This window comes from Coffea arabica, chromosome 1e (assembly GCF_036785885.1).
Source record: "Coffea arabica cultivar ET-39 chromosome 1e, Coffea Arabica ET-39 HiFi, whole genome shotgun sequence".
NCBI classification, from domain to species: Eukaryota; Viridiplantae; Streptophyta; class Magnoliopsida; order Gentianales; family Rubiaceae; genus Coffea; species Coffea arabica.
In genome coordinates, this window is record NC_092311.1 from 27,506,661 (window position 1) to 27,578,749 (window position 72,089).

A 72,089-nucleotide genomic window follows, 5' to 3' on the forward strand; every position below is an offset into this window, starting at 1 on the left:
CCCTAATTTGCATCTGTGCTTCTTTATGTGATGTGTATATATGAATTATTTTGGTGTTGAATCCCTTGAGCTTGTAGTTCAGGGTGACTTTTGTGGGGCCCGATCTCAAGACCTAGACGGACTATTTGAGCTGGCCGGGGCTTGGTCGAAACCAGTCCAACCTAGTTTTAAGGTCACCAAGTTTTGTGGTTTTGTGAACCAAATTTGTGAACCGAGTTTGTGAATCAAGTTCAATTTCGTTTCGTTTGCTCGAGCCATTTCGTGAGGTGACTGGCCAGTGAGGGTGATAAGGTGTTAGGTAGGAGTATAAGTGGAGTTCTACGGACCCTTATCGATGGTCGACGGAGTGTCGACAGGAGGTCACATATGGCACATGATGTGGCTTTGAAGCTAACCTGTACCCTTAACTTGTGTTGTTGCTTTTATATTTTTGATTTGACAACTTTGTGACGTAATCGTTCGTCTTAATATGAAATTTATATTTTTACCCTTGTTTACTTACTAAGCATATAGCTTACCCCTTTCTCTTTGTTTTCCTTAACAGGGGCTGACGCGGGAAACTTTTGGCACTATCACTAATATAGTTAGACAAGGTTTGTAATAGCCAGACAACTAAGATGTTTCTTCTTGTTTTAGTGACCTGTATAAGGACCCCTCTTTGGGTCTACTTTATATTTTTGGTTATTAGCATAGGATAATGTAGTATTTTGGATAACTCCTTTTGAGGATGTAAATAGAACTCTTTCGGGGTTGTATATATTGTGAATGATACTCTTTTGGTTTATCTAGTTTTTATTGTTTTGTATTTTCGAGTCCTAGCACGAGCTAGGCAGGCGTCCCGCCGATACCCTAGGGTTCGCCCTTGGGAGAAGTGGGGGCATCACACAAAATCTCTCAAATAGATCAAGCTTATCATGTAATTCTCATGGCTCACCAAGGTTCCCGACCAAGCCCATGCCGGCTCGAGGCCCAAGGTCGGCCTATGAGTTTGGGCGTCCCCCATGTATCATGTAAGTGTCGAGGAGATTCACTCCAATGACGTATGCAGCCATAGCATACCATGTCATGTATTCAAGCATTTGACAGGTTTAAGCATGTATTTCAGGTCATGTAAACTAGGCAAACCATGTTGAGCATGAGTCATTTGTTTCAAATGAGAACGAGTGCGATAAAGTACACACTCGACTCCATTTTTCAAAACCAAGTAGGCTAAGCATGTAATCAGGTAAGCCAAGCATGAATCAAGTCCATAGAGTTCAAGTAGCCATATACTTGACACTCACCAAGTAACAAGAGTAAGTAGATTCAATTGAAATTCAAGCGTCCACCGTGGGATCCTCTTGAAGGTTCTCGTGTGCGCCTGAGCAAATAATAATAGACTATCATTCGCAAACCCCTACTATTAAAGAAGATCGTACCATAGTATAATCTTAGAAAGTCTCGTGAAACGAGTCTTAATTATCCTAAATCGAGGCTCTCAAGTGGGGTTTCAAAGTATAAGAGAAATTGAGTTTTCATCTTGGAAATCAAGTATAAAACGTTCAAGAAATATCGAAGGAATAAGGAGTACTTGAAAAACTCCATTTCCTTGGAATTCGAAAAATTTCAGTTTTGATACGATACATTAGAAAAATCGTATCTCACGCTTTACAAGACGAAAATTGGAAAACTTGGTACCGTTGGAAACCTCTTCCAAAGTACTAAAAGTTCATAGAATACACTTTTCCATGATTCCAGAAGGAAAGTATTCAAAAATAGGCTCAAAGTTGCTGTTTTGAACATGAAGACAGCTTTCGGGGTTGGTTTTTGGCCAACTTTGGAAATTCGGCAAAATTCACCCATTGCGAACCAGCCTTTGAAATTTGGAAATAAATTAGATTTACAAACAAGGTTTAAAAAAAAGCAAGCAGAATGAGAATTGGAGTTTTGAGCACTGAGATACGGTAGCTCAAAGTTGCTGAAATTTGGAACCTGTTTACCATTTTCCAGATTTAAATCACTGTTTTTGGGAAACCGGTTGAACATCGAAACGAACTTGAAATGGCACCAAATTTGGTAGGTTTATCCTACCATATAAGGGCTATTCTTCTACCAAATTTCACAGGAAAATTCATTCGGGAAGTTGGTTAATGAAATCACGAAAACTCCAAGAACTTCAAGGCAAATCTGCCTTGTATGTTCCGTTTTCCGTTTTCAAAACGTTTGGCCAACAAAGTACCTCAAGCATGGTCCATGTGCATAGAAAATATTAAGAGGTATCCAATACACATTTTGTAGGTGATTAATCACCAAAATTTCGGATAACAAGTCCCAAGTCATTGTTAGTTTCAAATCTGTCCAAAACACTGTTTTCGTTCACAAAGTCAGTTTTGAATTTCGATCATAAATCGCTAAATTGAACTCAGAATTGAGCGTGGTTAGTGGCTTTAGAAAATAGACTCATAAGGCTATACTTTCTCAGAAGAAATAATTTCCAAAATCTGTCCATAACCAGCTCATTCGTGACCATCAAGGAAGCAACGAAATAGGACAGTGGATTTCAAACGAATGGTTTGGCTTGCTCAAGTGGAAACAGGACATGCATTTTATACCAATAGAAATCTGGGAATGTCTAGTTTCCAATGCCACAAACAGTACTCAATTTCGACATCGGAGCAACAAGTTATGGCCGAAACAAGAAGACTGCCTGGGCAATCCGGGAACGAAATTCCAGTTTTCTAACCTTTCGAAATTTCAACATTTGAACGAACAAATCAAGTTATTTTTCAATGAAACATTTTACACAACCAATATAACATGTAAACAACATAAACAAGCCATTAGAACCTCAAAATTTTGCACAAAAGTGGTCGGACAAGGCAGGGGTAAAACGGTCACTTTTGCTCCAAGCACCTCTTATGATTCTCTACCAATAATACAACATTAATCCACTAATTTAAGCACTAAACCACCATTAATTTCATCATCAATAATCAAATCAGTCCTTCCATCAAAAGTGGGAGTTCATAGAGCCCACACAACAAAAATCCACCATAAACAAGACTACCCACATGCATACAAGAATTTATACGTGAAATTCTACTTCCATAAACCAGGATTTGAAGGTTGGATCATCACCTACTTGTGTGATGAACAAAGGCAGAATTTCGGCTCCCTCCTTGTCCAAGAAAACCATGGATTGCAGCTCTCCTTTGTAGCTTAATGTGATCTCCAAGGATTAAGCTAAGTGTGTGTGAAATTTGGAAGGAATTGGATGAAGATTGATGAAGATTTTGTGAAGGAAAATTTTGAAGAACTTGAGTTGTTTTTACACAAGGATGGCCGGCTACTTTGTGAGGAGGAGAGAGAGTGTTTTGGTCTAAATTTGGCTTCCTAAGGAAGCTTCATTTTTGTGGCTAGAATTGGTGCAAAAGTCTACTCTCTCTCGCGCGCGCGTTTCGTGCTCAATTCCTCTTGCATTTGTTTCACTAGTGCACTAAACCTCTCATGCACTTGTATTCATATTAATATTATTCACTCTTGATTGTCCCAAAATAAGGGTCTAAAGTCCCTCAATTAAATCGCACGTGTAAAAACGCGTATCTCCAAATTGAGCGCGATAAAGCGAAACCTCCAAGAATTTCTTATAACGATAGTACTAATAACTATCACTTGAGTACTTAAACATAAAATTACCTATTGTAGGACCATTATACAAGTCTCCAATTTTCCAAACTTATAGTACCCTCAATCGGTTAAAATTTCCAAACACGTTTTCACTATTTTCGTTAAACGAGCTTCCAAAAATTAATTTTTGAAACAAGTCACTTTAAAAATATAATGAAGCTATAATTCCATGATTTAGGTCTAATGAGGATAGAAAATAATATTCGGGGCAATTATCCAAATAAATAATTAAATGAGCCAAAAATAGGTTTTTTTTTTAAATAAGAATTTTACGAGTCCTAACGTCCTCTCCTCCTTAAGAAAATTTCGTCCTCGAAATTTACCTTGATTTGTGAACAGGTCTAGATACCTTTATCAAATTGCTTCTTCGATTTCCCATGTGGCTTCTTCTATTCCATGATTCCTCCAAAGCGCTTTTACCAACGGTATCCGTTTATTTCTCAATTCTTTCACCTTCCTATCCAGAAGTTTCACCGGTTTCTCCTCATAGGTTAAGGCCTCATCAATCTCAATACTCTCCAGTTGTAATATGTGAGAAGGGTCTGGATGATACTTCTTAAGCATGGACACGTGGAACACATTATGAATTCGAGATAAACTCGGCGGCAATTCCAACTTATATGCTACATTTCCCACGCGTTGGTTAACCTTGTAAGGTCCTACAAACCTCGGTTGTAACTTCTTTCCCTTCCCAGAAATTAAACTCGCTTTCAGTGGTGTGATCTTGAGGAACACTAGATCTCCAACCGCAAATTCTAAGTCCTTCCTCCGATTATCTGCATAGCTCTTTTGACGACTTTGTGTGGTTTGAATTCTCTAGCGTACCAACTTTACCTTCTCCCTAGCTTCTTCAATCCAAGACACTATGGTCGGGTCTAAGATCTTCCGTTCTCCTACTTCATCCCAACAAATCGGAGACCTACATTTTCGACCATAAAGTGCTTCATACGGGGCCATTTGAATAGAAGAGTGGAAGCTATTATTATAAGCAAATTCCGCCAGAATTAAAAACCTACTCCAACTCTCCCCAAAATCCAGAACACAAGTCCTTAACATGCCCTCAAGAGTTTGAATTGTCCTTTCAGATTGTCCATCAGTCTGGGGATGATAAGTGGTACTAAAGCTTAATTTAGTCCTTAACATTTCTTGCATCTTTTGCCAAAATCTCCAAAAAATCTTGGATCTCTATCCGACACAATACTCACGGGTATACCATGTAGTCTGATAATCTCATCCAAATTTAACTGAGTCAACTTCTCCAATGGGTACTTCATGTTAATCGGCAGAAAATGAGTCGATTAGGTAAGTCTATCCACTATCACCCAAATAGCATCATGGCCTCTTTGTGTCCTTGGTAAACCTGATACAAAATCCATGGTAATATTTTTCCATTTCCACTCAGGTATTTCTAGAGGTTGCAAAAGTCCCGATGGTTTCTGATGCTCGGCTTTGACCTGTTGACAAACCAAGCATGTCTGGACAAATTGGGAAATTTCCTTCTTCATATTCTCCCACCAATAAAGACTCTTCAAGTCCCGGTGCATTTTGTTTCCTCCAGGGTGTACCGTAAACTTCGATCGGTGTGCCTCTTCTAAGATTTCCTTCTTAAGCCCTTCATCCTTTGGCACAACTATCCGATTCCGAAATCTCAATACACCATTTGGTTCCAAGTTAAAATCTAACTCATCTCCCTTTTTAACCTTTGCCAACTACTTATGTACTTCAGTGTCCTTTTCTTGGGATTCCTTGATACAGTCTGTAGACACCAAATTTTTGGTTTTAAACTTTGTTTATTTAATTAATTTAATTTTAGATTTATTTGTTTCAATTTTAGGTTTTTATTTTTATTTTTATTTTATATTATTCGTGTTTCGTGTCTCTTATTTTAATTGTTTTAAGAGCATTAAAAAAAAATGGTGAAGCATTCGGATAGTACAGAAAAAATTTGCAGCCGGCCATTTCTTTCCATTTTTTTACTCATTTCTGTTGCATTTTTTCCTTTTTCCTCCAAGTACTCTCGGTACAAGTCTAGCTCATCACTCAAAGATCTCGTTCATAAAATCTAAGGGCTCCAAAATTTTGGTAAAAACCCAACTATCATCCTAGCCTTAGGTGTGAGGGTTTGGGGGTTTAGCTTCCCATATAAAAGGGATAAGAGGAGGCGGATGAAAGAGGGGAGCTGACGGCTAGGGTATTAGGAGAGAGCTTGAGAAGGTTTTGGGAACAGTGGCTGAAGAGGAGAAAATCGAAAGCGGGAAAAAGGAAAAAGAGTTACGGGCAAGGTGGAGGGCATGACGGCTGTGAGAAAAGGCTAGGTTTTTTAGAGTGGGGGGCTGAAGACATAACCGAGAGAGCTCTAGATAAGAGGCGGCGGAGTTTGATAGAGAGGAGGGCTGAGAAGCTGGAAAACAATGGAGGGAGAAAGGGGGAGAGAAAAAGGGTGACGACAGGAGAAGAAAAAGGAGAACTAGAGAGAGCTGGGGGGTAGCGGCTGAAAGGTAAACGAAAGGAAACCAGGAAGGGGTCTAATGGCGGCTGGAGAGATGCAACCGAGAGAGCTAAGAAGAGAGGGAGTTGTGGACAGCTAAGTTTTGAGAAAGAGAGCAACGGGAAAGAACCAAGAAAATCAGGAGGAAACTGAGAAAAGAAATTACAGGGAAAAGCGAGGAAAAACAAGGGAAGAGAAAGTCACGGTCAGAGGGAGGAACCGAGGGATCCGAGGTAGAACAAAGGAAAGAGGAGATCCAAGGCTGAAAACCTAGTTTCAGGTCTCTTCATCAGAGTCCGCAGTTGATCTCTTCATCGAACCCAGGCTGAAGTTTCAAGTCCAAAGGCGGTAAACAGGTAGTCTTCAGCCTTTTTTCTTGTCTATTTCCATTTCGTATGGAATTTGGTCTGCGTAACCAGAGATTCTGGGCTTTTACTCACGCTTGGATGTTGAATTACTAGAGTAAAGTTTGATGCTTGGATGAATTTGAGAGACAGTATGCTGTTTTCTTGCGTTCCCTTCCATTATACAGGCCAAAGTAGTTTCTTTCTTCGCTGCTCTTTTTGTGTTTGAGTATAGCCAGGTTTGATGGCTCTTGTTTTTCTTACCATTTTTGTTTCTAAAATCTAGAGCCAAATCTGTCTGTTTTCTTTTGCATTTCATCCGACACACTGGTTTCGTGTCTGGGTTTTATTATTCGAAGAGGGTTAAGTTTTACTTCTGTTTGGGCTGAGAAATCCGTAGGTTTGGTCTGGTTTTGCGGACGGAAGTTTGGGGTCTTTTCTATAGGTTTTAGCTGATGGGCTTGTATGAGTTCACGGCTGCTTCTTTGGTTGTCTTTGTGCGCAATCTGGGTTGGAGAATTCTTGGGAATGCACAAAATGAGGTTGGGTTTTGATGATATGATCCATAAAATGTTGCTTCGGTTTGAAAAGTTTTGTTGTTTGTTCGGATTTTGTTAGCCGCGTATGTACTGAATGTCATTAGTTGCAGAAAATTGCAGCAAGAAATCTGATCTTATGGCCACTCTCTGCCTTGTTTCCTTTCGTTTTGCATGATTAGTTTTTTGTGCGTGATAAATGTTGAGTTTGAAGCCTTGTTTAAGATGTTTGGGTGACTAGTAAGAAGCATTTGCAGAAACCCAGCAACCAGAAATGAAGAAAGCTTCATTCGATGCATGCATGAACATGTTACTAAAATGGCATGAACATATGTTTCTGCTAAGTTTCTTTGCTGCATTTTTGTTATTCTTGTTTTTGGGCCTGGATCATCTCGTTTGGGATAGTTAGGGGTAGGCATCCATGTTTAAGCTATGTTAGGATTTATGTTTACAGATGTGTGTGAGTTTGATTGATGAATGATGAAGTTTTGCACAATGTTCTCGGCATTTCATCCATGCTAGTATGAAGCTGCAAAATTTGCAGCAGAGCAAAGGCTGCTGCATCTGTTTTGCTGTTTTCTTCTCCGTGACCACTCACCAAGCTTTGGCCATCCTAATTTGATAGTTAATTTGGTGTGGAAAGGGGCAGTGATTGATTGGTGTTGAGTTTGCATGTTTGAGTCTTTAAAACACTTGAATCATGATTCGATGCTTGCTGGAAAATGAATATCAGCTTGCTGCAAGTCTTATCTGGGTGTATGTTGTAGTCATTTTTCTTTCTTTTGGCTCCAAGATCTAGTATTTTCTGTTTAGTTAACAAATCAATCAGTTTTTTTCGTTATTTGGTTTGATTGCATGAATGCATCTAAGTTGGAGAAAGAAATCACATGAGAATAGTCGTGGAAGGAAACAAACCTTATGAAGTTGCGAAACTGTTATTGCAGAAGCTTTCTTCATACTAGTTTTGCATGGCATTTGCATGAAAACGATTTTAATGATTGCATTCCAACCTCACATGTTCCTCCTCATGTTACAAAGGCCCAATTATATTCTAATTTCTTGCAATTAGGTCCTAGAGTAATTGCAATTTGAACCATTACTTGACCCCTTCTTTGCTCTTGGACCCGTGAATTTCCCAAAATGTGTTAATTGGGCTTGAGTGATTGGTTAATATTTGCAATTGGGTCCTTGGTAGTTTTTCTATTTTAGAAATTTGATCAATAATTTACTTTTCTTGGAAATTATGCATTACTTGATTTCATTTAAGTTGCAATTGGGAGGGATTTGGGGATTTTGTTTACACTTTACTATTTAATTGGTGCCTTGACCCTTTTATTTTTTTGAAACTATTTTTCCTTCATTTGATTACCATTGCAAGGGAGGTACACTCTATCCCTTATTTTCACTTTATTTGACCCTATGTGTCTATGTGATTTATGTGCTTAATTGCATGCCTTTTGAATGTTTTCATTTTATTTATTTATTTATTTATCCACTTTATTTGTTTTAGTTTTGTATAGTTATTTTCAATTTCGATCATTTGAAAGGCACTTGAATGCCAAAGTTGTAATAGCTAGGTTATTATTTTATTTATTTTATTCCGTTTCCCCTCTTAGATTGTAGTAGGCTTCCCCCGAATGTAATAGTTAGGGCTTTATTTGCTTTATTTGCCTTATGTGTGTTTTGCATGTTTATGTGCTATTTGTTACCGCTTTCTTAGGATCTTGCATCTAGATATCATGCTTATGTGTTATGTGCTATATGTGATTTATGTGTTTACATGCTTTTATTAGGTCTTACAAGATTTATTTGATTGTAACCGATGTGTGACGTCACCACACTAGTACAATGCTAGTTGTGGTCAATTTCTCGAATCCACACTAGTCCAACGCTAGTTGTGGCGCTCTTGTTAGACGTCTCTTCAATTCCTGGAAACTCTCTTCACACTTAGGACTCCAAATAAACTTTTCACTTTTCTTGGTTAACTCAGTCATGGGTTCAACAATTTTAGAAAAATCCTGGATAAATCTCGGGTAATACCCTGCTAGTCCTATAAAACTTCGAATTTCAGTAGAGTTTTTCGGTCGTTTCCATTTCGAAACAGCTTCAACTTTAGCTGGGTCCACTTTAATTCCATCCTTAGAAATTATGTGTCCCAAGAAAGTCACTTCTTTTATCCAAAACTCACACTTGCTGAACTTAGCATATAATTGGTGTTCCCTCAAAGTTTGCAAAACAATTCTCAGGTGTCTCTCATGATCCTTCACATTCCTAGAGTATACCAAAATGTCATCAATAAAGACCACCACAAATTGATCCAAGTAAGGCTTAAAAATCCTATGCATCAAGTCCATAAAAGCTGCAGGTACATTGGTCAACTCAAATGGTATCACGGCAAATTCAAAGTGCCCATATCTCGAGTTAAAAGCAGTCTTGGGTATGTCTTTCTCCAAAATCCTTAATTGATAGTAACCCTGTCTCAAGTCCAACTTCGAAAATATTACCACCCCTTGCAATCAGTCAAACAACTCATCAATGTGGGGCAGTGGGTACTTATTCTTAATTGTAACATCATTTAAGCCTCGGTAATCTATACATAGCCTCAAACTCCCATCCTTCTTTTTAACAAACAAAACCGGGGCTCCCTACGGTGAATCACTTTCCCTTATAAAACCCCGTTCCAACAAATCCTGTAGTTGTAATTTTAATTCTTTCAATTCGGCTGGAGCCATTCGATATGGCGTTTTAGAGATAGGTGCTACTCCCGGGGTCACATCAATCTTAAAAGCTATATCTCGTTCCGGGGATAAAGACTCTAACTCTTCAGGAAAAAATCTGGAAAGTCCTTCACTACAGGCATGTCCTCCAATTTCACCTTATCACTAGGGGTGTTGATAAGAATGACCAAATATCCTTGAGCTCCTTTACTTAACATTTTCCTAACCCGAATTCTTGAAATAAGTGCAGACGAAGCCAATTTACCCCTCACATCCAGTTTCAGGGTTGCCTCCCCTGGAATACACAATTCTACAATCTTTGTCCTACAATTCAACTGGGCATTATAACGGGCTAGCCAATCCATCCCTAAAATCACATCATACCCCTTAATCGCTAAACCTATTAAATCGGCCAACAATTTTCGTTCCCCAACACAGACTTCACAATCCCTATACACCAGGTTAGCAATTAAACTTTTGTCCCCAGTAGGTGTTTTAACCTCCAAATCATATGGTAACTTAATTGGCTTCAAGTCTATCCCACTCATAAAGTTAGGGTTTACAAAAGAATGTGTTGCACCCGGATCAATTAAAACCCTAGCTAAACGGTGAAAAATTGGAATTGTACCTTCAACCACCTCAGTCGCCTCAGGGACCTGTTGATAATCCAATGCATAAACCCTAGCCAGCACCTTGGGTCGGCTCCCTCCAGCACTGGTCTGCTTAGAGGTCGACTTTTCTGGTCTCTGAGTGTTACCTCCCATCTTCATTTTGCTTGGACAGTTCGCGAGTTGGTGCTCGACACTACCACAGGCCAAGCACTTCCCAGACTTCCTCCAACAATCATTCTCAGAGTGGTTGGGTTTCCCACAGTACCCACAAGTAACTTGAGGGGTCACCGCCGAACCAGTAGAAGACGCTCCCCTAGCTTGAGTCGACCCACTACGACCTCCTATAGATAAAGCTCCCCTCGAAACTCCAGCGGTCCTTGGTCCTCCCGTTCCCCTTCCCATTTTGGAAGGTTGTGCATTCTTACTAGCTTGCCCAGAAGTATGGCTAGAAAAATTCCCTTTTCTATTGTGAAAGTCCCTCACTTGCACTCTTGCACTTTCAACCCTTTGTGCCTTCTCTAAAGCCTCAGTAAATGTAGAGATTTGGGTTGCGGCCAAGCCCTCCTGGATTTCCACATTCAACCCTTGTACAAACCGTCTAATCCTTTTCCGCTCATTAATCACCAGTTCCCGCGCATACTTGGAAAGCTTAGTGAACTTCCCCTCATTCTCCGCTACACTAAGGGTTCCCTGTTTCAACTTGATAAATTCATCCTCCCTCTTTTCTTCGATTAAGGGTGGAAGAAACTTTTCATTAAATTTCCTCGTGAAGTTCCCCCAAGTCCAAGGGGTTTGGGTTCTCTCCCATTTCCCTTTTATCAGGTCCCACAAAGCACGAGCTACTCCTTCAAATTGAAAGGCAGCAAAGTTCACTTTCCTATCCTCAGTATATTCTAGGGCGGCGAATATGTTGGTCATTCTCTCTAACCAATTCTCCGCTACCTCAGGATCGGGTTCACCAATAAACTTAGGCGGTGTCGCGCCCCATTTTTTAATAAAATAAATGAATAAATGGTTTGAAAAGTTAATTTTTTATTTGAAAAATGAATTTTGATTTACAAAGAAAATGAAGAAAAATGGGTCTAAATGGGACTTAAAAATGCAACGATTTGACCCAAAATATAGTTTAAAAAGGGTTTTTGAAATAAAAATCGGAGTCGCCACTTGGTATAGAGTTAAGGTGTACCAAGTCACCTAAAATGAATTTTTAGAGGAAAAGGTAGAAAGAAACCCCTTTTAAACGACTCCTAGTCTACGTAAACCAACGAAAAAGGATCGGGAGTCACATTTGACGAAGGGGAAGGCAAGGATAAAAATCCAAGGCACCTCTTCGACCTAGCCAAGGCTAGTTGCGTGATTTAGTCAAAGATTTTCTTGTTTTAACCTTAAGATTCATCACATTTGGATGTACTATATGAATGCATACCCTAGACCTAGGAGGGCATCGGGGGGCAAAATTTCTCTTCAAAGTTTGAATGGTACCAATCACATTAATTGTGATGCCCAATGCGGATTCTTTGGAGAGGTCACGAAAGAATGCAAAAAATATGAGACTCTAAGAAAAGGAAAATAAGAAATATTCATAATTATACAAATATACATGTCCTAAAGGAATGCACCATGTCGGGTACGGGAGGGGGCTAATGTTCGTGACTCAGTTTCCCCTTTTGATAGAGGGAATACGAGCGTGCTAAGGCTTAGAAAAGCCAAACTCGTCCATATCCCATATTTAAGGGATTTTCCTAATCTAGCATGCAAATGATTTAATCTAGTTTCTATCTCTTAAATGAAATGCAAGTCTAATGTTATGTATCACACAGGGGTAAGGAATATACATATAAGGAAAAATATGGGATAAGGGCTATACATATAAGGGAGCATGCAAGAGATGATAGAAGACCCTAGAAAGTGAAAAAATATGCATGAAATGAAGTGGTTTTGTCACACAATCATGATCTAACGCTCGAAGGGCTCTTAAGGGTCTAGCGTTGGACTAGCCCTTATTTCTATTTCCTCGCTAACGTTGGGCTAGTGAGAAATCGGACAAGGGAACCACAACTAGCGTTGGACTAGTGTAGTATCGAGAAATTGACCACAACTAGCATTGGACTAGTGTGGTGACATCACACATCAGTTACAATCAAATAAATCATGTAAGACCTAATAAAAGCATATAAACACATGAATCACATATAGCACATAACACATAAGCATGATATCTAGATGCAAGACCCTAAGAAAGCGGTAACACGTAGCACATAGACATGCAAAACACATAAATAAAGCAAATAAAGCCCTAACTATTACATTCGGGGGAAGCCTACTACAATCTAAGAGGGGAAACGGAATAAAATAAAATAAAATAATACCCTAACTATTACAATTTTGGCATTCAAGTGCCTTCCAAATGATCGAAATTGAAAATAACTATATAAAACTAAAACAAATAAAGTGGATAAATAAATAAATAAATAAAATGAAAACATTCAAAAGGCATGCAATTAAGCACATAAATCACATAGACACATAGAGTCAAATAAAGTGGAAATGAGGGATAGAGTGTACCTCCCTTGTAATGGCAATCAAATGAAGGAAAAATAGCTTCAAAACAATAAATGGGTCGAGGCACCAATTAAATAGTAAAATATAAACAAAATCACCAAATCCCTCCCAATTGCAACTTAAATGGAATCAAACAATGCATAATTTCCAAGAAAAGTAAATTATTGATCAAATTTCTAAAATAGAAAAACTACCAAGGACCCAATTGCAAATATTAACCAATTACTCAAGTCCAATTAAACACTTTGGGAACTTCAAGGGTTCAAAAGTAATAAAAGGGTCAAGTAATGGTTCCAATTACAATTATTTTAGGACTTAATTGCAAGAAATTAAAACATAATTGGGCCATATTAAGATAGATGGAAGCTTAGAAGGTTAAGAGGCAATTTCTGAAATCTATTTTTGCATGCAAATCATGCAAACTTACGAATGAAACAAGCCTTCTGCAATCAAGAAACACATTACTGCAACTTTCATTTTTGCGCGCAAAACATCAACCTTAAACACGAATTTGATCAGAACTTTTTGACCAAACATCCCAAACTTGATCTAAGCAATAAGATACACGATTTCAACATCCAAACAAATCAAAACATAGAAAAGAAATTGCGCACAATGCTAGAAAAAAGGGCTCGGCAAATCCTGGTTTGTTCATTTTTCAGCCATTATCTGGTCCTAGTTCAAGTGTTTAAGACCCAAATATGCAAACTCAGCACCGAACTTCCACTCCCCCCTTTCTACACAAGACTAGCTAACAGATTAGAAAAGGCTAAAGCCTACTGCATGGTTACGGACAAGGAAAACAGCAAGTAGGTGCGGCAACCTTTGCCCTGCTGCAATTTTTCGCAGCTTGATACTCGCATGGATGGACTGCCGAGCACATCGCACAAAATTCATCATTTATGAATCAAACTCACACACATCTTCAAACATAAACCTTAACATAGCTTAAGCATGACTGCCTATCCCCTAACCATCCCAACCAAGATGATCCAGGCCCAAGAAAACAAGAATAACAAAAATGCAGCAAAGAAACTTAGCAGAAACATACGTTCATGCCATTTTTCACTCAACCGAAATGTATTCCCACGAGGCCTTAACACATTAACTGACTCAGCAACTGACTAAAAATAGAGCAAAGAAAGCAACTGATCATCTGGACATGAACATAAACCCAGCCGAAAGTTCCTTTAGAGCCACGGCTGAAGTTTTTCTCAAAAAGGAATGAATCTGCCATGCTATAGCTCAACATAAACGCAGCCAATGAACGTTACCATTTAGTGGAACATACAACTAAGCTCAAACCATGAAACTGCTAAGCTATTCAGAACACAACTCACCGTACATGAATCATACGCATTCGGTTCATGACAGGAAAAACCACACGAAAGTTAACAGCTTTTGGTTCACAAGTTTTCGGCCATACAGATTCCAAAACATAGCTTTTAGTTCCTAGGTTTTTCACCAAACAAAAAGAACAGACTCCTGATGAACATAAAACAGAGGTGACGAGATATTAAGCAACGAAAACGGATGTTTGAAACAGATTCAGGGAATCCATGCTTAGAAGGCTTCAAAAATCTAAACTTTTAGAAGGAAACTTGAATTTAAAGGGAAAGGGTAGCTCACAATGCTTTCTTTCAAGCTTTTTGCTGTGAGGGTTTGCAGGTGGTGGTGGAAAATTCTGGTGGCAGCAACGGCATCAGTAACCCATCGCCGAGACCTTCGATTCTTGGCGGTTCTTTACTTTGATCTGGCTTGGACTGAAATCCCTCAAGCTCTTTCCAGAACCTCTTGGTTTCTTCCTCGGCTCTCTCACTTTTTTCTATTGTTTTCTCCTTTAGCTCTCCAGCCGCCAAACTCCCCCGCTGTTCCTCTTTCTAACTTTCTCACTCAACCAGCCGTCAAAAGCCTCTCTCTTTTTTGTCACTCGGTGCTCTCTCTCCCTCTTTTCAAAACTCCAGTCGCCTCTCTCTCTTTTCTCTCAGACTTTCGCCGCCTGCCAAAACCTCTAGAGCTCTCTGCTTTCTTTCTTACCTAGCCGTCATTCGACCCCCCAAGCTGTCTCTCCATCTCCCCGAGCCGCCTCCCTCATCCTTTTCCTTTTATACCCAATGGCTAAAAACCCAAAACCCTGATATCAATGGTCATTTTTCAATCTCCGCTCCCCGCTCCTCACTTCAAATCCTTTGATTAACATTTGCCTAGATCATTCTTAGCTGTTCTCGGATGAGAGCCAAGTGGAATGATCCAACGGTGCTCAAAAATGAAAGGAAACCCGTGGATAAAGGAGCTGAAATTTTTGTATCTACGTTTTTGCGGATGAAAATGAGGAGAGGTTCGGATCCTATGCTTCTCATGGTCCATGAGTTTGGTTTCACCCTTTTCCCCTTTTTTTTTTAATTTAGTTAAATAAACAATAAACTTTCATAAAATCAAATCTAAACGAAACAAAGCAATTTTCTTTTTTTCGACAAATCTTAATACCAAAAAGTCTAAAAATAAAATTAAACGGCGAAATGAGCAAGACATGAAAATAAAAATAAAAATAAAAATAATAATCTAAAATGCTATAAAATGCTAAAACAAAGATCATGAGATTAATAGATAATAATTATCACTAAAAAATAATTTAAAAAATTTGGTGTCTACAGTTTGCCCCTCTTTGTCTGAGTTTTGGAAAAACTTGAGACAAAGAAATAGACACCAAATGCTCACCTGTGTTGTTCGGCTGCAAACTACTCGAATGACTGACGCCTTTGAAATGAGGACTGACCTCTTTAATGAGAACTTTAAAATGGGACTAACCCGGACGAGAAATTTAAAACGGGACTGACCCGAACCAGATATTCAAAATGAGATTGACTAAAACAGGAAATTTAAAACGGGACTGACCCGAACAGAAAATTTAAAAGGGGACTGATCCCAACAAGAAATTTTAAAATGGGACTCACTCATGTTTAGTGTCGATGTGAATGAAGTGCTCACTAGTGGGACTGACCCATGTTTAGTGGCGATGAAAATGAAATGCACACTAGTGAGACTGACCCATGTTTAGTGGCAAAGAAAAATAAAATGCACGCTAGTGGGACTGACCCATGTTTAACGGCAACGAAAATGAAATACGCGCTAGTGGGACTGACCCATGTTTAGCGGCAATGAAAACAAAATGCACACTAGTGGGACTAACCCATGTTTAGTGGCAATGAAACATGAAATGCACGCTAGTGGGACTGACCCATGTTTAACGACAATGAAAATGAAATGCGCGCTAGTGGGACTGACCCATGTTTAGCGGCAATGAAAATGAAACGCACGCTAGTGGGACTGACCCATGTTTAGCGGCAATGCAAATGAAATGCTCACTAGTGGGACTAACCCAACGGCTAGTGGCAGTGTAAATGACATGCTTACTAGTGGGACTGACCCAACGGCTAGTGGCGGTGCAAAAGAAATGCTCACTAGTGGGACTGACCCAACGGCTAGTAGCAGTGTAAAAGAAATGCTCACTAGTGGGACTAACCCAACGGCTAGTGGCAGTGATGAATGAAATGCCTTGACAATCGGTCAGTGGGATTAAACCCGAGCCTGTCGAGAAAATCGGAAATAGAAAGGCACGTTAGTGGGATGAACCTAATGCTAACGGAGATAGACTAAAAACAACACACACGTTAGTGAGATAGACTCGATGCTAACGGTGGTAGAATAAAAACGCACACGTTAGTGAGATAGACTCGAAGCTAATGGTGGTTGAATAAACACACACGTTAGTGAGATAGACTCGATGCTAACGGTGGTTGAATGAAAACGCACACGTTAGTGAGATAGATTTGATGCTAACGGTGGTAGAATAAAAACGCACACCTTAGTGAGATAGACTCGATGCTAACGGTGGTGGAATGAAAACGCACACGATAGTGAGATAGACTCGATGCTAACGGTGGTGAAATGAAAACGCACACGTTAGTGAGATAGACTCGATGCTAACGGTGGTTGAAGTCAGTGAATTAAATGTGGTCGTCAAGAATGGGAAATGGAAGGGTGCGCGGCGGGTGCTGAGATTTCATCAACAAGAAATTGAAATCTGTCAACGAACAAGAAATTAAATTAAATTTTGTTTTTTTTTGAGAACTTTTCAAAAATAATTTGCCCCAGTTTCCACCAATTATTGTGCAACCGATCAATTGATTTGCATAACGGCATGATTGCTCCTTCTTGAGGCCTTGATTCGTAAGATTCTGACTTACGCTTCTTCCTCGATTTCAGCCATGGATACCTGCACAGGGGGCTTGCCAAAATACAACATGCATTTTATTTTAAATATTGCAACTACTACTCATGGAAAGAGCAGTGTGATTGATTTGAAAGTCTTGCTTGACTCTTTGACGAAATCCTCAAATTGACTATAAAAAATTTGCCCCAGTGTGGACCCATTTAATTGCAAAAATTTGTTTGGATGACTCTCCATTTATTTGAACACTGTAAGAAACTATGTTTCCTAACAGACAATTTCATGATGAATTTCTCAAAATAATACCAAATCACAGAAGATTTCTTCCTCACCTTAGCATCGGTGCTTAGGGTAATGGGTCACCACTTCTTGTTGGCTCATCTTTCAGGACCAATCAAGTGGGCGTTATTTCTGATTTGGAAGTGGCTAAGGAAAATGAGAGGTCGAGACTTGTTTTATTCTTGTGCCCAAATTGTATGTAATCCCTTCAATACCACATCTTAGTGAAAGCAAAGAGTTTATCACCCTTATTTCTTAAGAAAACGTAGTCAACATATAAGCTTTATAGGCTTGCAACAATATGGATAGAAACGATAGATAAACATGTGAAAACTGGTTATACCCTTATGATCACAAATGATTGATGGATTTCTTACGAGCATAATCCTCACTTTGGGTTGTCATGAAGGATAAGTCAGCGATGGACTTTATGAGCTTGTAATGTGGCTTGAAAACGATAGTTAAAGAATAAGTCTTTCAAGGACGTTGCACCGAAGATCGCATTTTTCCAAAATTGCCCCTATTTTGAACTCAAAGATCTCAGACTTTGTTTGCATTTTTCTCATCATTCACCAGGGACTTCAGCATCGAATTTTCCATTTCCTTTGCAATTATTTTTTTGCTTTTTGCTTTTCTTTTCTTTTCAAAGGTGCCCTGGCGGATTTTCAGACGATGAGTAATGTCAACTTCACAGCTAATCAATTCAGAAATACATCTAAACAATTTCCTAGCATCAGTAGATGCGCATCACTTGCCAATTAATTAGAAAGTTTCTTAACAGAGATATTGCAAAGAACGGAAGTCAGGACTTTCGGCTATTGTAATGGGGTCTGGTGGGGTGCTTAGAAAAGTTAAGGCTTGAAAGCGAATTTTCAAAAGTGGTTTAAATGATCTGAGATCGCATTATATCAACCCTTTTTTAGGGTTAAATCATAACTTGCCCCAGTTTATTCTCAATTGAGGCTCTTTTTCTCTCTCATTTTTCTCTTTTCTCTTTTTTTCCTTTTTGATTTTTCCTTCGGCCTTCTGCCATTCCTTTGAAATTTTTCAAAAATTTGCCCCAGTCTATTTTTGAACTGAGGTTCTCTTTTCTCTTTTTCTTTTGATTTTGTTGCTTTATCACTTTTTACTTCTTGAAACTTTTCCCTTTTCTACTCAAACTTGCCCCAGTGTGGGGTTTGCGATTCTCAGGGGTTGCCAAACGAAATAATTTATTCTGAAGGTTCAAAAAGGATAACTAGGGATAGAATGTCTGATTGGAAAAGAAGAGGGCCTGACTTTTATTCCGTTCCTTACATTAACTCTAAAAGGAAACTTTCATTAATGGAAAATTCTTGCTTGTATCTGAATTAACTGACTGAGGAAGACCCTTGTTCATCCATATCTGTGAAACATAGGTGATCCACCAGACAAAACTCTTCCTTTTCTTTTCCCTTTCTTCTTCTTTTCTTTTCTTCTCTTTTTTCATAATTGAAGCCCAGGTAGAGTAAAATTTCTCCAATTTGTGATTCCCTCTTTAGCATTTTTGTTTTTTCCCCTTTTGGAAAATTCTCCAATCTCCTTCCCCAATGTGGGGTGTGATCATAAGTGCACTCGAAAAGAACTACCAATTTTAGCTCAAATGAGGATGCAAGGGATAAATGGTGTTTAGGTTGTAGAAACGATGGCCAAAGTATCATTCTTACACCTCATGACAACCAAAGTAACGAAATGGTCATTGAAAATCCACTCCCTTTTTGATATTTGAAAATCTTCCAATATAGGGTAGTGATCATCAAAGCTCTTATTTGAAACGAAATTATTCTTTCAAAGGCTCAAATGGGAGAGCAAATGATAAAATCTGTATAGGTAGAGAAACGAATGCTCGAAATATCATTCCAAATTTTCAAGACAAACAAGAATAATGCACATTTTTGCTTTCACTTAGATGTGAATTGAATATAATTAGACACAGTGGACATTTCTCAAGCAAAGATTGCCCTAACTTGCAATTTATCAATCAATGTGACTGATTTTATTTTGGGGTTAAGTGAAGGAGAAAAGGTATCTCATGGAGCCTTTTGAGTGACCTCTTTCAATCTTGAGCACTCTTATTGTATAGCTCGGATCACCAATCTAGTGTATGCAGAGAATTTAGAAAACATACACTTGTGAATTTTCAGACAGAAGGCTGAAAAACCTCAATTTGGTGTTATTTCTTAAAATTCATCATGAAATCCCTCAAATAGCCAAAAAAGAATGAAATATACATGATTATATACAAAACAACAATTGTATAAATAAAAAAACTTTATTGCTGAAAAAGTTTGAAACAAAATTTCTACAAATGAGAAGAGAAAGACTTCTGAAGAACTCCACATATATACACTTGTTTGCCTCCTTTTCGGAACAGAATTTTTCCTTTTCTTTGAAAAATAATGATGAAGTCTCTTAGAGGCTTTGGCCTAGCGCTTCCAAATAGATCCTTCATGTTTTCATTGCAGGGTCTACCCAAGAATCAAGTATTACCTTTCAAACTTTATCGGATCAAAATTGTTATCAGATATAGAAAAATATTTCCACCTTATTGAAACATTTTTATGAATGCAGGAGAAGAGGGAAAAATAAAAAGAAGAATACCCCGAGTCAGTAAGCAAGAATAAAAAATCGGTATGCATGTCCTATGGGGGAGCCCTTTTGTGCCAAGGGTAGGCCTAGCATGAAAATGCAATCCTCTAGGGTAGGCACTATACCATACCTGAGAGGTCCGATCAACTTATTGACATTTGATTGGAAAGTAATTTGGAAATTTTGGACCAATTGAACAGCGGGTGATCTCCAACAAAATGAGGACAAATCCGAATGAATGATTGGTTTTGATTGGCACAAGAATTTATACAAATTAATTTAACTTTGATGAGCTTGTTATTGAAGAAATCTGAAATTTCCTAACACAGATCAAAACCCTGATTCACCCAAATCAAATAAATGCAATGAGTGATTTTCTTAAAAAACAACTAGGTTTCTCAATTTGAAATTTGACATTAAAACCCTAATTAGTCGACTGGGTTGGATGAGATTGATGAATAAAATGGTCCAATGGATTGAATAGAATTGATGATTTATTGACTAAATTGTCCTAAAATGAAAGAATTGACAAAATGAAATTGATAAATAATTTGATCAAATGAATTGAATGGAATTGATGGTTTATTCAAAAATTGATGGAATTATCTCCCCTTTGGTAGTTTCAAAAATTTATTGCGATGCATTAGTCTATGAGCCTTCTAAAATCAAGATTTGGCCTCTATATTTATTGTCTCAACAATGAGGAATCATTTGTGAATTTCTTCAAATTAATGTCCTTTATGCAAGGGAAATTTTACCAATTTTGCTTAAAATGGCCAAAAGATGATTGTTAGATGCCCATATTCTAATGTGCCTATTTATTTATTGCAGGTTTCTAAACCACCGAAGGGGATTTTTCTAAGGCTAGGTAGGCTGTTTAATGCATTTTTGTGGGACGGCAAGGATGGGAGACGGATTCATTGGTCTTCCTGGGAGAAATTATGTTTTCCAGTCGCAGAAGGGGGTTTGGGTTTCAGATCACTGCTGGATGTAGAGAAGGCGTTTGCAATGAAATTATGGTGGAGAATACGTCAAAAGAATTCTACGTGGGCAAGGTTCATGCATCGAAAGTACATTGGTGACCAACATCCGTCCTCGGCAGAGGTTGGTGTTGGGTCGGTCGGCAATATGGAAGCGGGTCTGCTCAGTTCGGACTGTTGCTGAAGCCAATTTTCGTTGGCGTGTTGGTGAGGGGTTTGTCGATTTCTGGTACGATCGTTGGCTTTTTGACGAACCGCTTAGTAGCCAGTGTGATGGGGAGCCTCCTCATTGTTTGGTAGCTGAGTTCTATAGCTCTACAGGGTGGAATATTGAACGTTTGCTCCAGGTTCTTCCTCGATCGGTCGTTAATAGTATTTTGCAGACAAGTGTTGATCCAGCTCTTAAGGATGAATTGGTTTGGGCTCTTTCAACGGATGGTAGGTTCACTGTGTCGTCTGCATGGGATTTAATTAGACAGCGGCGTAACCTGTCTTTGGTGTGGCGCGGAATTTGGTGTTCATTGCTGCCGTTAAAGATGTCTTACCTTGTTTGGAGGATTTTGGCTGGTTTTCTGCCGTTGGATGACAAGCTCCGTTCTAGAGGGTTTTCATTGGCTTCTAAGTGTGATTGTTGTGGTGATTCACAGGAGTCTTTGCATCATATTTTTGTGCAGGGCAACTTGGCAAGTGCTGTCTGGAAGCATTTCTTCCGCGCTTGCGGTATCCCGTGGACTTCATTCTCATGCGTTTCTTTGTTGCTAGTGGTGTGGTTTCAATCTTCTGGGAGTGGGCGTTTGGATCATGTTCGGTGTGTTATACCTGTTGTAGTGTTATGGTTTCTGTGGCGTAGTAGAAATGACGCTCGGTTTGGTAATGTTCCCTCGGCTTGCTTTAAAGTTATTTCAGACATCAATGGGTGGTTGGTTGCTCTGGGGGCTGGGCGTATGTTGAAAAGGTCTCAGTTGGAGGGGGATACGGATACCTACTTTGCACGGTATTTTCAGCTCAAACCACATAAATCTTTCTGTCCGCAAGCTATATCTTGGAGGAAGCCTCCTCGAGGGGCAGTCAAGCTGAACACCGACGCAAGTGTGTCAAATGGGTTGGCGAAAGGCGGAGGAGTGGTACGGGATTTTGAAGGGAAGATGCTTGGTGCTTTTTATAAGGAGTTTGGGGAATGTGAGGTGGTACATGCGGAAGGGTTAGCGTTGTTAACTGGTCTACAGTGGTGTGTTGGGACAGGGTTGTCAGATATTTTAGTAGAAGTAGATTCTCTAGTGTTGGCCCGGCTGGTTACTAGTCAATCGATTGGTAAGTGGCCGTTGTGTAGCATTTTAAGCCAGATTCGGTTGTTGTTAGGTAAGGTGCAGGGGACCATTACGCATATGTATCGTGAGGCGAATGCTGTGGCAGACAGCCTAGCGGCTTTATCTTTGGAGAGTCCATTTGTTTCTTTCCAATCTCATCATCTGCTTCCAAGTAGGGCTCGGTCGTTGATTAACTTGGATGCAATGGGCTATCCATATATTCGAAACGTTAGTTGTTAGGTATTTTCTTATTTTTCTGGCATGTATTGAAGGGAGGGTTTGCTTCCTTCGTCGTATGATTTTGTTGCTGTTGAATAAAATTTGGGGGGTTCTCCCCTTTTATTAAAAAAAAAAAAAAAAAATATTCTAATGTGCAAAAATCGCTTTGCCATCTTTGAAAAGATCGGATCCTACCTTACCTCGTGCACTACCCCTTTGGATGGTACAGGAAATATAAACGTGCAAGTCTCATTGGATTATATATCCGAGACACAGGGTGGTTTATTCCTAGCACGGGATCCCCTAAATGGCATTCCCTTTCTAGGGTTTATGCATGATGCCATTTTATCAAAGCGCGTAAATTTGCAGTACCCAAATGAAACGTGACCTAAAGGGAACCCCTTTTCGTATGCCGGGGTGAGCCTAAAATGAAATGTGTTCATGTTACAAATGCGAAGCATTGAATTTAAACGTGTCACATCAAACGGGGTAGGCTCCTAGAGAATGCTATGCCAGGACTCTTATTTCCTAGGGCTGATGAATGCAATAGAGACAAAACCAAGAAAAGTTAGTTCAATAAATACACATAACACATTGTAGCAAAGCAATATAAAGAGGTAAAGCAATAAAAAGAAAAAGGGGGGTTGGATCCCTCCCCTCGTGAATAGTATCCCTAATAGGGTAAGGCAGACTCTACCCTAGGCAAACTATCATGGATGCATGCGGTATTGGCTCACTAATGCATCTAGACTCGATAGGTTTTAGGTCCCCGGGCCTTCAGACTTGGAAACCAAAGGTCATCAACCCCAAGGTTCTTTGTCGGTGGCTCGAGCAATTCCCCAGACATTGCTACGCACACATCGTGTTACGGCTACATGTCTGAGTGAATCTATCAAAAATCCTCAACCTTCGGCTAAAAGCTAAAGGCTATCAACCCAAAGCTTAAAGCGGAAGATTGAGTGACCCCTTGGATCATGCTACGTGCACGTCGTGTCGCGATCACACGTCCAAGTGGGTCGCCTAATCCTAATAGGGTGGAATGGCATGACAAGCCACTAAAAGAAAAATAAATGAGGGGTAAAAAATTAAAGCGTATGCACGTATGCTAGTGCTCATTTGGAGGGGAGGGATCGAGAACCAACGCGAGGCTCTAGGGTAATATCCCCCACCCAAATTCAATGCAAAGCGCGGAATCATATGAATAAACCATCTATCAATCAAAACAATCGTACGCCAAATGGGTGAGTGAGTGAGTTCATACGCGCGAAATGCAAAAACCCCTAAAACGAAAACATGCAACCCTAAACATCCAAATGCGATATATGAAGAGGTTAAAAGAAGAAAAAGATTGACTAAATCAAATTTGCTCGGACTCTCTAAGTCCCCAGTGGAGTCGCCAGTTGTCGCGCCCCATTTTTTAATAAAATAAATGAATAAATGGTTTGAAAAATTCATTTTTCAAATAAAAAATTCACTTTTCAAACCATTTATTCATTTATTTTATTAAAAAATGGGGCGCGACAGGCGGGTTGAATTTTAAGAATCTTTCTAAAGCTCTATCCTCTCCTTTGTCCTGTCCCCCAGGTTGGTTAAGCGGTCCAGGACCTTGTCTCTCAAATAGTCGTGCAGGATATCAGTCATCCTATTAATGGAAGTAGCCACTTGATTACCCTCAATATTTCCCTGGCCCTGGGTTGGTCCAGTTGCCGATCCCTGGTCATCCTCATGAGGTTGGGCCTGTCTAGTCCCTCACCTACGATCTCGACCACTTCTTAGTCCTTCCATAACCTAGGCGTGCCTAGTGCAAGAAATAACTTTAATTAAACGGGAAAAATACTTGAAACAAGAGCCAATCAAGAAAACATGGAAAATAACAATAATTTACATCTATTAACATCTCAAATTCGTACAATTAGCAAGTCATGGGGGAAATCACAAAATATAGCACATAGGTGCCATGAGAGTACTTTTAGTCGCAGAAGACTAAAGTAAAAGCAAGTGTCTCAAAAATAGGCCACACAGTCATGCAAAATACAATGGTCTCGGCACTTAGCGTCACCCCAGCTAAACCTAACTGTACCAGTCAAAAGGTCAATCACTAAAGACCTAGTCCACAGTAGGACTATCAGGGAGAATCTCCTCCTCGGGATCCTCCTCTGGATCCTCCTCCTCAGGGCTCTGGACTACATCCATCGCCTCCTCTACTAACCTAGTAGCATCAGTCAAGATCCAGGAAGCCCTGTCACGGACCTTGTGAGGACTCGTAAATTTTTCGTATTTTATATTATTTTATTTTATTCTCTCACATGCATTTTCTTCACTATACCTATTGTATTAATTTTTCAGACATTTTATAAGAAAGTAGAGTTTTAAAATCATTTTTTCTAGCATAAGTTAGTTTATGTGACGTTTGTCACGACCCCACCTCCCCCTAAGGCGAACCAGAGGGATCGGCGGGCCGCCTGCCCAGCTCTCGCCGGGACTCAGTCGTTCACTACAATCCTCAAATATATTACAATATACATCTCAAATACACATCACATGGTCCACAATTATACATCCAAATCTCCAATAATTACATGTCACAAATGCAGCGGAAACAATTCCTAACTATACATAAAATGATTCCAAATCAAAACTGTACAAAACATAGGCCATCCAATCACGTGCACAAGTACTATAAGTCCTTCCTTCGCCTTGAGCCCTGTGGAGGGTAATAAAATATTTTTGGGGTGAGCTAGAAGCTCAGCGAGTAACCAGCAAAATCATTAAGCAAATATATTTCACAATGTTGCATTTCGATGATTTCGATGATGTCATGATTCAGAGATCAAATGTCCGTTTAGTGCTCTCGTGAGCCAGTGAAATCATTGCACTAGAACACCCAACGCTCAAATAGATCATAACACACGAACAGAGAGAGGAAGCCCCTTTTTAAGCTCCAGATAACCATGAACATGAACCACAAACAGAATGGAGACGTTGGTGTCCAGCACAAGACTTTCCCAGAACTCATTGAAGCCAAAATCATATCATGAATTCACATGCAAGCACGCATGAGATGCAATCGAATAAATAATGCAAGAAACATTTCACAAATAACTTTGGAAATAGTTTAGGGTCACTCACCTCCACGGCTCACAATCCTCGTCCAATATAGCCAATTCCATCATTCAAGTCCAAGCCTTTCACATGAAACTTAAGGTAACCAACGCTATTAAAAATCGGACAGCATTTCCCCATAAATTCATCCTTTCCATCCTACAATCAAACCCAATCACATAGCAATTAACCACAATTGCTCAAAACCAGAAAACAGTTTTGACGTCCTTTTGCGGTAATGGCACCAAAGGTACTACGAGTATCGGATGGAGGTCCAAGACCCACCGTTTCGAAGCTAAGAACCAGGGCTACAACAATGTAGAAGGTCACTCAGTCCAAATCCTAGCACAACTAGGTCAAATATGAAGAATACCAAACCAGAATCGTAATTGCAGGTTCCCAAATCACACAATGCTGTAATTCGTCCAACTCAGTCTACACAGGTCCAAATGCATTGATTCCAAAGGCATATGATAGCTAAGGCATCAAGATAAATTTCATCAGAAGACACCAACAATAAAATCCAAACCAATTCCAGTAAAAATGGCCAATTACAAGTGCAGTTCGCACATACTGATCACCCAGAACAGCAACAGTAAAAACGACATAACTCACTCTACACTACTCCAAATGCCCTGAAATTTTACATGCACCCTTAAAACATCAATACCTACAACTTTCATGTTTTGAGCCAAGGCCAATTCGGCTTATATATAGGACCAAAAATTTCGGACAGAATGAAGAACCAAGAACCCTAATTTTCCAGATTTCTTCCAAAACAGAATTTTCTTGCAATTAATCACTTTTTCCACCTCCTAGCTTCCTCAACTATCATTTCCAATCATCATACATAACCACATAATAACAATCATATGAGAACAGAAAAATCCTAATTAAATATAAAACTTCACTAATTTCAACCAAAATCATGAAATCATCCATAAAATCACTTATTCAACCACCACCAATCACTAATTGAACATTATCAAGATCAAAGGAAGAATTCCCTAGTTACTCACCTTGCAAGCTCAAGAAAGTAAGCAACTTAGCACCAATTTCTTCCAAACAACTCCACAACCAACCTCAATATCACCAAACTAAGAAGTTCTATGGAAAAATTTGAAGATTAAACGGTTGAATTGAAAGATTGGGCAAGATTGGAGCTTGAAAATTGAGAGAGTTTTCTTTCCTTTGTTCCTAGCAAGAAATTCGGCCAAGAGCTTCAAAATAAGAAGAATTTTGGGTCAATTTTGGTTTAAATGGTAAAGGCATGAATAGTGGTCAAAAGGTCAAAAAGGTAAGAATAAATCCTCAAGTGACACATGTCCTCTTCATTAATTGCTTGCCTAACTTTTTGTCTCTCTTACACAAATATCTTAACACATTGTAAAATAGTATCACTTAATACAAAATTCCAACAAGTTGTCAAAAATATAATGCATTTACCGCACTTGCGGGTCCCACGTCCAAAATACGCTTTTAATTTCTCAAAAACTAACCGATACTAGAAAAATCATTTTAAAACTATTTTTGCTCATAAACTTTATCTGGGGAATTTTTCTAATCAAGAAAATGTAGAAAAGGCGGGCGTTTAAAAAATAAACCCTAGAAAAGTAGAAAATTTTCGGGTTCTCACACTTATACTTTTCGGGGCGTCACAACGTTAGTAGTGTATCTTGGATGTGGGACCCGCTAGTGCGATGAGTGGGATAAATTCGGCCAATTAGGTTAAGTTTTGTATACCGGGAATAAATTGCTAGGTGTTAAGAGGTAATTAGAGGTTACTTAGATGGTTTAATCTTGGAGAGACAAAAGGATAAGTTTAAAATTAAAAGGTGCCACGTGTCACTTTCTTATCCGAGCTTGGACTTTGACCACTATTCCCTAACTTTACTAAAACCTCAATTTGACCCAAAAATCATCTCCATTTCATCTCTCTTGGCCGAGCTCCTTAGGGAGAGAAAAGAAAGAAACCTTCAACTTTTATTCTTCATTTCTTACTTAGATCTTGCAAACCAACCAGTTAAATCTTGAATTAGTCCACAAAAGTGACTTGCTAAGGGAGTTTGAAGATCTTGGTGGAGTTGTTTTGGAAGGAAAACCCTAAGCTATTATCTTTCTTGAGGTGTTAAGGTACTTTGCTTACAACTTCCTCTTTGTTCATGTTAATGTCAAATTAGTGGCTTTTGTGGCTAAATATGTTGATTTGTAGTCGGTTTGATGGTTGGAAGTGGAGTTTTGATGGATTTTTTATTTCTTGTTGATTTTTCTGTTTTTATATAGTAATTGTTGTTTAGTCATGGGTTGATGGTTTGTTATAGTGTAAAATGAAGTTGGTATATGTTGGATATGATTGGTTGCGGAAAATTTCTGGTTTGGTGGGGAAATTCCAGTTTAGGGTTTCAATTAACCCTGTTCTTCCCGGTTCTATTTGATCATGTTAGAGGCCGAATCAGGCTTAGGTTAAAACATAAAAGTTGTACCAAATGATGTTAAATAGTGGCCTACAAAATTTCAACTAGATCAGAGCACTGTAACCCATGAAATGACCAAAAAACCCTTGACTTCCCATAAGCCCTATTTTGCGGACAGTTTTCTGTCTTCGTGGAGATTTCAATTTTTGACTCTAAACATGCATGATTTAGCTTTGGAGGCCTTCATAATAAATGTACTTATATGTCTTGGCTTCGAAACGCCATATGATACACCTCAATTGGACTTCGGTAGCCTGAGTTATTGTCGTTTAATCATAGTACGGTTAACTAGTTTGATTGTGAGATGCTGGTTCTGTAATTTGAAATTTTGACTTGGATACACTATGAACTGGACTTAGTGGTCTTCATCAAAGTTGTAGGCCTTTATCTTAGCTTCAAAACAGTATAAAGTTTACCCCAATCCGATAAGCATAGTTCTGGTTGTGACCGATACGCTAGGAGACGTCAAACCTGCTATTTCACTTTTGTCCTTAAAACTTGATTTCTAGTTGCATTCCTAGACTTGCTTTGTATTTGGATGAACTTGAGCCTAGTTGAAGGGCTATTGTATTGAGATTTCTTATGTGTTGAATTGGACTGAGTTGAGGACGGACATGAAGCCATAAATGGCTGGAAAATAGGTAAATACAGAAGGCATGCTGCCCAAAATTTTAGGGCTACGCGATTCCTTCGAGTTGAGTTGATCTTGCTAAAAATGAAGGGGTTTTAGGAGTTGTTTGTAACCCTAGGACCAACTGTTATCTTTTGCTCAAAAGTCATATTTTATTCTTTTGTACTAGTACTTAACCTGGGAAGGCATACGACTTGTAGTCGAGCCTCATTTATGCATTCCATTTACTGGGTTTGTGGATGTGCGAACTATAATTGTTTTATCTTGATTATTTTAGGGGTTTTTGGCGATTAAAGCCACTTTGGGTAAAACTTTTGAAGTATCTATACTGGAACCGGTGAGTGTACCACTCCCCTGAATTATTGCTAAAATGGTTATCTGTACTTGCAAATTGCTATTTGAGTGTCTTTATCGACTGTTTATTGTGTACGAGGCGAGTGTGTACTTTATCACACTCGTTCTCTGGCCTGTGTGGCTTGTTTCCTGTATATACTTGAATCTGTTACCCATGCCTGTTATAATGTCGTTTGGAAGTGTATCCAACGACCTTCTTGTTACATCTGAGCTCAACCTCATGGGGAGTTAATTAAGTCGAGCCAGCAAGGGCTTGGTCGAGGTAATTGACAATCCATGGGTGCCTGTTCCTGGGGAATCTTTGGGTATTAAGACTCTTGATTCCGGTATACTCGAGTATTACCATTCATGTTCCTGTTTGGCGTTCGGGCCCGGTAAGGGGTATGTTTGGTGAACGGGATTTTGGCGTTAAAGTGGTGTTCTACTGGACAGGTTCCTTTATTTGAACGTTGACAGAGGGTCAACGAGGCTGGATCAAGTATTGCAACGGGGATCTGGCTCCTGAGAGCCACCTGTATCTTTTAAATTGTGGTGTTCATTCATTTCTCGTATTTGATGTGTATATGTGCCCTAAAAGTGATTTCTCATGAATTCTACTGTTTATACTTTTGGTACCTCATTGAGCTTTTAGCTCACCCCATCCCGTTATCCTTGTTTTCCTTATAGGGAACCATCTTTTGGAACTTCGATGTTTTGAAGAATGAGTTGAGCTAGTTAGAAATTCTTTTGCTCTTTTGGGTATAGCACCTCGACAATTTGGAATCCCTAAATGTATCTTAATAAAATGTTTCTTTTGGTGTGTAAACTTACTAATATGTAGCTTTATGAATCTATTTTTCAACGCCACTGGCCATAGTCGATTCCAAGTTGAATTGAGTGAGTTGTGGCCGAAATCCGAAACTGACTTAATGATTTGAAAACCCTTACCTTGGACTGGTTTATAGAAAATCTTGACTTGGGACTTATTATTCGAATTCTTGGCGATAACCACCTACCAAACGTATCTTGGATGTTTCTTAGACAATGTCTACATAAATGAACCAGATTTGAGATGATTTCATTGGCCAAATGTTTGGAAACGGAAAACGGAAGCTTGAAGACAGATTTGTCTTCGGATTCCCTTGAACTTTGGTAGTTTAGTTAACTACCTTCCCTTGTGAATTTTTAAGTGAAATTTCGTAGAGGAGTAGTCCTCATGTGCAAGTTGAAATGTATCAATTTTGGTGTTATTCTAAGGCTGTTTTGACGTACGAACAAGTCACCAAAGTTTTACTTCCAAATCTGGAAAATTGCTTAACAATCTCGATTTTGACCAACTTTGAGCTGCTATATCTTGGTGTTCAAAACTCCGATTCTTGTTCCGCTTATTTTATTTTAAACTTTGATTACAACTCTAATTGATTTTCAAACCTGAGAGACTAGTTCAAATTCTGTGAATTTTGCCGAATTTCCAAAGTTGGCGAAAAACCAACCTCAAAACTGTCTCGCAAGCCTAAAACAGTAACTTTGAGCCAATTTTTGAATGTATTCCGTTAGGAATCATGGGAAAGTGTATTCGAGAAACTTTTAGTACTTTGGAAGTAGTTTTCAACGGTACCAAGTTTTCCAATTTTGGACTCGTAGAGAGTGAGATACGATTTTTCAAAGTACGTGTAATAAATCTGAAAATTCCTAACTTAAAGGAAATTGGGTTTTAGAACTCATCTTTTTCCTTCGATATTACTTGATCATTTTACACTTGATTTCAAATATGAAAATCAGATTTCACTTGTGTTTTAAAACCCCACTTTTGAGGCTCGATTTACGAGTAATTAAGGCTCGTACTTGCGAGATTTTCTTAGATTGTACAAGTGTATAATCTTTCTTGATAATTAGGGGTTTTAAGCGATAGCGCGTAACAGTTTAATTATTAATTGCTCAGGCACTCAAGAGGACCTTCGAGAGGATCCTACGGTGGATGCCTGAACCCTCAAGTGGGCATTTCTTCTTTGTTTACTTGGTGAGTGTCAAGTGCATGAATTTGTTGCTAAGTGGTTAACTATTTCTTATCCGTTATGTGAATTAGAAATTTTGAGACGAGTGTGTACGTTACCGCACTCGTTCTCTTTTCAATGAAACTATGTTCGTATTTTGCTATGTGAATTAATATTCGACTTGTACACAGTAATGTAGATGTGATTCATATTTGTAATTCGTATATGTGATTCGTATTTGTGATTCGTATATGTGATTCATATTTGTAATTCATATATGTGATTCGTACATGTGATTCGTATTTGTGGTTCCTATTTAGAATCGTCGATTTGAGCGTTGCTTGTGACGCCCCGAAAGAAGGAGTGCGAGAACCCGCGAATTTTCTACGTTTCTAGGGTTTATTTTTATTAATCGCCCGCCTTTTCTACATTTTCTTTATTAGAAATTTCCCCAGATAATTTTTATGAGTAAATATAGTTTTAGATGATTTTTCTAGTATTAGTTAGTTTTTGAAAAATTAAGAGTAAATATCGGACGTGGGACCCGCTAGTGCGGAAAGTTCGGAAAAATTCGGCCAGTTAGGTTAAATTTTGGATATTGGGTTTAATTTACCGGGTGTTATGAGATATTTAGAGGTACCAAGTGCTTAGGTGTGAGAAAGACAAAAGAAAGTTAGGCATGAATTAAATGAGGTGACAAGTGTCACCATAGGATTGATTTTATTTTTTTGACTACTAGTCATTCTTTTACCATGTTACTAAATAAACAAAAAAATTCACCAAAAACACTTCATCTCCAAGCTTGAGTGGCCGACTCTCTCTAAGGAGGAAAGGAAGAAAAACTCTCCAAGATTCTTGCTCTCATCTTGCTCAAGTTCAACTATCCAACCATTTAATCTTGCAATTACTCCATAAAACCTCTTCAATTAGTGTTTGTGAGTTGTTTGGTGGATTTGTTTGGAAAGCTAAGAGGACTTGTTGCTCCCTCTCTCTTGTTTCTAAGGTAAGTTGTGAAGAACCACCCTCCTCCCTTAATTGATGCTTAAAAATCATGATTAGTGGTAGTATGAGATGCAAGTTTATGGATTATTTCTTGATTTGTGGTTGAAGTGATGAAGTTTTATTATTTTTGGGGATTTTTCTGTTTTAATATGAGCATGATTGTGTGGCCATCTATGATGATTGGAAATGGTATATAATGACTCTAGGAGGTGGGAAAAGTGGTTAATTGCAACCAATTTCTGTTTTGGAAGAAATTTTGGAAAGTTAGGGTTATGATGAATACATTCTGCCCGAATTTATATCTCCTAGTTAGAGGCATAATTGGCCTTGGCTTAAAACATGAAAGTTGTAGGGAATGAAATTTTAGAGGGGCCTACAAAATTTCAGGTCAATCAGAGTAGCGTAACTCGTGAAAAGATGGAATTACCCTTGCTGTCCAGTTTCTACCCGAACCTGAGAACTGCGATTGTAATTGGTTATTTTGGTTTGGAATGCTTCAGAATTGGTTGTTGAGGTCTTCTCATGAAATATAACCCTGAATCTTAGCTTTCTTATGGCTTTGGAACCACTTGGTTTGGACTTAGGTAGCCTGACTTATGATGTTTGACCCAGAATACGGTTTGTGAACCTGTTTTTGCGATTCTGGTGTAGTATCTTGCATTTTGGACCTAGTTACACTCGAAACTAGACTGAGTGGCCTTCTTCAACATTGTAACCCCTTAAGTCCTGAATATTCCTGTAAAATTTCAGGTCAAAAGGATTAGTGTATCCTGAGTTATAGACAGAACACTCAGGCCTGTCTTAGACATTAGTTTGTGCTGCGTTTTGAAGTCAGCTTCTGACCGTGCATTTTTTCGTTTTGATCCCGTACGATCTGGGTGTCAACTCCTTCATAAGAAATGTAGATCTTGGTTTTATCTTCGAAACGGTATAAAGTGCGTTGAAATCCGAGTTCCGTGGCTTCCGTTACGATCAAAACAAGATTGATCGTCAGAACTGCCTTGAATCTGGACAGTTCTGACGGGTACTTTGGCACTCAATTTTCGTTATGTTCTGAGTGGATTAAGGTCTTGGCCAAAACATCAAAGTTTTAGCCTTATGTCTCAGTTTTCTAATACCTTTGGAATTTCCTGATTTAGATTTATGAGCTGGGAGTTATGGACCAGCAAACATACCCTGTTCGTTACTCTAGAGTGCGAATTCCTGGAACGGTTTTCTGTACTTTCGACCTATTTCCGTTTAGATCCGGATTGAGGTGCCTTCATGAAAACTGTAACCCTTTCTCTTAGCTTCACAACGGTACCTTATGTACCTTGATCCGACACTCGTAGCTTCGTTTAGGCTCAAAACAGTTTTGACAGCAAAATGGCTAGGCCGCCATTCCCGTTTCCGTATGCCGTTTCCGCACTCGTATGTGCCGATTTTGCCGTTTTGCTTGTTTTAGGCATATTAGTAGCCGTTTATGATATTATGTGACGCAATCTTCTCTTTCAGACGTTGGTGAGCTAGGTGAAGCCGGTGGGGCCTACTAGCTACTCCTTGCGGCACAAATTTCGAACTTTTGCTCTTTTGTTATTTGTGTAAGTACTCAGGCCGCTCTTATGTGTTAGTTGCTTATGTGTTTCGATATGTATGAAAAGGGTGCCTAGGCGAGGGTATACTTTATCGCACTCGACCTAAACCCTAATTTACGCACATATTTGTACATGGCATATGTATATGAATCATTTTGGAACTAAACCCCTTGAGCTTGTGGCTCGGGGTGACTTTTGAGTAAATTTTGTGAAGTTTGTGAGTTTGGGGCCCGATCTCATGACCTAGATGGACTATTCGAGCCGGTTAGGGCTTGGTCGAAGTCAGTCCAACCTGGTTTGAGGTCACCAAGTTTGTGAATCCGGTTCACCGATTATGTGGACCAAGTTTGTGACCCGAGCTTGTGAACCAAGCTCATTTTCGTTCGCTCGAGCAAGTTTGTGAGGTGTCTGGCCAGAGAGGGTGATAAGGTGTACGGCGGGAGTACAAGTGAAGTTCTACGGACCATTATTTGTGGTCGACGGAGTGTCGGCAGGAGGTCACGCATGGCAAACGATCTGGCTTTGGAGCCACCTGTATCCTTATTATGTGATGTTACTTTTCTGCTTTTGCTTTACTCTTACTGTGTAACTGTTGTTACGTGAAATTTACGCTTTTGCCCCTATTTACTTACTAAGCATATAGCTTACCCCTTTCCTTTTGTTTTCCTTAGCAGGGGCCGACGCGGGGACTTTTGGCACATACACTAGTATAGTTAAGTTTGCTTGTAATAGTTGGACAATTAGGATGTTTGTTTTTGTTGTGGTGGTTTGTATAAGGACCCTCCTTAGGGTCTACTCTTTGGTTTTGGTTATAATTATAAGGATGTAATAGGATGAGCAGGTACTTTTGAAGAATGTAATTAGAATACTTTTTGGGATTGTATATATTGTATATAGTGCTCTTTCGATTTATCCAGTTTTATTACTTTAAGTTTTGAGTCCTGGCGCGAGCTAGGCAGGCGGCCCGCCGATACCCTTGGGTTCGCCCTTGGGAGAAGTGGGGTCGTCACAGGTGGTATCAGAGCGCCTAAGTTAGAGGACTTGGGCAAGTGGGACATACGCGATAGGCACTAGGCATATTTGATTCTTTTAAGCTGAATGATATACTTTAAGCTGAAATGCTGGTGAGCTGACGAATTAATATTTTGTAGGTATGTATCCGGGCAGTTCGAGTGGTGCGGGGCCCAGTGGCATGGGACCGAGACCTCCGAGTGCGAGGGGCCCAGAGGATCGGGCGATCCGTTATTGGCAGAGACCTGGAGAGCCTTACACTTTGTACTCCCCTTTTGGGCAGGTGTCACACCGACCTTGTAGGTGTTGGTATACGTACAGTTATCCTGACGAGGTCGTCCTGGCAGTGAATGATGAGCGACGCAGCCTGATTAGTCAGCTAGAGGAGGCCAGAGAGGTTGGCCATGCTCAGGCGATGCGCCTTAGGGACTTGGAGCGGGGTCTCCGAGATGAGATGCATAGGGCGGACGCTTTACGCCGTCAGCTTCAGGACACACAGCAGCACCTCTTCGCTATGAAGAGGCAGCTGAAGGAGAGGGTTCGGAGTATTTCGATGGATTGTGGGGTCATCCTAGATATGGCCGTAGAGGCACCGCCACGAGCCACCGGTCCAGAGGGGATGGACGAGGTGGACACGTAAGGTTCCGTTGGGAACCTGGGCCCTAGGGGAGGCGTTTAGGGTCGCTTTTGTATTTTTGCTTAGCTGGCAGATTACTTTTGTTGGAACTGGCATGGCTAGTTTCTTTTGTTATCTGGTTGACTGACTAGATTTTGGAGCCAGAGTGCTCGTGTGTATACTGGGTTTTGTACCGACTGGAGGTCGGTAATCTGTAAATCTTTTGGTGTGACTTTGTAAATATATGTATATATGTGAATAGCATTTTGAACTTATCTTTTGTGTGTCTTCTGTGCATACGCTTTATGTTCGTACTTTTGCTTATAGTCTGGATAATAAGTATATGTAATGTTTCGATCTATAGACTTTTGAACTTAAATGGCCTCCGGTACTCGAGGTGGAGGTAGAGGGCGAGCACGAAGCCCTGAAAGGGAACAAGGACAAGAGCCAGATCAAGTAGCTACAGCCATCCGCTGGATGGCTGACTTGTTAGAACGCATGATTGACCAACAGGGTCAGGGCCATAGGAATGCTGCTGGAAATCCTGGAAATAATCCAGGCAATCACGAAGGAGAGGACCGTGCTTTAGAACGGTTCCAAAAATTTGCACCCCCCAAATTTATAGGTGGACCTAATCCTGACCTAGCCGAGGGCTGGATGGATCGTATGTTAGACATATTTGCCGCGCTTAGGTATTCGGAGGAGCGGCAGATATCCTTTGCGGTCTTCCAGTTCGAAGGGGCCGCGCGAGCCTGGTGGAACGTGATCAAAGCCAAGTGGAAGCGAGAACAGACCCCATGGACATGGGTCAATTTTACTCGAGAATTTAATGAGAAATACTTGCCGCCCATTGTGCAAGAGAAACGAGAAGATGATTTTATCCGCCTGCGTCAAGGGGCATCTAGTGTGGCGGAGTATGAAACTCAGTTCACTAAACTCTCTCGCTTTGCCCCAGAGCTGGTGCTGACGGAGCAAAAGCAAATTCGCCGTTTTACCCAAGGCTTAAATGTGGAAATTCAAGAAGCACTGGCGGCCGCACAGCTGGACACGTTTAGTCAGGCGCTAGAAAAAGCACAGCGGATTGAGACTGCCAGGGGACAGGTTCAAGCCTTTCATGACCGGAAAAGGAGGCAACCCAGCTCGAACGATTCCCCGGTTGGACAGAGCTCGCGAAACGAGCCACCCGCTAAGGCGAGTAATGGCGCAGAAGGTCCACGACCTACAAGAACCCTGAATAACTTTGGGCGAGGTCCGGTAGGACAAGAGCCCCAGAGGAGTGCCCAGCATGGAGGGTCAAGCACGGCCACTAAGCCAACCTGTGGTTTCTGTAGGGGCAATCACACCGATGAAAATTGCTGGAAAAATAGTTCGGTACAGAAATGCTTCAAATGTGGCAGCACCGAACATTTGATTGCCCGGTGCCCTAAGATGCAGAAGGAAGGACGCAAACCACCAACAGAAGGGACCACAACGAAGCCGTCAAATGCAGGGGAAAATCGACCCAAAGGGCCAGCAAGGGTCTATGCAATGGGTCAACCAGAGGTGACTAATCCTTCGGTGGACTTTGAAGGTACGCATTGAACAAAAGAATCAATTTCGAGGACGAAATTGTTCTAAGTGGGGGAGGTTGTGACGTCCCGAAAGAAGGAGTGCGAGAACCCACGAATTTTCTACGTTTCTAGGGTTTATTTTTATTAATCGCCTGCCTTTTCCACATTTTCTTTATTAGAAATTTCCCCAGATAATTTTTATGAGTAAATATAGTTTTTAGATGATTTTTCTAGTATTAGTTAGTTTTTGAAAAATTAAGAATAAATATCGGACGTGGGACCCGCTAGTGCGGAAAGTTCGGAAAAATTCGGCCAGTTAGGTTAAATTTTGGATACTGGGTTTAATTTACCGGGTGTTATGAGATATTTAGAGGTACCAAGTGCTTAGGTGTGAGAAAGACAAAAGAAAGTTAGGCATGAATTAAATGAGGTGACAAGTGTCACCATAGGATTGATTTTATTTTTTTGACTACTAGTCATTCTTTTACCATGTTACTAAATAAACAAAAAAATTCACCAAAAACACTTCATCTCCAAGCTTGAGTGGCCGACTCTCTCTAAGGAGGAAAGGAAGAAAAACTCTCCAAGATTCTTGCTCTCATCTTGCTCAAGTTCAACTATCCAACCATTTAATCTTGCAATTACTCCATAAAACCTCTTCAATTAGTGTTTGTGAGTTGTTTGGTGGATTTGTTTGGAAAGCTAAGAGGACTTGTTGCTCCCTCTCTCTTGTTTCTAAGGTAAGTTGTGAAGAACCACCCTCCTCCCTTAATTGATGCTTAAATCATGATTAGTGGTAGTATGAGATGCAAGTTTATGGATTATTTCTTGATTTGTGGTTGAAGTGATGAAGTTTTATTATTTTTGGGGATTTTTCTGTTTTAATATGAGCATGATTGTGTGGCCATCTATGATGATTGGAAATGGTATATAATGACTCTAGGAGGTGGGAAAAGTGGTTAATTGCAACCAATTTCTGTTTTGGAAGAAATTTTGGAAAGTTAGGGTTATGATGAATACATTCTGTCCGAATTTATATCTCCTAGTTAGAGGCATAATTGGCCTTGGCTTAAAACATGAAAGTTGTAGTTAATGACATTTTAGAGGTTCCTACAAAATTTCAGGTCAATCGGAGTAGCGTAGCTCGTGAAAAGATGGAATTACCCTTGCTGTCCAGTTTCTACCCGAACCTGAGAACTGCGATTGTAATTGGTTATTCTGGTTTGGAATGCTTCAGAATTGGTTGTTGAGGTCTTCTCATGAAATGTAACCCTGAATCTTAGCTTTCTTATGGATTTGGAACCACTTGGTTTGGACTTAGGTAGCCTGACTTATGATGTTTGACCCAGAATACGGTTTGTGAACCTGTTTTTACGATTCTGTTGTAGTATCTTGCATTTTGGACCTAGTTACACTCGAAACTAGACTGAGTGGCCTTCTTCAACATTGTAACCCCTTAAGTCCTGAATATGCCTGTAAAATTTCAGGTCAAAAGGATTAGTGTATCCTGAGTTATAGATAGAACACTCAGGCCTGTCTTAGACATTAGTTTGTGCTGCGTTTTGAAGTCAGCTTCTGACCGTGCATTTTTCCGTTTTGATCCCGTACGATCTGGGTGTCAACTCCTTCATAAGAAATGTATATCTTGGTTTTAGCTTCGAAACGGTATAAAGTGCGTCGAAATCCGAGTTCCGTGGCTTCCGTTACGATCAAAACAAGATTGATCGTCAGAACTGCCTTGAATCTGGACAGTTCTGACGGGTACTTTGGGACTCAATTTTCGTTCTGTTCTAAGTGGATTCAGGTCTTGGCCAAAACATCAAAGTTTTAACCTTATGTCTCAGATTTCTAATGCCTTTTGAATTTCCTGATTTAGATTTGTGAGCTGGGAGTTATGGACCAGCAAACATACCCTGTTCGTTACTCTAGAGTGCGAATTCCTGGAACGGTTTTCTGTACTTTCGACCTATTTCCGTTTAGATCCAGATTGAGGTGTCTTCATGAAAACTGTAACCCTTTCTCTTAGCTTCACAACGGTACCTCATGTACCTTGATCCGACACTCGTAGCTTCGCTTAGGCTCAAAACAGTTTTGACAGTAAAATGGCTAGGCCGCCATTCCCGTTTCCGTATGCCGTTTCCGCACTCGTATGTGCCGATTTTGCCGTTTTGCTTGTTTTAGGCATATTAGTAGCCGTTTATGATATTATGTGACGCAATCTTCTCTTTCAGACGTTGGTGAGCTAGGTGAAGCCGGTGGGGCCTACTAGCTACTCCTTGCGGCACAAATTTCGAACTTTTGCTCTTTTGTTCGTTGTGTAAGTACTCAGGCCGCTCTTATGTGTTAGTTGCTTATGTGTTTCGATATGTATGAAAAGGGTGCCTAGGTGAGGGTACACTTTATCGCACTCGACCTAAACCCTAATTTACGCACATATTTGTACATGGCATATGTATATGAATCATTTTGGAACTAAACCCCTTGAGCTTGTGGCTCGGGGTGACTTTTGAGTAAATTTTGTGAAGTTTGTGAGTTTGGGGCCCGATCTCATGACCTAGATGGACTATTCGAGCCGGTTAGGGCTTGGTCGAAGTCAGTCCAACCTGGTTTGAGGTCACCAAGTTTGTGAATCCGGTTCACCGATTATGTGGACCAAGTTTGTGACCCGAGCTTGTGAACCAAGCTCATTTTCATTCGCTCGAGCAAGTTTGTGAGGTGTCTGGCCAGAGAGGGTGATAAGGTGTACGGTGGGAGTACAAGTGAAGTTCTACGGACCATTATTTGTGGTCGACGTAGTGTCGGCAGGAGGTCACGCATGGCAAACGATCTGGCTTTGGAGCCACCTGTATCCTTATTATGTGATGTTACTTTTCTGCTTTTGCTTTACTCTTACTGTGTAACTGTTGTTACGTGAAATTTACGCTTTTGCCCCTGTTTACTTACTAAGCATATAGCTTACCCTTTTCCTTTTGTTTTCCTTAGCAGGGGTCGACGCGGGGGCTTTTGGCACATACACTAGTATAGTTAAGTTTGCTTGTAATAGTTGGACAATTAGGATGTTTGTTTTTGTTGTGGTGGTTTGTATAAGGACCCTCCTTAGGGTCTACTATTTGGTTTTGGTTATAATTATAAGGATGTAATAGGATGAGCAGGTACTTTTGAAGAATGTAATTAGAACACTTTTGGGGATTGTATATATTGTATATAGTGATCTTTCGATTTATCTAGTTTTATTACTTTAAGTTTTGAGTCCTGGCGCGAGCTAGGCAGGCGGCCGCCGATACCCTTGGGTTCGACCTTGGGAGAAGTGGGGTCGTCACATTGCTCATCGACCAGTGAACGATTGTAAGTACCACACCGATTCGGGTAGGTGGTACCTCTCGAGTCGTCTCAGTATCCTAAGCCATGCTAAGTCGATTGGAGTGATGCCTCATCGACCGCTGAACGATTGTAAGTACCACACCGATTTGGTGGGAGGTACCTCTCGAGTCGTCTCAGTACCCTAAACCTCTGAACGATAGCAAGTGCCACACCGATTTGGGTGGGAGGTACCTCTCGAATCGTCTCAGAACCCTAAAGCATTCTAAGTCGATTGGAGCGATGTCTCATCGACCTCTGGATGATAGTAAGTACCACACCGATCAGGGTGGGAGGTACCTCTCGAATCATCCCAGAACTATAAAATGAACGATAGTAAGTACCACACCGATTTGGGTGGGAGGTACCTCTCGAATCGTCTCAGAAACATACATGGAATACGTGACAGGCTACGAACTCAATTACCTACCCGGGGGACAGGGTGTCGTCCCGAAAAGGTATTTAAAATTGAACTTGGGCAAAATAAGAAATCATTAGCTCCGGAGAACTTCTGCATCCTACTCAAGGATGTTTATTATAAATTGTGAAATTCCTTGAATGTTATAGTTGTCACTATTGTGTAAGTGCTATTGCTATTGAATAACTTGCCTTGCATGTTTTCTTGGCCTCACGAGCGTCCGCTCACCCCGTTAGATTTGTTTTTCCTTAACAGGAGCTGAAATGGGAGGAATTCTAGAGAAGCTTACTTGATGTTTCACTTGATTAGAATTGTGAATGTATTTGTTTAGAATTTGATTTTGGAAGTTGTATATTTTGGGAATGTAAAGTAATTGGGTAGATTATGATGTAAGACTTGAACGTTTATTGAGGAATTGACCTTCCTTTATATTTTTGACTTTTAGTACTGATTGGTTATTCTTAATTTTGAATTGAATTTGTACCGAGTCCTGGCGAGAGTTGGGCAGGTGTCCCGCAGATACCCTTGGGTTTGCCCTTGGGAGAAGTGGGGGCGTCACAGTTGGTATCAGAGCTTAGGTTTCTGATCTTTGTAGTGTATCCTAGGCCTAAAAGTTTAGGATGCCGGACTGTGGGATTTGATTGTGTATTACGTGCAATGTGATCTTGGTGCTTGAGGTTGTAGCACTATTTTTGCTCACAAAATACTATAAGACTTTACTCTTCAAGTTAGGATGGAGGTAAGTCAAGATTAGGAAATTTAAATGGCCATTTGGTGAGTTTAAAGATTAGGAACCTTGCCTCCTCCGTTATTTTGCTTGCCGAACTTTTCGAAGGAAAAGTTGAACCATTTGAACAATTTTGGGCTCCACTTTGAACTTGAAAATGAGACATCTATTGCATTCCATTTGGTTTGACTTATTACCCTAACTTGTATAAGAACTTTCACCTTGAATCTAGTGAGGAGGCTAAGAATTTAGAAAGTAGCTTAGGCTTTTGGATGGAATTTGGAATTTACAATTACTCAAATGATGTGATTTGGTATCGTGGATTCTTCTAGTTTTGCCCTAACTAGGCTTATAGTTTTCCTCCTTTTGATCCCGCCTATGATAGCAGGGGTAATGCACGCCGTGAGGTCATTTGTAATTTGCCTGCATGTACTTTTGTTTTTGTGACGCTTAGTTGTTTATGTCCTATATTTGACATACTTGACTTGTTTGCGATCTCTTGACTTGTACTATGACCTTTCATATATTCAAAGAATTATGCTTTAATTCTAAATGTATTTGTAACTTGTATATACATCTTGAACCTGCATGAGAATTGAAAATGAGGCAGAGCTTAAGTTCGGATCTTTTCTTAAGACTAAAAATGAAAATTTGTTGTGAATTGGAGAGTAAAATGACTGAAATTTATGCAACATTTTTTTTTGAGCAAAATCGAATGCTTTATTAACCCAACACCAAATTACAAACAGAGACTAAGACTAGTCAAGCGGATGGGACCCTTACAGACGGAAGGAAGGAAAACCTAACTTATCCATCCTGACTTCCCCTTTAGCCAGCTGCGGAAGATTGTGAGCCTGAGCATAAACCCTAATAGGAACATGCTCTCGAATTAGAGATGAAGAATGATAAAAGTGTTGGATCGAAATTTATGCATATATGAACTTGAATGTTTACTCATATTTCTTAAAAGTGTTTTCTAGAATATACGCTTACTCAAACGCAACTCTTAACTTGAAACTTTGAGAGAATTTTTGAAATATCCTCCATGTATATGTTATTTTATCATAGATGTGTTTTACTACCATGCATTGAGTTGCATGATTAATCTTCTTAAACGAATTTGAAGAATTTGCAATATGTATTGATGCGGGTTGCAAAACACATTATTTGAAGTTTCTTACTAAGAAAACTTAGTTTCGGATCATGAAGAAAAGTTTGTATCTTTTAACTCTAATTTTGAAATTGTGAATCACATTTTGCCACATACATATCCAAAATACGTTAAAACCCTCAATTATATCTCGTATGTTATGATTGACTTGATTTGAACAAAATTTGATTGGTCGTTCGGGACAAAAGAAACCAGGTCATTTCTAAAATTGTCAATTTTGAAAATCGAATGCCAGTAGATGGTTTTGGACAAATTCAATTCAAAAATTTTGATAAGCATAGCTAAAAGGGTATGATATTATCCTAGGTGTGAATTTCGAGGACGAAATTCTTTTAAGGGGGGAAGGTTGTGAGGACTCGCAAATTTTCTTATTTTAAATTCTTATTTCGAGCTTATTTAAATATTTAATTGCCCGTTCACTCCGAATATTATTTTCTAGCCTCTTGAGACCTAATTATATTGATCTATGACTTACTTATATTTTTAGAGTGGCTCGTTTCAAAAATTAATTTTTCGAAGTCCGATAAGTGAACATAGTGAATGCACGTTTGGGAACGATAACCGATTTAAGAGTACAATGAGGTTGGAAAATTGGAGACATGTATATTAGCCCTAAAATAGGTATTTTTATGTTTAAATGTTCAAATGTTAGTTAGTTATATTATTGTAATAAGAATTTCTTAGAAGTTTCACTATATCGCACAAAATCGGAAATACGTGTTTTCGCGTGCGCGATTAATTGAGAGATTTAAGACTATTATTTTTAGACCATTAAGTGTGAACAATAATTATATGAATACAAGTGCATTGGAGGTTTAGTGCACAAGTAAAACAAACTCGAGAGGAATCGAGCGCGAAACGCGCGTATACGCGCAAGTGAGAGTTGACTTTTGTGCCAAAAAGGGCACCAACCACCAAGCTTCCTCAAGAAGATTTATTCATCACAACACTCTGTGACAGCCCCACCTCCCCCTAAGGCGAACCAAAGGGTTCGGCGGACTGCCTGCCAAGCTCTCGCCGGGACTCAGTCGTTCCTTAATCGAATCCGAAATACAACCAAAGGGATAACATACAACAATCCAAAACTTAAGTGAAACTTATATATACATTGCTATCTCAAAAGGAAGTACAACCATCAAATGTAGAAATGTTCTCACTTGACCATACAACCATCAAATATACGGGCGAATCAAAAGAAAAGGGATATATCGTCCCACACCCAGTTAGAATAACCCCGTCCGGTCTCTCACGTCACTTTCTATCCGACTCAATGTCCATTAACATCTTATACTTATTCTAGCCAGACAAAGCCTGTTCATATTCCCAAAATGCAAGTCTCAAGTACTTAGTAGCTAGCATCGCCTCAACTCCAGAGCACTCGGGCACGAGAATCCGAAATAAAACAGTTCACATCTCGAGCTGGCCAATCCCAAGAGTAAACCATCTACAAATCGAAATTCCTACCCGACATACCTATCTATGGTCCTTAGATACCATGAGAAAGATTTAAGACCTATAACACTTCAGGGTTCATAGCTTATGCTCGAACGAGCACTTAGTCCTTCATACTTATTCACCACTTAGCCCATTCTCACTCCACACAGAGACCACGCGAAGCAGGCTCTGATACCAACTGTGACAGCCCCACCTCCCCCTAAGGTGAACCAAAGGGTTCGGCGGACCGCCTGCCGAACTCTCGCCGGGACTCAGTCGTTCCTTAATCAAATCCGAAATACAACCAAAGGGATAACAAACAACAATCCAAAACTTAAGTGAAACTTATATATACATTGCTATCTCAAAAGGAAGTACAACCATCAAATGTAGAAAGGTTCTCACTTCACCATACAACCAGCCCGTAGGCCGAGAACCATTACAAAAACAAAGAGCTAGACCAAGCTAGTCTATACCAAACTCTCATCCTTGCGTGCCTTCCCTTGTTAAGGAAAACAAAACTAAAGGGATGAGCTAAAAGCTCAGTGAGGTTCCGAACACATAATCAAATAATCAATCCAATACATTAAACATAGAGCATCAATAATTCAAGAAACATTTACCATGGAAAGCGATATTAACACATACATTAAAAGGATACGGGCTCACAAGGAGCCATAAATTCGTTCGTTTGTTCGTTCTCCTGACATTTCCCCTTATTCCTCCATTCATTTGAAAATGCGTTTTTGAAAGTAAAACCCTCGTTTGTTCTTTCGTTTCATTCACCCCCTCCTGGAAATGGGCCAGGCTCCACCAACCAACAAGGTAATACTCGAGTATACCAAACGTTCACCCAGGTCACCAAATCGCCCGACCGAGTCTGCTTCTGGCTCGAGTCGATCGGCATCAAGGGCAAGGGCCCAGTTCAGCCAAAAAGGCTTACATTCATGCGCAACTAGTATTTCAACATTTAATCATTGAAAATTTCATGTTTCATTTAGGTCGAGCGCGGTAAAGTACACGCTCGCCTAGAAAACTCGTTTTGGAAATCCTTGAAAGCACTTAACACATTATCAAACAAGAACACAAGTCATGAAGTCAAGAAAAATATAGCAAACAAGGAACACTCACCTATTTAAGCAAAATAATGCCCAAAGTATCCTCCCGGATAACATTCTCAATCACCAAGAAACCCTAATAATAGCCAAGAGAAAATATTACAGTTAAACCCCTCCAAAGTTTAAGTGAACCAAAGAAAATCCGAATAACTACTAGTACAAAGTATAAGTATAGTTTTGGAAGTGAAAAGAGTACATTTAAACCAAAGGCTATGAGTAAAATATTTGTAAAACTTATGCTTGCTCGTAAAACTTTGAAATCTCCATTTAAGTCGAAGTGACAAAGAAAACGTACTCCGAGCAGTCATTATTTTATTTCTCAAGGGTATAAATTCGGCCAAGTCCTTACTCAAGTTGCAAGTATTTTTCTCTAGTCCTTGAATGTAAATTTGGGCAGCATGCCCTTTGTGTTTTCCTATTTCCAGCCATTTATGGCTTCATTATTTTTCTCATCAACCCAAAGGTATACACACAACAATCCAAGTTCAATAGCCATTCAATAGGCTTAAGACAATACAAGGACATAAATCAACTAATAACAAATGCGGAAATGAAGTTTACAAAAGACAGATTTGACGGGTTTTTGCGGAAAGAACACATCTGAGGCTACGCTTATCGGATTCGTGTACAACTTATACCGTTTCGAAGCTAAGACGAAGTCCTACAACTTTCATGAAGATCACTTGGTTAATTTTCCAGTGTAACCTAATCAAATTCCCAGTTCACAGAACCAGGTTCCAACTAATCGGCTAATTAACCGTACTACATTTAAAAGGCCATATCTCAGGCTACCAAGGTCCGTTTAAGGTGTTCTTTGAGGCGTTAAAAAGGTAAGACAGAGTAATAAAACTTTCATGTTTTGACAAATGGCTAAATCATCACGAATCATAGTGAATAAACACAGCCAAACAAATGAACTGTCTAAAACGGATCACTGGAAACATCCTAGGGTAGCGAGGGTATTTTAGTCTTTTCACAGGGATTTAAGAAAACCGGTTGGTCACAAGTAAATTAGGGTTTTTGATTAAAATTTTAGGGTTTCTAGTCTTTTTAAAACAAAATAAGGTTTTAAATCAAACCCAAAGAAATACACTTTAGTATCTTCTTTACAAACAACTTCCTAATATTCGGGGTGTCACACACACTCTCTCTCTTCTCTCTCATTCTGGATGTCCAAAACAGTAAGGAAGAAGGATGAAAAGCTTCACCATTTTCACTCCAAATTTTGCACCATTCTTCCTCCATTCCATCTCAAATTTTGCATCCAACTTGCAAATAACTTGGAGACTACCTTGGACTAGGAGAGGAGCAGCTTATCCACGGTTTTCTTGGAGCTCTAAGGGCCAAAATTTCTGATTAAGATCATCTAAGGAGGTAATCATCGATCAAGCCCTTGAAGTGGGTAGCTTTGGATTGTTGTAGATCTTGATGTGTGGGCTCTATGAACTCCCACTATGGTTGGTGGACTGATTTGATGAGTTTTGATGTTATTAATGTTGGTTTAGTGCTTAATCTAGTGGATAAATGTTGTGTTGTTGAGGGAAAACTCAAGGGAGTGAGTTGAGCAAAAAGGGACCATTCTGCCCTTGCTCCTTCCGTGACCTTTAGTGCAATTTTAGGTGGTTCTAATGACTTGTTTCTGATGGATATGTGTAATATAAGTTGTGTATGAAGTTTCATCAAAAAATTTCGTGATTTGGTTGGCCAAATGTGATGTTTTCGGAAATCAGCAAAACTGGAAATTTTTCCCGTAACTGCTCTGGCAGTGTTTTTCAAACGGCTATAACTTTTTACTCCGATGTCAAAATTGAGTACCGTTTGTGGAACTGGAAACTAGACATTCCCAGATTTCCAACGGTATAAAATTCACATTCTGGTTCTACCTGAGTAGCCCATACCAATCGTTTGAACATGACTGTCCTGTTTCACGTCTACACTGGGAGCTCTGTTTTGAGTAGCGAATGGATGCTCAAATATGAGCCAGCTGTGCACAAATTTTGAAAATGATTTATTCTGTGAATTTTGCCGAATTTCCAAAGTTGGCGAAAAACCAACCTCAAAACTGTCTCGCAAGCCTAAAACAGTAACTTTGAGCCAATTTTTGAATGTCTTTCGTTAGGAATCATGGGAAAGTGTATTCTAGGAACTTTTAGTACTTTGGAAGTAGTTTTCAACGGTACCAAGTTTTCCAATTTTGAACTTGTAGAGAGTGAGATACGATTTTTCAAAGTACGTGTAATAAATCTGAAAATTCCTAACTTAAAGGAAATTGAGTTTTAGAACTCATCTTTTTCCTTCGATATTACTTGATCATTTTACACTTGATTTCAAAGATGAAAATCAGATTTCACTTGTGTTTTAAAACCCCACTTTTGAGGCTCGATTTACGAGTAATTAAGGCTCGTACTTGTGAGATTTTCTTAGATTGTACAAGTGTACAATCTTTCTTGATAATTAGGGGTTTTAAGCGATAGTGCATAATAGTTTAATTATTAATTGCTCAGGCACTCAAGAGGACCTTCGAGAGGATCCTACGGTGGACGCCTGAACCCTCAAATGGGCATTTCTTCTTTGTTTACTTGGTGAGTGTCAAGTGCATGAATTTGTTGCTAAGTGGTTAACTGTTTCTTATCCGTTATGTGAATTGGAAATTTTGAGACGAGTGTGTTATATTACCGCACTCGTTCTCTTTGGAACGAAATTAGATTTGTATTTTGCTATGTGAATTAATATTCGACTTGTACATAGTAATGTGGATGTGATTCGTATTTGTAATTGGTATATGTGATTTGTATTTGTGATTCATATATGTGATTCGTATTTGTAATTCATATATGTGATTCGTATTTGTAATTCGTACATGTGATTCGTATTTGTGGTTCCTATTTGGAATCGTCGATTTGAGTGTTGCTTATCGACCACTGAACGATTGTAAGTACCACACCGATTCGGGTGGGAGGTACCTCTCGAGTCATCTCAGTATCCTAAGCCATGCTAAGTCAATTGGAGTGATGCCTCATCGACCGCTGAACGACTGTAAGTACCACACCGATTTGGTGGGAGGTACCTCTCGAGTCGTCTCAGTACCCTAAACCTCTGAACGATAGCAAGTACCACACCGATTTGGGTGGGCGATACCTCTCGAATCGTCTCAGAACCCTAAAGCATTCTAAGTCGATTGGAGCGATGTCTCATCGACATCTGGATGATAGTAAGTACTATACCGATCCGGGTGGGAGGTACCTCTCGAATCGTCCCAAAACTATAAAATGAACGATAGTAAGTACCACACCGATTTGGATGGGAGGTACCTCTCGAATCGTCTCAGAAACATACATGGAATACGTGAAAGGCTATGAACTCAATTACCTACCCGGGGGACAGGGTGTCGTCCCGAAAAGGTATTTAAAATTGAACTTGGGCAAAATAAGAAATCATTAGCTCCAGAGAACTTCTGCATCCTACTCAAGGGTGTTTATTATAAATTGTGAAATTTCTTGAATGTTATAGTTGTCAGTATTGTGTAAGTGCTATTGCTATTGAATAACTTGCCTTGCATGTTTTCTTGGCCTCACGAGCGTCCGCTCACCCCGTTAGATTTGTTTTTCCTTAACAGGAGCTGAAATTGGAGGAATTCTGGAGAAGCTTGCTTGATGCTTCACTTGATTAGAATTGTGAATGTATTTGTTTAGAATTTAATTTTGGAAGTTGTATATTTTGGGAATGTAAAGTAATTGGGTAGATTATGATGTAAGACTTGAACGTTTATTGAGGAATTGACCTTCCTTTATATTTTTGACTTTTAGTACTGATTGGTTATTTGTTAAGTTTGAATTGAATTTGTACCGAGTCCTGGCTAGAGTTGGGCAGGCGTCCCGCAGATACCCTTGGGTTCGCCCTTGGGAGAAGTGGGGGCGTCATAGTTTCCGTTTGTTCCGGATCTGTAGTCCCGCGAGAGTTGGGCCGGCGGTCCGCCAAACCCTTTGGTTCGCCTTAGGATAAGGTGGGGCTGTCACAGACCTCCTCTCTCAGACTAGTAAGTCGAGCCCTAGTGCCCTGAAGCTCCTCACGGACGATGGCAGATGTAGCTACCTCACCCTCTAACACCTTCTCGAGCTCAGCAAGTCTCTCTCCCTGAGCGCTAACCATCTGTTTAAGTTCGTCCACCTCAGCCTGCAAGTCTCGGTTAGCATCCACCAACTGACGATGCTCGTTGTCCAGGGCCAGTACAAGGTGGTTCGGGTAGGCAAAAGTCAACCTACACGAGCATCAAGGGTATCTGTCATAGGGTGAGTAGCGTACTCGAGCTCCCCTACCTAGAGCTTGGTAGTAAATAGGCCTAGGAGGCTCTACGTGACCATTCGCATGGCCGTTCCCATTAGCTATCGGGGCTCCGCTTCCGTTTTCCATCCCTGCAAAATAATAACACTTTTCGGGTTAGAAACTTAATCACTACCTAGTTTGGATATCCCTTAATGCATGCCTAACTTGATCACTAGTTCATCCTAAATGTCACTTGAGGTAGGACTAACTTAATTGCTAGCTCACCCTAAGTATTGTCGCGCCCCACTTTTTGATGGTGTGGTGTGTGAGTGTGTGTGAACGTGTGCAAAATGAAAATAAAGGCCATGGGACTTAATAATGCGACGGTTTGGCCATATAAAGTTCAAAAAGGGTTTTTTTGTATCAAAAATGGAGTCGCCACTTGGTATAGAGTTAGGGTGTACCAAGTCACCCAAAAATGATTTTTGTTTTTGAAAAGTAAATATACCCTTTTAGAGAACTTTTGGGTCTACGTAACCAAAAGAGGGATCGGGGGTCACATTTGACGAAGGGGAAGGCAAGGATAAAAATCCAAGGCACCCCTTCGACCTAGCCAAGGCTAGTTGCGTGACTTAAACCAATTTTCCCTAATTTTTCTACCCAAGGTATGTATCGCGTATTGGATATGTCTATATGAATGCAAAAACCTAGACCTAGGGGGACATGAGGGAAATTTCTCTTCAAAGGTTGAGTGGTGCCAATCACATTAATTGTGAAGCCCACTAATGAGCCTTTGGAGAGGTCACACGTAATCCTAAACGACGTAAAAATGAATGGAGTGCATGTCATGTGAAAATGTAAGTTTATGTGAAGTGAGAAAAGTGGAGGTGTGCAAGTGTATTTACAAGGTAAAGTGAGTAAAGAATGATAATGTGAAAATAATATAAAGTGCATGTGTGCGAGTGATATGGTATAGAGTGTGAGTAGTTGAATAAAAACGTGTAAAAGTAGTGTGAAGTGAGAATGTAGAAAAAGAGAGAGAATATAAAGTAAATGTATGTGATCGTGAATGAAAAATGCATGAATCCTATAGGAATGCATCAAGACGGGAACGGGGAGTCCTAACTTTGTGACTTAATTTTCCCTTTGATAGAGGGAATACAAGCGTGCTAAGGCTTGGAAAAAGCCACACTCGTCTATATCCCATATTTAAGGGGACTCTCAAACAAAATGGACCCTATAACTAGCATGAGATGCAAGAGGCCTAAAATGAAGGGAAAGGGGAATTGAGGAGCATGCCAAATGATAAAACTAAGGAAAAATGCATGATATGTAGTGAACAGGCAAATAATGCATTAATGAAAAACAAAGGAAAAATCCTATTGGGTCTAGCGTTGGACTAGCCCTTTCTATGAATTCCTACTAGCATTAGACTAGTGGAAACGATAAAAGAAGCCACAACTAGCGTTGGACTAGTGTGGTGACGTACATTCATCCATTCCATTCATCCACACTATAAAAAGCGAGTAGACATGCAAATCACTTATAAACACGTAGCACATAACACTTAGCATGCTCGACTAGATACAAGAGCCTAATAAAGCAATTAAACATGTAGCAACAAAAGCAAGCAACCAAGGGGAAGGGGAAATGGACCAGATGCTCTCCGAGCCCTATCTATTACAAGCCAAGAGGTGTACACATACCCCATAATGAATAACTTAATGAAAAGCAAGAGTAAATGAAATAAAAGAATTAAGGAAAAACTAGTAAAGCAAGTAGACATGCAATTCTCACGTAGCACGTTGGATCACATAGGAGAGACAAAAAAAATAAAAGAAATTATACCTCCCCCTCGATGGTAATCAAATGAAGTAAAAATGGCTTCAAAACAATAAAAAAAGTCAAGGTACCACTTTATTTAAGAAAAATTAAAAGAAATGTGCAAAACAAAGCTCACTTGATCATAAAGTCCCTAAAGTCATGTCTTAAGCGAAATTGAAGCAAAGCATGGTAGTCAATTGAAGCAAACAAGCAATGAAGTTGCACAAATTAAAATTACCAAGGACCAAATTGATGAAATTATTTAATTGATTGGGTCATAGTGAAATGATGGGAGACTTGGGGGGTCAAAATGCTAAATTCAGAAGTATTTGCATGCATGCATACGTAGGAAACAAAATTTTCTGCAATGAACATCTTCTTGAAGTTAAAACAATCGCTGGCTGCATTTCCATCTCATACACAAATTCTAAGCAGCTTTGACTAATCCTTTCATCTATCCAAACTTTGGATTAAGCAACAAAACAAACAAGTTCCACATCTAACATGCAAAACATGGAAGGAAATTGTACAAACACTTATGAAACCTTTATGCAAGATGGAAGAAGATTGCTGCAATTTGGAAGCTTTGGCAAAGGGTGGAATCTTTTGGCAACAAAACTAGTTGTGACTTTCATTTCCAAATGCAGATTTCAGACCCAAAGGATAGCTTTGTTCAAAAACAGAAAAGGTTAACCAAAATCATAGTGTGGAACTAAACCACAAGGCCCGAAACTTTGACAGCAAATAAGCAAAAACATAACAAAAACTGATGCAAATTTCTTGGAAACTTTCATGCAAAACGATCCAGCTACCTATTGTCTATGTGGCCAGCAAGCATTCAATTCCAACTCAAGTATGTTTAGACCCAAACACCCAAAACCAATCTAAGCATCATAACAACCATTTCAACATTCAAACAAACCAAAACATAGAAGAAAAATCATGCAAAGGCTGGAAAATTCTAGGCAAAAGGTTCGGCAATCCTGGCTTGTTCATTTTCAGCAAACATTCGACCATAGCTCAAGTGTTTTTGGACCCAACCTTGCAAAACTCAACACTAAACTTTCCATTTTCTTCCCTTCTACATAAGATTAAGTATGCAACTTAAGTGCGAAAACCACAAAACAGTCACGGAGAAGAAAACATCACAGAGAAATGTAGCAGCTTTTCCTACTTGGGCCTAGATATGTTTGGGCATGAGAACTCAAACAAACTTCACTAATTTAACAACCCAATGTCATTATCTTCACCAAAACGCCATCATCTACCCTTCCTCATAACTGGTTTCATTTCTGCAATTTCGTAATGCTTTGAAAAAAACTTTTTCTGGTTCCCTAAAACATTTCATTCAACCAGCCAACCATTTGCAAATTTGTCACCATGAGAAAAACCAAAGCAAACAAGTCAAGATTCAATTAAGGCTTATAGCAAAATCATCCAAAATATCAATAACAACCCATGACCTCAATTTGAAGACAACAGCCTCTCGGACACACCAGTGAACATGACAAAACAGAAGTGAAAGCAACGAGGATGACAAACAAGCATAACTAAGGAGCCTGAATCTAATCGTACTTCATATCTGGCCTTCCTATTTGCAACAAAGTGCAGATTGAACTTAGCAAATCATGGCCATAATCATTTAATAACAGAAACAATACAGCCGGGTCAAAGCTTGCATTTTTATTGCTGGTTTTTATCTAGGACCAAAAATAGAAACATAGACTATGGGAACAAAACAAGTAGCGGAACTCTTGGTTGCAAAAAGAGGATAAAAGAAGAGGCTACCTTGAGAAATGATTGAGCTTCTCAGTAGACCGACGAAGCCTGCTGCAACCTCTTTGCAGGAGACCGCCAGTGAAAGCCCAGAGATCCGGCGACCCCTTTCTCTTTGTTCTTCCTTGCAGTTTTCTTTTTCGATTTCGCCTAGAAACTCCGCTCTCTCTCGCTCTCTGCCTTTTCTCAAATTTTCATCCGTCACCTTTCTGGTTCCTCTCTACCCCTCCGCCGTATCCTTTCTTCCCTCTAGCCGCTCCAGATTTTTCTTCTCTTTAGCCGCTCCAGATTTTTCTTCTTTTTCAGCCGCAAACCTTACTCCTAGCTCCCTCTTCTCCCCCAGCCAGCCCGTAGCTTCCTTGAAGTTTTCCTCCAAAACCTAACCGCTAACCTTCTGTTTTGTTTAGCCTCCCCAAAACCTCTCCTTTCTCTCGCTGGTCTCTTTCTATAGCCGTCCCCTTCTCTCCAAAAACTCTCGCTCAGTTTTTCCCAAACCTCTCTATCTCTCCCCCTTTGCGGCTGCTGTTTCCCTTTGCTATTTATATGGGAATCCTCCTCCTAAAACCCTCAGCCATCTTTTCCAAAATTGCAGCTAAAGGAGCTGCCCAATCCTTTCTTGCAAGCTGCGACAATACGCAGCTGCAAATAGCGTATCTTTTTTTTTTTTTTTTTTTTGAAATTAATTAAAACCAAATTGATAATAAAAACTAAGTAATAAAAAAACAAAAATTTTACATCAAAATAAACAAACTAAAACAGTAAAATTTCCATTTTCAATCTTTTTCTTTCATTTTTCATTTTTCATCATTTTTCACTTTTTCTTCTTTTTTTTTTTCACTTTCAAGAAAGCATTGAATTTAAATTACAAATGACTAAATCCTATTTTTTGAATGCTTTTCCTTTTCCTCTTTCCCTTTTTCAAGAAATTCTATGATAAAAACTTAAAAATAAAAATAAAACTAGAAACTAAAACTAAAAAACGAACACAACAAATAAAAAAAACTAAAAATGAAATTACACCAAAAATTTGGTGTCTACAGTTTGCCCCTCTTTGTCTGAGTTTTGAAAAAACTTGAGACAAAGAAGTAGACACCAAATACTTACCTGTGTTATTCGGCTACAATGGACGCTTCTGAAATGAGGACAGACCTCTTTAACAATTTTTTGAGAAATGGTATTGACCCAAACAGAAATTTAAACGGGACTGACCCGAACAAGAATTTAAACGGGACTGACCCGAACAGGATTTAAACGGGACTGACCCGAACAGGAATGTAAACGGGACTGACCCGAACAGAAATTCAAACGGGACTGAACCGAACAGAAATTTAAACGGGACTGACCCGAACAGGAATTTAAACGGGACTGACCCGAACAGGATTTAAACGGGACTGACCCGAACAGGAATTTAAATCATGGGACTGGCCCGAATAAGATGAAAATCATGGTGTACACTAGTGGGACTGACCCACGGCTAATGGCAATGACAAATGAAAGACACACTAGTGGGACAAACCCAACGGCTAGCGGCGAATGCAAATGAAAGGCACACTAGTGGGACAAACCCAACGGCTAGCGGCGAATGCAATTAAAAGGCACACTAGTGGGACAAACCCAACGGCTAGTGGCGAAAGCAAATGAAAGGCACACTAGTGGGACAAACCCAACGGCTAGCGGCAAAGCAAATGAAAGGCACGCTAGTGGGACAAACCCAACGGCTAGCGGCGGATGCAATTAAAAGGCGCACTAGTGGGACAAACCCAACGGCTAGCGGCGGATGCAATTAAAAGGCACACTAGTGGGACAAACCCAACGGCTAGCGGCAAATGCAAATGAAAGGCACACTAGTGGGACAAACCCAACGGCTAGCGGCGAAGCAAATGAAAGGCACACTAGTGGGACAAACCCAACGGCTAGCGGCGAAGCAAATGAAAGGCACACTAGTGGGACAAACCCAACGGCTAGCGGCGGATGCAATTAAAAGGCACACTAGTGGGACAAACCCAACGGCTAGCGGCAAATGCAAATGAAAGGCACACTAGTGGGACAAACCCAACGGCTAGCGGCAAAGCAAATGAAAGGCGCACTAGTGGGACAAATCCAATGGCTAGCGGCAAAGCAAATGAAAGGCGCGCTAGTGGGACAAACCCAACGGCTAGCGGCGGATGCAATTGAAAGGCGCACTAGTGGGACAAACCCAACGGCTAGCGGCAAATGCAAATGAAAGGCACACTAGTGGGACAAACCCAACGGCTAGTGGCGAAAGCAAATGAACATGCTTACTGGCGGGACAAACCCAGCTCCAGCAGCGATGAAAATGAAATGCTTACTGGCGGGACAAACCCAGCTCCAGTAACGATGTAAACGAAATGCTTACTGGTGGGACAAACCCAGCTCCAGTAGCAATGAAAAATGAAATGCTTTTGACAATCGGACAGCGGGATCAAAACCCGAGCCTGCCGTGATGAACTTGATTTGATTGATTTTTTTTGATTTTTGTCTGGTGATTTTTCTTTTCTTTTCGCTTTTCTTTTTGACTTTTGAGAATCTTTCAAAAAAATTAATTTGCTCCAGTATGATGGATTTCTGCAATTTGAGTCCATAGTTGATTCTGTATCGCCATGTTGTTGCACCTTTTGATCAAATTTGCTTGCAACATTTACGATCTGCCTTTATTCACCGGAGGACTCTTTCCGACACCGGTGCAAGGTGTGATTACTTTCATCTGTGCATGCAATTTTCTACAAAAGAGCAAAAACAAAGGAAATTGCCACCATCATTTGATCCGTTTTCCTTTGAGAATCGTGTAAACATGAGTCTTTCAATGCCTTTATCAACTTCTGCTGCGGTAGCCGATTGAGTTGGATTTCTCACCCTAAGGCTTTTCCGATTTTCAAACCGACCAGGCATGTGCTTTGCCATATTGTGAAGTCCGTGTAGCTGGCTTGGCTGGATTTCAACTGTTCCCAAAAGATGACTGAATCCAAGTATGCTTTTGAAATAAACCACGGGGATTGTCATTTACCACAATTCAATGATAAAGAATGAGGTATGGAAGAAAAATTCACATGTCATGTAAAAATGAATATGCACAAGAATGCACTCATAACCATTTGTGCTTAAATTCTACAAAAATGCCATGAATGCAAGTAATTTGGTAAAAATGAGTTTCCTAAGAATGTATTTGCCAAAGAATGTTTTACAAAATGACACAGCTTTGGCCAAAGGATGCATATTCGAATCTCTGAATATCCTTGTTCTGGAATTCAATATTGGCAGAGGTATGACAAAAATGAGGAGAAATCCAAATGGACCAAACCACCAGTTGTTCCTCCTTGTGCTTGCTCATTGCAGAAATCCTACCTTGGCGCCCTTTCGGGTTTTCACCAAGGTTGCCCCCACTCCTTTTCTTTTGTTTTGTTTTTGTTTTTGTTTTTCTCTTTTTCTTTTCTTTTTCTCCTTTTCTTTTGAGGCGCCCTTTCGAGTTTTCACCTAAGGAACAATGGAAAAACTCAACCATAATCGACGCAGGAGTATGAACTGAAGATTGCTGACATCAGTAAAATGCGCTTCCCTTGTAAGATTAGGCGAAGGCATTATGGACATCACTTGCCAATTGATTAGCAAAATTCCTAATAGAAATGCAGCAAGTGACGAAAGCCAGGACTTTTGGGCTTTTGTAATGAGGTTAGGTGGGGTGTTTTTCAAGAAAAGTTGAGGCTTGAAAGCAGGTCTGATGAAATGTGTGAAATAACCTGAAATTGCATCATTTTGAAATTATCTCCAATTTTTGAACGAAACCGAGGAAAATTTGCCCCAGTTTGATTGGATTTTTCTTTCTTTGTATTTTTCATTGCATTTTCTTCTCTTTTTTCTTCAAAAACTAAATTTACCCCAGTGTGGGGTTCTTTCTTCATTTTCGTCTCTCTTTCAAAATAAATTTGCCCCAGTGTGGGGTTTTTCTTTTTTTCCTGATCATTTTGTCAAAATGAATTTGCCCCAGTGTGGGGTTTGCAATCCTCAGGGGCTGACAAACGAAAATTATTGTTCTGATAACTCAAAGGGGATGACTAGGGATGAAATGTTTTGATTGGAAAAGAAGATGGCCTGACTTTTGCCTCGTCCCTTGCGCGATTTCCAAAAAGAAATTTGCATAATCAAATAAAGAACTTCTTACACATGTCCGAGTTGATAGGTTGAGGGAATGTCTGTCCTTCCATCTCTGCCCAAAATGAGTACTCCTCCAGGCAATACCTTTTGAACACCCAATGAGCTTTGTCAATTTGAAGCAAATTTGCCTTCGACTTCATCTTTCATCACTTTAGTACTTTGTTCCCTTCTTCAGAAGATCGGCGGTGGACCCTTTTGTTATGAACTTAGGCCATGCGTTTTGACAGCATTGGTCATGGTACATAGCATTCAACTGCTTTTCATCAATCACAATCAATCGTTGATCATACTGCGTTAACCAATCAGCTTTCAACCTGGCCGGAAAGGGATTTTCTCAAATGAAGGGATTTCTCAAATGAAGGGATTTTTAAAATGGAGGGATTTTCCAATGTATGGCTTCCTCAAAGAAAGGATTTCTCCATGAGGGGATTTTTAACGAAGGGTTTTCTCAAGGAAGGCTTTCTCAAAGAAGGGATTTCTCAATGAAGGGATTTCTCAATGAAGGGATTTTTCAATGTATGGCTTCATCGGATTCCAGAACAGTGATATTCGAAGGGTCAAGAAATTTCATCTTTGGCCATCGAAAGAATTTAGAATGAAATTGAAAATGATAATCAACCAGTATAAACAAAAATAGTATCGAACAAACAAAATAATGAAAAGATGTAATTATGCATACTATTGAAAAAACAGGAGCTTGATAAAAATTGTTTTAGCCAAAACTTGAACCTAACAAAACTATTTACACAAAAACAATGAAACCTTTCATGAATTTTTAGCAAATGACAGTCCCCAGATGTACCGAAATTCCCTTCAAGAGGGAAAACACTCGGCCATCCAAATTGTGCAAAGCTCCTTCAGGACTTTCAAATCTCGTCATTGGAGGTGGATGCCTCAAAGGTGTCCTTGTGCTTGGGAAAGGGGTTTGTACTTATACTCGGACCTTGTTCACTCCTTCCTCTTAGCACTATTTCCCCTACCTCGATCATATCTTGGACTCTGTTCTTAAGTGCTCTGCAGTCGGCGGTTGGGTGGCCAGGTGCCCCCGAATGATAGGCACAGGTGGACTGTGGATTGTATTCAGCAGGAGCGCCATGGGGGTAAGCTGGAGGGGGAATTACGCCGATTTTACCAGCGGTTTTTAATTGTTCATACAATTGGTCCAGAGGCCTGCCAAGATTAGTAAAAGTGCGATAGCGATTTTGCCTTTGAGGTTCAGTGGGTTGAGGGTAGTTGTAGGTGAGTCCATTTGGTGGAGGAAGTTGTTGATTGTAAGGGGGCCGGGGTCGAATTTGTTGAAAATTAGGTTGAGTTATTTGAAAAGGGACTACAGGTGGATTAGGATAGCTTGGGCGAGGTCGAGGGTGGTGGATATTGGCGTGATAAACAGGATGAGAGTTTGGATAATGGGGGTAAGGGTTGGAGTAAGTAGGGTATTGTCGAAATCTGGGTTTTGGGGTAGGGTTTTGATCCCAGACAAAAGCAGTTTCCCCCTCTTGCTTTTTGAATTGTTGCTTCTTCCCATTACTACTTTGACTTTGCAAAACTTCCACCTGAGTTTTCAGGGCAGACACATTAACAATCTTTCCAGCTTTCACGAAGTCATCATATTCCTCCAGTTTATTGACAATAGCGGCAAATGAGCATCCAGTCATGCGAAAAATTTCCTCAAAGTACGGGGGATCGTGTGCTTTAATGAAGGTGCGAATGATTTCGTCTTCAGTCATCGGTGGCTCGACTTTTGCAGCTACCCTCCTCCATCTCTTGGCATAAGTCTTGTGATCCTCAGATGGCTTCCTCTTTGTCCCCTCCAATGTAGTTCGCGTCGGAGCCAGCTCACAATTGTACTCGTATTGGCTTACAAAGGCATTGGACAGGTCCAGCCAAGTCTTTATATCCTCATACTTCAAAGTTGAATACCAATCCAATGCGTCGCCTTCCAGACTTTCTGGGAATAGCCTTAAAGGTAAATTTTCATCATCTACCGGCCTACCCAACTTATTGGCAAACAATCGGAGGTGTGTCTTGGGATTGCCCGTGCCATCGTACTTGTTAAACTTCGGAGTTTTGAACCCCTCAGGCAATTGAACATTTGGAAAGAGACACAGCTCATCATAGTCCAGCACTCCTTGCTTGTTTAAACCCTGACTTTTCCTCATAAATTCATCAAAACGGTCAAGGCGCTTGAGAAGCTTCATATCAATGGGAGCAGAAGATTCTCCCATTGCTGGCTTGTTTTGAATGGTATGGTCTGGCAAGAAAGGCTCAGCAGCAGCGTGATAAAAGGTATGTGGCTTAGGTGGTATGTTTGAAGTGATTTGCGGTTGGGGACCTTGCATGTGAGTAGGAAAGAACGAAGGGTTAGGAGGGTAAGTGTATGGCAAATTTATGGTGGGATAGGTGAAAGTTCTTTCGGGTGAAATGATGAAGGGTGGAGTAAAAGTGGTTTGGGTCATGGGCATGACCAATGATTCTGGCCCCGATTGACTGACGAGTCCAGGCTCGGGTTGAACTCCGCTACTGATAAACCCATCGATTAATTTCTTTTGGGCGGCCATTTCAGATGCCATCTCACCAAACTTCGTGAGCATCTCGGTCAGTTGGACCCCCAAACTTACAGTCTCAGGTTGGGCTGTAGTAGCAGACTTATCCGACGGTTCCGGCTGTGAACTCATGTTTACACGACTCCTCCGGGCTTGACTACGGGATCGCGTTATGACGGGGCTTCGACGAGAAGCTATGTTTAAATATTACTTGAAAATTTTGGAAAGATTGCCTTTAGATTTAGCCCTCGCTTAGATATTCCAATAAAAATAAAGAAAAGGAAAAGAAAAAGGCAAGAGTTAGTAGATATCCAGAAAATTCGAATGCATGTCCTATGGGGGAACCCTTTTTGTGCCCAGGATAGGCCTAGCATGAAAATGCAATCCTCTGAGGTAGGCACTATACCATACCTGATGGATCTGATCAACTCCTTGAGTGAAAAACAATTTTGAAAAATTTGATCAATTGGAATGACGAGAGTCATTTGTCAAAATGAGGTCAACGTTCGAATGGATTGATCACTTTTGATCGATACAAGATTTTGCAAAAAACGCATGGGTTTGACCTTAACGAACTTCCTATTGAAAATATTTGAATTCGTTGACAAGATTTCTCAGTGAATCACGGGTCAAAACGCTAATTGATCAAATAATTAGATGCAATGGACGGTTTTCTTCAAAATCAACTAGATTTCCAAATTTGGAATTTGACAATGAAACCTCAATTGGTCAAATGGATTGAATGAAATTGACCAATTATTTAAAATGACCGAATTACCCTAAAAAGGGAAACATGTCAAATGAATTGAGTGAAATTTACTCAAAATTGACCAGACCGTCCTAAAAAAAGGAACCTGATCGAATGAAATTGAGAATTTTATTCAAAATGGACCAGATCATCCTTAAAAAAGAATTTGGTCAAATGAATTGAATGAAATCAAGAATTTATTCAATAATTGACCAGATCGCCCTAAAAGGGGCAAACTAGTCAAATGAATTTTATGAAATTGATGATTTATTCCAAAAATTGACTAGATTACCTTAAGAAGGGTAAAATGGTCAAATGCTTTGAACAAAAAAACAATTTGATTATTTATTCAAAATTAAATGGATAACCCTAAAAATGAATTAAATTAATCAAATGAATTAAATGAAATCAAATGATCAAACAGATTGAATGAAATGATGATTTATTCAAAATCGACCGAATTGCCCTAAAGATAGGTAAACTTGGTCAACTGAATTGAATGAAATTGTTGATCTCTTCAAAAATCAACTTGATTACCCCTAAAAATGGGTAAATTGGCCAAATGAATGAAATGGAGATTAATGATTTACTCAAAAATCGGCCAAATCACCCTAAAAGGGTAAATTGGTCAAATGAATTGATGATTTATTCAAAAATCGACTGGATGACCCTAAAAAGGGTAAATTGGTCAAATGATGGTTTATCCAAAATTGATAAAATGGATCGATTGAATCGGCCGGCCATTGGTGGTTTCAAAAAATTAGTCTATGAGCTTTCTAAAATCACGATTTGGCCTCAATTGATTTATCGTCTCAATAGGAGGAATCATTTGTGAATTTTCTTCAAATTAATGTCCTTTTGCGCGAGGGAATTTTACCAATTTTGATAAAAATGGCCAAAAAGTGATTACTAGATGCTCATATTTCAAGAATCGCTCTTATGAAGAAGATCGGATCTTACCTTACCTTGTGCACTACCCCTTTGGATGGTACAAAAATGTAAACGTGCAAGTCTCACTGGATTAAGTATCCGAGACACAAGGTGGCTTATTCCTAAACACGGGATTCCCTAAATGGCATTCCCTTTCTATGGTTTATGCATGATGCCATTTATTAAAGCGATGTAAATATGTGAACAAATATGGCCTAAAAGACATAAATAATACATCGGGGGGAAAAGGTCTAAAAATAAAATGTATTTATTGAAAATCAAGTGCAATAGCTGAAATTTAAACATGTGAATCATCTAGTGGGTAAGTCACTAAAAGAGTGCCAAAAGGCCTCTTATTGCTACGGCACATGAATGCAAGCCAAGAAAACAAAAAAATGGTTAGTGCAATTGATAGTACACATAACATATTGGGAGCAATTAAGAAAAGAAATACAATAAAAACAAGTAAAAGGGGTGGAACCCCTTCCCTCGTGCCTAAGGTGCTTAAAAAGGGTGAGGCTGACTCTAACCTAGGAAAATTCTAACATGGATGCATGAGGCTGGGGTTCACTAATGCGACTAGACTCGATAAGGTTTAAAAGGTCCCCAAGCCTTCAGACCCAAAGGCCAAGGGTCATCACTCCCAAGGCCCTCGGTCGGTGGCTCGAGCGATCCCCTAGGTATTGCTATGGGCGCAAGGCACACCATCCACATACCCAGAGAAATCATTCCTAGTCCTACAAGGCGGTGTGGGAAAGAGCCCACGAAAAGTAAAATAAATGGGATAACAGCAAGTAAACGTGCACGTATGAAGTGTTCCCTATTTTGAGGGAAAGGGTTGAGAACCACGCGAGGCTCTAAAGGTGACACACCCCCCCCCCCCAAATGCAATGCAAGCGCGAGATAAACAAGTAAACATACATCCAATCAACCAATCATACATTCGTGAGCGAGGGAATAGTTTGAAATGCGAGTGAGGCAAAGGGTCCTAAAAAGGAAAAATGCAACCCTAATATCCACATGCTATACATAAAAAAGGTAGAAAAAGGAAAAGAATGGCTAAATCAAATGCTTGGACCCACTTAGGAAGTCCCCAGTGGAGTCGCCAACTGTCGCGCCCTACTTTTTGATGGTGTGGTGTGTGAGTGTGTGTGAACGTGTGCAAAATGAAAATAAAGGCCATGGGACTTAATAATGCGACGGTTTGGCCATATAAAGTTCAAAAAGGATTTTTTTGTATCAAAAATGGAGTCGCCACTTGGTATAGAGTTAGGGTGTACCAAGTCACCCAAAAATGATTTTTGTTTTTGAAAAGTAAATATACCCTTTTAGAGAACTTTTGGGTCTACGTAACCAAAAGAGGGATCGGGGGTCACATTTGACGAAGGGGAAGGCAAGGATAAAAATCCAAGGCACCCCTTCGACCTAGCCAAGGCTAGTTGCGTGACTTAAACCAATTTTCCCTAATTTTTCTACCCAAGGTATGTATCGCGTATTGGATATGTCTATATGAATGCAAAAACCTAGACCTAGGGGGACATGAGGGAAATTTCTCTTCAAAGGTTGAGTGGTGCCAATCACATTAATTGTGAAGCCCACTAATGAGCCTTTGGAGAGGTCACACGTAATCCTAAACGACGTAAAAATGAATGGAGTGCATGTCATGTGAAAATGTAAGTTTATGTGAAGTGAGAAAAGTGGAGGTGTGCAAGTGTATTTACAAGGTAAAGTGAGTAAAGAATGATAATGTGAAAATAATATAAAGTGCATGTGTGCGAGTGATATGGTATAGAGTGTGAGTAGTTGAATAAAAACGTGTAAAAGTAGTGTGAAGTGAGAATGTAGAAAAAGAGAGAGAATATAAAGTAAATGTATGTGATCGTGAATGAAAAATGCATGAATCCTATAGGAATGCATCAAGACGGGAACAGGGAGTCCTAACTTTGTGACTTAATTTTCCCTTTGATAGAGGGAATACAAGCGTGCTAAGGCTTGGAAAAAGCCACACTCGTCTATATCCCATATTTAAGGGGACTCTCAAACAAAATGGACCCTATAACTAGCATGAGATGCAAGAGGCCTAAAATGAAGGGAAAGGGGAATTGAGGAGCATGCCAAATGATAAAACTAAGGAAAAATGCATGATATGTAGTGAACAGGCAAATAATGCATTAATGAAAAACAAAGGAAAAATCCTATTGGGTCTAGCGTTGGACTAGCCCTTTCTATGAATTCCTACTAGCATTAGACTAGTGGAAACGATAAAAGAAGCCACAACTAGCGTTGGACTAGTGTGGTGACGTACATTCATCCATTCCATTCATCCACACTATAAAAAGCGAGTAGACATGCAAATCACTTATAAACACGTAGCACATAACACTTAGCATGCTCGACTAGATACAAGAGCCTAATAAAGCAATTAAACATGTAGCAACAAAAGCAAGCAACCAAGGGGAAGGGGAAATGGACCAGATGCTCTCCGAGCCCTATCTATTACAAGCCAAGAGGTGTACACATACCCCATAATGAATAACTTAATGAAAAGCAAGAGTAAATGAAATAAAAGAATTAAGGAAAAACTAGTAAAGCAAGTAGACATGCAATTCTCACGTAGCACGTTGGATCACATAGGAGAGACAAAAAAAATAAAAGAAATTATACCTCCCCCTCGATGGTAATCAAATGAAGTAAAAATGGCTTCAAAACAATAAAAAAAGTCAAGGTACCACTTTATTTAAGAAAAATTAAAAGAAATGTGCAAAACAAAGCTCACTTGATCATAAAGTCCCTAAAGTCATGTCTTAAGCGAAATTGAAGCAAAGCATGGTAGTCAATTGAAGCAAACAAGCAATGAAGTTGCACAAATTAAAATTACCAAGGACCAAATTGATGAAATTATTTAATTGATTGGGTCATAGTGAAATGATGGGAGACTTGGGGGGTCAAAATGCTAAATTCAGAAGTATTTGCATGCATGCATACGTAGGAAACAAAATTTTCTGCAATGAACATCTTCTTGAAGTTAAAACAATCGCTGGCTGCATTTCCATCTCATACACAAATTCTAAGCAGCTTTGACTAATCCTTTCATCTATCCAAACTTTGGATTAAGCAACAAAACAAACAAGTTCCACATCTAACATGCAAAACATGGAAGGAAATTGTACAAACACTTATGAAACCTTTATGCAAGATGGAAGAAGATTGCTGCAATTTGGAAGCTTTGGCAAAGGGTGGAATCTTTTGGCAACAAAACTAGTTGTGACTTTCATTTCCAAATGCAGATTTCAGACCCAAAGGATAGCTTTGTTCAAAAACAGAAAAGGTTAACCAAAATCATAGTGTGGAACTAAACCACAAGGCCCGAAACTTTGACAGCAAATAAGCAAAAACATAACAAAAACTGATGCAAATTTCTTGGAAACTTTCATGCAAAACGATCCAGCTACCTATTGTCTATGTGGCCAGCAAGCATTCAATTCCAACTCAAGTATGTTTAGACCCAAACACCCAAAACCAATCTAAGCATCATAACAACCATTTCAACATTCAAACAAACCAAAACATAGAAGAAAAATCATGCAAAGGCTGGAAAATTCTAGGCAAAAGGTTCGGCAATCCTGGCTTGTTCATTTTCAGCAAACATTCGACCATAGCTCAAGTGTTTTTGGACCCAACCTTGCAAAACTCAACACTAAACTTTCCATTTTCTTCCCTTCTACATAAGATTAAGTATGCAACTTAAGTGCGAAAACCACAAAACAGTCACGGAGAAGAAAACATCACAGAGAAATGTAGCAGCTTTTCCTACTTGGGCCTAGATATGTTTGGGCATGAGAACTCAAACAAACTTCACTAATTTAACAACCCAATGTCATTATCTTCACCAAAACGCCATCATCTACCCTTCCTCATAACTGGTTTCATTTCTGCAATTTCGTAATGCTTTGAAAAAAACTTTTTCTGGTTCCCTAAAACATTTCATTCAACCAGCCAACCATTTGCAAATTTGTCACCATGAGAAAAACCAAAGCAAACAAGTCAAGATTCAATTAAGGCTTATAGCAAAATCATCCAAAATATCAATAACAACCCATGACCTCAATTTGAAGACAACAGCCTCTCGGACACACCAGTGAACATGACAAAACAGAAGTGAAAGCAACGAGGATGACAAACAAGCATAACTAAGGAGCCTGAATCTAATCGTACTTCATATCTGGCCTTCCTATTTGCAACAAAGTGCAGATTGAACTTAGCAAATCATGGCCATAATCATTTAATAACAGAAACAATACAGCCGGGTCAAAGCTTGCATTTTTATTGCTGGTTTTTATCTAGGACCAAAAATAGAAACATAGACTATGGGAACAAAACAAGTAGCGGAACTCTTGGTTGCAAAAAGAGGATAAAAGAAGAGGCTACCTTGAGAAATGATTGAGCTTCTCAGTAGACCGACGAAGCCTGCTGCAACCTCTTTGCAGGAGACCGCCAGTGAAAGCCCAGAGATCCGGCGACCCCTTTCTCTTTGTTCTTCCTTGCAGTTTTCTTTTTCGATTTCGCCTAGAAACTCCGCTCTCTCTCGCTCTCTGCCTTTTCTCAAATTTTCATCCGTCACCTTTCTGGTTCCTCTCTACCCCTCCGCCGTATCCTTTCTTCCCTCTAGCCGCTCCAGATTTTTCTTCTCTTTAGCCGCTCCAGATTTTTCTTCTTTTTCAGCCGCAAACCTTACTCCTAGCTCCCTCTTCTCCCCCAGCCAGCCCGTAGCTTCCTTGAAGTTTTCCTCCAAAACCTAACCGCTAACCTTCTGTTTTGTTTAGCCTCCCCAAAACCTCTCCTTTCTCTCGCTGGTCTCTTTCTATAGCCGTCCCCTTCTCTCCAAAAACTCTCGCTCAGTTTTTCCAAAACCTCTCTATCTCTCCCCCTTTGCGGCTGCTGTTTCCCTTTGCTATTTATATGGGAATCCTCCTCCTAAAACCCTCAGCCATCTTTTCCAAAATTGCAGCTAAAGGAGCTGCCCAATCCTTTCTTGCAAGCTGCGACAATACGCAGCTGCAAATAGCGTATCTTTTTTTTTTTTTTTTTTTTTGAAATTAATTAAAACCAAATTGATAATAAAAACTAAGTAATAAAAAAACAACAATTTTACATCAAAATAAACAAACTAAAACAGTAAAATTTCCATTTTCAATCTTTTTCTTTCATTTTTCATTTTTCATCATTTTTCACTTTTTCTTCTTTTTTTTTTTCACTTTCAAGAAAGCATTGAATTTAAATTACAAATGACTAAATCCTATTTTTTGAATGCTTTTCCTTTTCCTCTTTCCCTTTTTCAAGAAATTCTATGATAAAAACTTAAAAATAAAAATAAAACTAGAAACTAAAACTAAAAAACGAACACAACAAATAAAAAAAACTAAAAATGAAATTACACCAAAAATTTGGTGTCTACAAGTATCACTTAAGGTAGGGCTAAATCGCCCAACTCCAAGTCTTAAAGGTAGAGTATCTAGTATGTCTCCCATATAGATCTCTAACCTAGTGCTCTGATATCAACTGTGATGCCCCCACCTCTCCCTAAGGCGAACAAAGGGTATCGGCGGGACGCCTGCCCAACTCTCGCCAGGATTCAAGCGATCTCATTCCAGCTTAACACAAGATTATACAACAACACGAGATAAAGTAGGGAAGTACGGAAAGCTTCCAGACTTAACAATATACAATAACCATCCAATCCTTACATTGGATTTCCAAAAGTTACATTAATACTCCAAATATACCTACAACAGCTAGTCAATATACATTAGAAACCCTAAGCCAAAATACCAAAGGGGGGGTTTCTCCAAGTTCATTCCCCGTCCAGTCCTGTTAAGGAAAACAAATCTACAGGGTGAGCAAAACGCTCGTGAGGCCAAGAACACACATGCAGGCACATAGTTCAGGTAACAAGCCCAAGTAACAGTTCAAGTGATAACTTGCAAGTAATTAACAATGCCAACAAAATGTAAACAGAAACAATTCAAGGATATGGTAGCTCTCAGGAGTTAAGTTCCACTTGTTTTGCCGATGTCATTCGTATATCTCCCCGCGATGACTCTCCGTCAACCGGGTTGATATTTCCAATCCGTAGATTACCACTTACTTCTCATCCGTCCACCACACACCGCTCCGGGCCCGCACGACATTTAGAAGGCTATACTCCACGAGTATGCCAAGCAAGATCTCTCAAATAGATCAAGCTTATCATGTAATTCTCATGACTCACCAAGGTTCCCGACCAAACCCATGCCGGCTCGAGTCCCAAGGTCGGCCTATGAGTTTGGGCGTCCCCCATGTATCATGTAAGTATCGAGGAGATTCACTCCAACGACGTATGCAGCCATAGCATACCATGTCATGTATTCAAGCATTTGATAGGTTTGAGCATGTATTTCAGGTCATGTAAACCAGGCAAACCATGTTAAGCATGAGTCATTTGTTTCAAATGAGAACGAGTGCAATAAAGTACACACTCAACTCCATTTTTCAAAACCAAGTAGGCTAAGCATGTAATCAGGTAAGCCAAGCATGAATCAAGTCCATAGAGTTCAAGTAGCCATACACTTGACACTCACCAAGTAACAAGAGCAAGTAGATTCAATTGAAGTTCAAGCGTCCACCGTGGGATCCTCTTGAAGGTCCTCGTGTGCGCCTGAGCAAATAATAATAGACTATCATTCACAAACCCCTACTATTAAAGAACATCGTACCATAGTACAATTTTAAAAAGTCTCGTGAAACGAGCCTTAATTATCCTAAATCGAGGCTCTCAAGTGGGGTTTCAAAATACAAGAGAAATTGAGTTTTCATCTTGGAAATCAAGTATGAAACGTTCAAGTAATATCGAAGGAATAACGAGTACTTGAAAAACTCCATTTCCTTGGAATTCGGAAAATTTCAGTTTTGATACGATACATTAGAAAAATCGTATCTCACGCTTTACAAGACGAAAATTGGAAAAATTGGTACCATTGGAAACCTCTTCCAAAGTAATAAAAATTTATAGAATACATTTTTCCATGATTCCAGACGGAAAGTATTCAAAAATTGACTCAAAGTTGCTGTTTTGAACATGAAGACAGCTTTCGGGGTTGGTTTTTGGCCAACTTTGGAAATTCGGAAAATTTCACCCATTGCGAACCAGCCTTTGAAATTTGGAACTCAATTAGAGTTGCAAACAAGGTTTAAAACAAAGCAAGTGGAATGAGAATTGGAGTTTTGAGCACCGAAATACGGTAGCTCAAAGTTGCTGAAATTTGGAACCTGTTTACCATTTTCCAGATTTAAATCACTGTTTTTGGGACACCGGTTGAACATCAAAACGAACTTGAAATGGTACCAAATTTAGTAGGTTTATCTTACCATATAAGGGCTATTCCTCTACCAAATTTCACAGGAAAATACATTCGGGAAGTTGGTTAATGAAATCACGAAAACTCCAAGAACTTCAAGGCAAATCTCCCTTGTATGTTCCGTTTTCCGTTTTCAAAACGTTTGGCCAACAAAGTACCTCAAGCACGGTCCATGTGCATAGACAATGTCTAAGAGGTATCCAATACACATTTTGAGGTGATTAATCACCAAAATTTCGGATAACAAGTCCCAAGTCATTGCTAGTTTCAAATCTGTCCAAAACACTGTTTTGGTTCACAAAGTCAGTTTTGAATTTCGATCATAAATCACTCAATTCAACTCAGAATTGAGCGTGGTTGGTGGATTTAGAAAATAGACTCATAAGGCTATACTTTCTCAGAAGAAACCATTTTCAAAATAAGTCCATAACCAGCTCATTCGTGAGCATCAAGTTACAGCTCATGTGCTGCCTTCCAGGAAGCAACGAAACAGGACAGTGGATTTCAAATGAATAGTTTTACTTGCTCAAGTGGAACCAGGACATGAATTTTATACCAAGGGAAATCTGGGAATGTCTAGTTTCCAATGCCACAAACAGCACTCGATTTCGACATCGGAGCAACAAGTTATGGCTGAAACAAGAAAACTGCCTGGGCAATCCGGGAACAAAATTCCAGTTTTCTAACCTTTCGAAATTGCAACATTTGAGCGACCAAATCAAGTTATTTTTCAATGAAACTTTTTGCACAACCAATATAACATGTAAAAAACATAAAAAAGCCATCAGAACCTCAAAATTTTGCACAAAAGTGGTCGGACAAGGCAGGGGTAAAACAGTCACTTTTGCTCCAAGCACCTCTTATGATTCTCTACCAACAATACAACATTAATCCACTAATTTAAGCACTAAACCACCATTAACTTCATCATCAATCATCAATTCAGTCCTTCCATCAAAAGTGGGAGTTCATAGAGCCCACACAACAAAAATCCACCATAAACAAGACAACCCACATGCATACAAGAGTTTATACGTGAAATTCTACTTCCATAAACCAAGATTTGAAGGTTGGATCATCACCTACTTGTGTGATGAACAAAGGCAGAATTTATGCTCCCTCCTTGTCCAAGAAAATCGTGGATTGCAGCTCTCCTTTGTGGCTTAATGTGATCTCCAAGTATTAAGCTAAGTGTGTGTGAAATTTGGAAGGAATTGAATGAAGATTTTGTGAAGGAAAATTTTGAAGAACTTGAGTTGTTTTTGCACAAGGATGGCCGGCTGCTTTGTGAGGAGGAGAGAGAGTGTTTTGGTCTAAATTTGGCTTCCTAAGGAAGCTTCATTTGTGTGGCTAGAATTGGTGCAAAAGTCAACTCTCTCTTGCGCGCGTTTCGTGCTCAATTCCCCTTGTATTTGTTTCACTAGTGCACTAAACCTCTCATGCACTTGTATTCATATTAATATTATTCACTCTTAATTGTCCCAAAATAAGAGTCTAAAGTCCCTTAATTAAATCACGCGTGTAAAAACGCGTTTCTCCAAATTGAGCGCGATAAAGCGAAACCTCCAAGAATTTCTTATAACGATAGTACTAATAACTATCACTTGAGTACTTAAACATAAAATTACCTATTTTAGGACCATTATACAAGTCTCCAATTTTCCAAACTTATAGTACCCTCAATCGGTTAAAATTTCCAAACACGTTTTCACTATTTTCGTTAAACGAGCTTCCAAAAATTAATTTTTGAAACAAGTCACTTTAAAAATATACTGAAGCTATAATTCCATGTATTTAGGTCTAATGAGGATAGAAAATAATATTCGGGGCAATTATCCAAATAAATAATTAAATGAGCCAAAAATAGGTTTTTTTTTTTTTAAAAAAAAAATTAAGAATTTTACGAGTCCTCACATCGTCCTTCCACAATATCCACAGGTCAGACGAGGAGTGACTTGACTTGCTTATGAAGTTTCCCTTAATTATATCTGTCCTACTGGAGTTTCTCGTGACATAGTTCTTTCTGGTTTCTTTATCATGGGTGATGAGGGAAGTGGTAGTCTTACTCCATCCACTCATTTTCTAACTTTAGGTGGCGGTCCAATTTCTTTGGGTATTTCAAGGTGGTGACTACTATCGGATGCGTCTTTTTTCCTCGCTTGAAAGGTTCCCAGTTGGGATTTTGTGCTCTCCACCCTTTGTGCTTTCTCGAGAGGGTCACTAAATGTTTCAATCTGTGCTGCGGCAAGGGCAACTTGGATTTCTAAATTGAATCCTTGAATAAATCGTCTTATTCTCTTCCGCTTCGTAGCCACTAATTCTGGAGCATAGTTAGATAATTTCGTGAATTGTGTTTCATACTCAACCACACTCAAAGTTCCTTGACAAAACTTTATAAAATCGTCTTCTCTCTTTTCTTGGATTAGTGGAGGAAGAAATTTCTCATCAAACTCTCGTACAAAGTTTATCCAAGTTCTTGGAGTTTGATCTCTTTCCCACTTGTTTCTTATAACATTCCACCAGGCTCGAGCTGCTCCCTCAATTTGAAATACAGCAAATGTGACTTGTATTTCTTCTGCGTAGTTCAAGGCATCGAATATATTCTTTGTATTTTCTAACCAATTTTCAGTCACTTCTGGGTCAGGTCCTCCAAAAAATTTGGGTGGGAAGAATTTCTGAAACTGTTCCAAAGGTCGATCCTCCCCTATCTCTTGGTTTCCACGTTGGTTTCGTTGTCCAACCCCCTGGCCCTGTTGTACTACTAAGAGCTCTAGTACATCTGTTATGCTAGTTAAAACTAATCCCATTTGGTCATCTCCTCCCCCAACCCTTGGCTCGACACTTTGATCAGTAGAAGAATCATTATCTACCCTTTGGTTTCGGGGTTGTCTGGGTTGACGTCCCTGTCGTTGTCCTCTAGTTTCCATGTTCACAGCTAATCTAGATGCACATGTATAAACCCCATACTAAACCGTAATCGAACTACACACACATACCAGTAACAACTCTAAAGAAAAATGAAATCACTTGCACAAATAACATTATCACTGTACAAGTCAAACACAGACTAGAATTCATCAGATCATAACACAAGTTACAGTCAGGTAAAGTACATACCAAGTCAAGGTCAGTAAACAGAAGTAAACAGGTGATTAACAAAAGTACATGCATCTCCAAGGTACAAATTCCTAAGTCCTATTCCCATCGTCCCATTACAAAAGATCAAAAGTAGTACTTCACTAGATTAATTGGAACTAAATGATCCCCGTTCCCTAACACGTTCAACTTCATTCCCAACACTAGGATCCTTTGGGTCACGATATTCTCCATCTCTCTATCTTAATTGTTGTGTCATCCTAGCCAAACGATTATTGGTTTCCTG